The sequence below is a fragment of the Tinamus guttatus genome, unplaced genomic scaffold, assembly GCF_059628265.1.
Source record: "Tinamus guttatus ecotype Peru unplaced genomic scaffold, ASM5962826v1 Tinamus_guttatus_pri_ptg000556l, whole genome shotgun sequence".
NCBI classification, from domain to species: Eukaryota; Metazoa; Chordata; class Aves; order Tinamiformes; family Tinamidae; genus Tinamus; species Tinamus guttatus.
The window spans coordinates 352,552-417,500 of record NW_028289090.1 but is presented as its reverse complement, the minus strand read 5'-3'; the positions used below and the strand labels follow the sequence as shown (position 1 = coordinate 417,500).

General features: G+C 43.1%; 1 protein-coding gene and 1 pseudogene across 1 annotated transcript; one reads left to right on the top strand and one right to left on the bottom strand.

Moving 5' to 3' along the window:
- The first annotated feature begins 10,766 nt into the window (after nucleotides 1–10,766).
- Nucleotides 10,767–31,844, top strand: LOC104567531 (ubiquilin-1). Its single transcript, XM_010214368.2, has 11 exons — nucleotides 10,767–10,790; nucleotides 13,005–13,156; nucleotides 21,016–21,125; nucleotides 22,205–22,467; nucleotides 24,592–24,750; nucleotides 25,381–25,624; nucleotides 26,138–26,280; nucleotides 27,255–27,338; nucleotides 29,235–29,350; nucleotides 29,685–29,853; nucleotides 31,472–31,844. The coding sequence occupies exons 1-11, from the start codon at nucleotides 10,767–10,769 to the stop codon at nucleotides 31,622–31,624; spliced, it is 1,617 nt and encodes a 538-aa protein (XP_010212670.2). The 3' UTR covers nucleotides 31,625–31,844.
- A 12,746-nt stretch (nucleotides 31,845–44,590) lies between these two features.
- Nucleotides 44,591–64,203, bottom strand: LOC148592562 (gluconokinase-like; annotated as a pseudogene).
- Nucleotides 64,204–64,949: the final 746 nt, after the last annotated feature.

Genomic DNA, 64,949 nt, shown 5'->3' with positions numbered 1-64,949 from the left:
TACTACCTCATGGTTAACTTGTCAACCAGGACTCCCAAATCCCTCTCTGCAGAGCTGCTTTCCAGCAGGTCAAGCCCTAGTCCGTCCTGGTGCCTGGTGTTATTCCTCCCCAGGTGCAGGACCCTGCACTTGTCTTTGTTGAACCTCATGAGGTTCCTCTCTGCCCAACTCTCCAACCTGTCTAGATCTCTCTGAATGGCAGCAGAGCCCTCTGGAGTGTCGGTCACACCACCCAGTTTGGTATCATCCACAAACTTGCTCAGGGTGCACTCTGTACACTCGTCCAAGTCATTGATGAGCAAGTTGAAGAGCACTGGGCCCACTACTGACCCCTACAGGACACCACAGGCCTCCAAGTAGACTTGGCCCCATTTATCATGACCCTCTGAGCTCTGCCATCCAGCCAGTTCTCAATCCACCTCACTGTTCACTCGTCTAATCCACACTTCCAGAGCTTTCCTATGAGGATGTTATAGGAGACTGTGTCGAAAGCCTTGCTGAAGTCAAGGTAGACAACATCCATGGCTGTCCCATCGTCCATCCAGCCAGTCATCCCATCGTGGAAGGCTATTGGGGATAGTCTGTGTAGGGTGTAGTGTGTGTGTGGTGGTGTGTGTCTGTTTTGGAGTGTTTTTGAAGTGCGTGTGGTGGGGGGGTGTGCGTGTGGTGGGGGAGTGTGTGTGTGTGTGTGTGATGGAGTGTGTGGGGTGGAATGTGTGTACTGGAGTGTGTGCTGGAATGTGTGTGTTCTGTTGAGTCTGTGTGTGTGTGTGGTGTTTTGTGCCTGTGTTGTGGGGGTGCGTGTTTGTGTGTGGAGGTGGGGGCGCGTGTGTGGAGGTGGGTCTTTGGGTATGGGGGGGTGCCGAGGCCCACCCCGCGAGACGGAATGAACGACACTTCAATGTGAAGCAGGTTCAATTCGTTTACTATTCTCTACGGTGTAGCTTTATACAATTCTATCACCTGTAAGCGTACACACGCGCTAAGCAACAGCATTCTCATTGGTTAAGCTATAGTGTCCATGCATAACTAGCTTGCAGCTGGCTGACATTCCTTTCCGATGCTCTATTGCTGGTCCTCCCGGATGCTTATCTGGCTATGGCCGGCCTAGTTCATTAAAAAGTTGCTAACGAGCGTTATCTTCTCCGGGTGGCCTTGGTTCCCATCGCTTCAGTTCCCGGTTCTCACCGCCTCAGCTCCTCGGTTCTCATCACTTCAGCTCCTCAGTTCTCATCACTTCAGCTCCTCGTATTCCTGTAAAAGTGCTAAGGCCCCAACATTTCCCCCTCTTTTTTCAAAAACAGAATTAGCGGTATTATGCATCAAGCGTTGCAAGTATTGGCAAAAGCAAGGTAACATAATCACAAGCACGAGTATAACCATCCCGATCACGCACAAGTGGTACAACATTTCTGTAATCCATGGTCCTAAGCCTAACGATCTGAGCCAATCTTCTAATCCCCAACTTTCTTCCTTCAACTTGTGCAGCCCTTCTTTCAAGAGTGCAATCTTTTTATGGATAGACTCTGAATGATCGGATAAGTTTAAACAACACATACCTTCAAAATCCTCACACCCATGCCCATGTGCTAAAAGCAGAAAATCTACTGCGGCTCTATTCTGCAATACTACATGATTTACACTAGCTACATCTTGCGATAGCTGATCTAAAATGTCTGATGTTAAATTTAATTCATTCCTTGTCCAGCATGCTAGCTGTTTCAAGGAAGTCATTGCTCGTGCGGCAGTGCTCCCTGGGATAAGCAGGGACACGAAGATAGTTTTGACCCTTGACCAAAATCTTGGATCCCCAACTTTTGTACAATCTAACTCATGTATCGATCGTTTCTTCCTTTTGGATACAAAGGTCATCACTTGAGATATATTAAGGTGAAACAAACTCAGTCTCCCCAGATAACATGGACCTCCTTGTGGACTGGACGGTACTCCGTTCCATGCCCGGTCTCCGCATATTAAAAACACTCCTGGTGGTAGCCGTTTTGCAGAGAAGCTCGTTAATTTACATTGGGTATATGTGTGAAGATAAACATCATTAATTTTCAGCCCCGAGTTAACTGTTGCCCATTGCGATGTACTTTCTTCAAGTGCACCTTTGCTATGCAGTTCAAAACTAACCCATCCACCGTTTCGGGTGGTATTTGTGGCATTCAGACTTCCCAACAAGTCTAATTCCTCCGGCGGGGAAGTCAGAGTGCCATTCAGACTTTTAATGATTTCACATTGCCAGCACCCGTCTAACTGTTCTGCCGTTCGCTTTGATCGGTAAGAGCACATAGTAGTATTTAATAGAGTATCATTAAGCACAGCAAAATTAGCTACGTACCCATTGAATTCTTGAGGTTGCCAAACAGAGACACCTATCAAACAAGTACGAAAAGGGTCTCCTGGACGTTCCAAGCTAAGACAGAAGGCACTTTGGCCTGTCTGATTAGCTATGGTGACCCAAATGTTCTCCCTCTGCTGAATTTCTGTCTGCCATTTCCCCTGCACTATTCCTGTCACTGTTATCAAGATGATTACCAAACAGCTGAACCTGGTCCATTCTGACATCCTGGTCCATTGATTGTTCCTGTCTGTTCCGCAACCACGGTCGTACCCACTTGGCTGGTACCCAGGTCGCTCCATCTCCTGCAAGTACACAAGCATAACCCCGTCCCCACGTAATTAACTCGACTGGACCTTCCCAGATCTGTTTCTGCGGCCAGAAAACTTCTACCTGCACCTTCTTTCCTGAAAGATCAGCTGGGTTTTTAGAAAAATGGGTGAAAATAGGTATACTATCATCATTTCGAGGGTTAAGCCAATTTAAAACATAACATGCTTTACTGATTAACTCGTAGGGACTCTTCTCCCCCTCTTTTTTCAAAGCAAACAATAATTGTTTTAAATTTTTATGGTGACGCTCGATAATGGCCTGACCACCAGAATTATAAGGGATACCCGTCTGATGGATTATTCCCCATTGCTGGAAAAAGGTTGCACAGGTGTTACTCTTATACGCAGGTGCATTATCTGTCTTTATGATGTCAGGCTTTCCTAAAACAGCAATTGCCTGAGTCCAATGTTTACAGGCTGACTTGGCATTTGCAGAAGTGGCTGGGGTGGCCCATAAAGCCTTTGAACAGGTATCCACAGTAACATGTAAATACTTGAGGTGCCCAAAAGGTGCAAACTCCGTTACATCTGACTGCCATATCTGTCTTGGTTGTAATCCCCTCGGGTTAGTACCCATTTCCTGTAAAGGGGTCAAGCGTGCACAATCAGGACAAGCAGCAATAATAGCACGAGCTGTTGCTCGGGAAATTTTAAATTCGCGTTGTAACGCTCGAGCAGACTGATGAAAAAATGAATGAGAAGATGATGCCTGCTGTTCCACCGAGCAAGGAATACCTGCTGCTGACACAACACTATCTATGACTGCATTGCCTTCTGTTAAAGGACCAGGGAGTGCAGTGTGGCTACGGATATGTGATACCCAAAAAGCATACCTCCTCTGTTGTATGATGTTCCAAAGCTGAACAAACAAGGCTTGGAGACTATGGTTGTTTACGTGCCCTATAATTGCCCTATTAATTCGTTGAACAATGCCTACCACATACAAGGAATCAATGACTATATTTATGGGCTGATCGTGAAAGGTTAAAAATGCCCAAACTACAGCTTTTAGTTCTAGGACCTGCACGGATGCAGTCTCTTTCCGAATTTGTGTTTTCCAGAGATCTGACTCCCGGAAAGCATACCCATACTTTCCAGTTTTGCTACTAGCATCCGTGAATACAGTAATCGCGTTTGACAATGGTCTTGAGCTCCGGATTTCTCGCTCTTCCAGCTCCAAAGAGGTGTGGAAGAGAGGATGCTTAGGATAGTGATTGTCCACTTTAATTCCCTGAATGGCTAAGGCAAATTCTACGCTGTTCAAGCACCATTCTTCGACTATCTCCAGAGCCTTTAGAGGCAGAATAATACTGTCAGGCTCCCTACCGGCAATTGTTCGTAAACGCTGCCGGGCTTTCAAAACTCCCATTCCAATTGCCTCATGCCTCTGAGTTAAGGTGCGTCGTAGGTGACTTGGAAGAAAAACCCATTCGAGTATAAACAAGATCCCCTTCTCATTTATCTGGGCAATGATTACTGCTACCTCCCTTTTCCGATTATAAACCACCAAAGATATTGGTAACCCTTCCTGTAATCTATAGGCAGCTGTTCCGGCTATCTTCCCCTCAATTCGTTCTAAGGCTGTGGCAGCCTGTGGAGTTAAGCTCCGCTTTTCCGCAGGCTCTTTAGCTCCTCTGAGCAGTTGAAACAACGGCTCCATTTCCTCATTGGTAATACCACAAAAATTTCTGATCCACTGAATGTCTCCCACTAATTTTTGCACACAGTTAACAGTGTCAATTTTTGTCTGCAATTTAAGCTTTTGGGGTCTAATTCTAGCCTCTGTGATAACCATACCCAAATAATTCCAAGGAGCTTGCCTTTGCACTTTCTCAGGGGCAACGACCAAACCAAATTCCTTTAAACAAGTAATTAATTCCTCTTCGTGCGTAGCTGGTAAAACTTCAGGGCTTGCTACTAGGATGTCATCCATATAATGATACGTAATTAAATCTGGGTGATTTTTCCTCCACGGTTTCAGGGCCAAATTCACAAACCATTGACAGATGGTTGGCGAATTTTTCATTCCCTGTGGAAGAACTACCCACTGATATCGTTCCGATGGGCCTTCCCTATTAATCGTAGGAACCGTAAAGGCAAATTTGTCACTGTCTTCCGGGTCGAGGGGTATTGTAAAGAAACAATCTTTCAGATCAATTACTAACAAATGCCATGCTTGTGGGAGCATAACAGGTGAAGGCAACCCTGGCTGTAATGCTCCCATGTTTGCCATGCATGCGTTAACAGCTCGGAGATCATGTAACAATCTCCACTTTCCTGATTTTTTCTTAATGGTGAAAATAGGGGTGTTCCAAGGACTTGTTGACGGCTTAATATGACCTTGGTCTAATTGTTCTTTAACTAGTTCCTTTAGGTAATGCAGCTTCTCCTCTGGCAGCGGCCATTGGTCCACCCACACAGGGTCCTTCGTGGTCCATGTTAACTTTAAGGTGGGGCGGAAGCTGCCCCCAATGGCCGCTAGGGAAAAGGTGTCTGCAAGATGATTCCCCACTGGGCCAGAACATCCCTTCCCAACAGCCACAGTGATGTACACATCACATAAGGTTTTATCATGGCTCTGTTTCCCTCTTTATCCATGATGGTTACAAAGCATCGACTAACCTGCGTAGGAGATTGCCCTCCGATACCTGTCACAGGAGCATCAATTTCTTGCAGATCCCACTGAGGTGGCCATGCAAACTTGGGAACGATAGTGATATCTGAACCTGTATCAATCATCATGGCAACATCAGTAAGACGAATACCATCCGGTCCCACCATACTCACGAGTCTTGTCGGACGCTGAGTAGTTATTTTTTCACAAAAGGCAACCTGGGGGGGTCCAGAAGATCCAAAGCCTTTGTTTCCACGCTGGGCCTGTCCAGGATTAGGAACTAGAGCTCGAAAAGGTATCAATTGGGCTATCCTGCTCAGTGCTGGAATAGTAACAGGAGGATTGAAAATTTTAATCATTATGCCAATATTTCCAGAGTAATCAGCATCAATACACCCTGGTAGAACAAAAATACCCATTTTTGAAGCTGAGGAACGGCCAATCACCAAAGCGGATAGGCCCTTCCCCAGGGGACCAGTGCACGTAGATTCCAATATGTGCACATCAGAATCTCTAATTACTGTGGATTTTGCCACGGCCAAATCGACTCCTGCACTTCCGCAAGTTGCGGAGGAGAGCTCACAGAGGCAGCCATCGTTTGGGGATATTTGTTCGCCGCGTCCCTCATAACGCGGCAGCTCCCGTTTCCCTGCAACTGTGTACCGTTCTTATAACATCGTGACCGACATTCTGCTGCCTTATGCCCAAACTTTTGACACTTAGCACAGTTCCCATTAAATCCTTTCGGGCCCACACCTTCAACTCTAAATTTGTTAGGACACCTTCTTTTCACATGTCCTGGTAGGCCACATTGAAAACACACTCCATGAAATCCTTTATCCCCCTTTCCAGATATTCTCCCCTCCTTGAGTGCTGTAGCCAAAGCCACGGCATGTATTTTAGCCTTCTGCTCTTCTTCGACCAGTGGTGCTCGGGAACATACTTCTATCATTTGAATAATCGAGGCCCCTGGTGGCAGAGTAGCCAACAGTTGTTTACAGGATTGATTTGCGTTTTGTATTGCCAATTCCTTAGCCAATATTGCTTTCATCTCTGGAGGCACATTAGGTGCCATATCCAGGGCATCCTTCAGCCGGTCGACAAAACCGAAAAAAGGCTCGTCTGGCTTTTGCATTATTTTAGTATATGGCAATTGAGGTGTTCCTATCTGTGGCAGGGCAAGAAAGGTTGCTAAAGCTGCATTTTTTGATTGTTGTAATACTCTAGGGTGAAGCGCTGCTTGGGCCTCAACTGCCCGATAACGCCCATTTCCCATCAGTTGGTCGAGAGTGGCGACCCTTAACGGATCATCCATACTACAATTTAGATTTTCCAATTGCTTTTCTTCTAACCTTTCTTGCCACTTTGCTAGCCAGAGCATATAGGTAGTAGAGGAAAGCAGAAGTTCCATTATAGCCCTGCTGTCTGCAGGAACCATACTCGAATATTTAAACAAGGCAGAGACTTGGTTTCGAACAAGCTTATTATCATGTCCATATTGCATCACTGTTTTTTGTAAATCTCGCACCAATTTCCAATCTAAAGGCTCCCACTTGGGGCCCTGGGCTCCCACTACTACGGGGGCTGCTATTGGAGTTAATATAAAGTCCCCCTGTAACCGAGCATTCTCTATCAACCCCTTATACCGCGCTCCCGCGTTAAAAGTTGGATCAATAGGTGGCGCCACATCCTTACTTTTTCCCGCACTATCACTTCCACTTACAGTGGCTCGGAACCACGACAACAACCCTTCTTCATCTGGATCGCTCCCTCCAGCTGCTTCCCCTTTCTTTTGAGCCTTCCATAACTCCTCAATCTCTCCACCCAAAATGTAACCCTCCATACCAAATTTTGCCTGTAGATAATTTTTTGCTTCGTCAATTGTCATACTCCCTTCTTTAACCTTCCGCAGTACCCACTCCTTTTGTCGTTTCATAACCTCTTCATTCACCTTAGAGCTAGAAGTACCTTTTCGCGCCTCCCATTGCCCCAGTTGTTTATCCGCATTCTCCAACCCCTCTACGATAGCCTTATGGGCAGCCTTATATGCTGCCTTCACATCCCTTGCCCTGGACCCACAATCTAAGCGCCGCATCTGTTCCAATAACTCCGTCATTCTCTCTGTTTGCTCCCGAAGTTCTCGTCGCATTCCTTGGATGGTACTGTCATCGTCATCCGACCCATTCGGGATCGGTACTTTAATCGGATCCACGTCCATTTCGGGCGCTGTGGGGAGTGGTCGTTCCGGGGGTGGTCGTTCCTCCCCCTCCCACGGTGGAAGATACTCATCCACTCCCCCCCATACTTCACGTTCAGCTAGAGTTACTGGACACGCCTGTCGAGATGAAATCCCTTTTTCCTTATTGTCCATTTCCTCGTATGGATTCGGTTCAATAATTTCAGTCCACTCGGAGTCTCCTGAGCCACTCTCCTCCCCCTTTTCTCCGCCGAGTGCCTCTCGCAAAGCAGCAGCGACTTGAGCCTCCCCGTGCAATTGTTCAAGCATTAGCCGCACGGGACGATATATTTTCGCAAGTCGCCGAGCTTCCTTTGAACCTACTTGCACACCATCCCACAGTTCTTTTCCCACTCGCTCCCAGGACTCGAGCTTATATACCTGAGAAGTTTCTTCTATGAGTTTTTTCTGCTTACAAAACAGCAGCAAGTCAATTAAATCGTCTTTTGAGATCTCAATTTCAGTCTTTTGAGCGAGCTTTAACAAACTTTCTATAATAGCACGCTCCGTTGCTGATGCAGCAATTTCCATCCTAGTTGCTGATGCAGCAATCCCCATCCTGCCCCTGACTCACCAGGTCAGTCCTGACTCACTAGGTCAGCCGTGGCCACGATCCGCCTCTCCCGGGCGCCCAGCTACTTCTCCGCTGGCTGCAGGATCCCTCGCGTTCTCGGCTCCACTCTACCCACGGTCGTATCACGTCGGGGTCACCAGATGCCGAGGCCCACCCCGCGAGACGGAATGAACGACACTTCAATGTGAAGCAGGTTCAATTCGTTTACTATTCTCTACGGTGTAGCTTTATACAATTCTATCACCTGTAAGCGTACACACGCGCTAAGCAACAGCATTCTCATTGGTTAAGCTATAGTGTCCATGCATAACTAGCTTGCAGCTGGCTGACATTCCTTTCCGATGCTCTATTGCTGGTCCTCCCGGATGCTTATCTGGCTATGGCCGGCCTAGTTCATTAAAAAGTTGCTAACGAGCGTTATCTTCTCCGGGTGGCCTTGGTTCCCATCGCTTCAGTTCCCGGTTCTCACCGCCTCAGCTCCTCGGTTCTCATCACTTCAGCTCCTCAGTTCTCATCACTTCAGCTCCTCGTATTCCTGTAAAAGTGCTAAGGCCCCAACAGGGGGGTGTAAATGGTGGTGGGCTTTTATGTTGGGGGGCGGGGCTGGGGGGCACATATGTGGTTATTGGGGCGGTGGGGGGCAGTTGTGTGGTGTATGGTTGCGTGTGCGTGTGGTGATTTTCTGTCGGGTGTGTGTGTGTGTGGTGGCAGAGTGGGTGTGTAGTGGTGGTGGTGGCCGGGGTGGGGTGATGGGTAGGGTGGGTGTTGTGGTGTGTTTGGAGGTGGGGGCAGGGCTGGAGTATTTGGTATGCACCTGGGGTGTGTGGTGGGGTGTGCGTGGATGTAGTGTGTTTGTCGGTGGTGTGTGGGGCGTAGCGTGGCGGAGGGATTGGGTAGGGTGTGGGGGATTTGAGTGGCATGTCTGTGTCTAGTGTGTTTGTGTTGTGGGTGTTTGTGATGCATGTGTAGTTTGTATGGGGTATGTGATTTGGGGTGGGTTTGTAGTGTGTTGTGGGTGTGTGGTGGCTGTTCGGTTTCATGTGTGTGCGTGCCTGCGGGGTACGTCTGACGCATGTGTGTGCATGATGTCTCGTGTGCTGAGGGTGTGTGTGGTGGGGTGTGGTTTTTTTGGGGGGTGGGGTGTGTGCATAAGGTGTGCGTAGTGGGTGTGCTGTGGTGTGGGTCTGTGCGGGGTCTCATGTGGTGTAGGTGTGTATGGTGGCCATGGGGTGGGGGTGTGCATGTGTGGTGTGTGTGTGGTAGGTGTCTGCGGATGTGCGGTATGTGCAGTGGGGGTTCATCTGTGAGGGTTTGTGTGTGGTCAGGGTGTGTCTGTTGGGTGGGTGTGTTATGTATGTGTGTGTAGTGTGGTTATGTGGTATGGGTTCACGTCTGATGTGTGTGCAGTTTATGTGGTAGGTGTGTGCATGTGAAGTGTGCGCTGTGTTTGTTATTGGGCATGAGAGTGTGTGTGGTAGGCGTGTGGTGTGCGCGCATGCCTGCGGGGGGTATGTGAGGTATGTGTGTACATGTGATGTGTCTCATGTGCAGGGGCAGTGTGTCATGTATGGGAAGGCGTTGTGTGTGTGGGGGAGATGTGGGGAGGTGTCTTTTGCATGTGTATGATGTGGGGTGGGGCGGTTGGGGGGATGTGTGTGGGGTGTGGTTGTTTAGGGGGGTGGTTCTGATGGATTAACTCTTAAGCACCAAAGCAGAAAACAAACTTTTGTATAGAAGCTGACTAGAGAGAAGGAAGAAAATCAGACGTCCTGGTGCTTTCCACTTACCTTGCAGGAATACTGAATTAGTAGAGGCCTCTTCTATGTTTTTTTCATATTATTTGGTGAGTAGCAGAGCCAGTTCAGTGGGGCACCAAGAGCCTTATTAGAGTAATTTAAAAGCCTGCAACTAACCTTCAAGAATCACTCTGCTGGTATCCATAACTGCCCTATTCATTTTTCACTCACTCTTCTTATTCTTTTCAAGAATATTCTTTTTCCTCCTGAGAATCTGTTGCTAAAAGAAGCAGTTTCCTCACAGGAGTCATACTTCAAATATTGGTAGAGGCAGTTATTCCCAATATTCTTTATTTTGAGCCAAATAAAAGGACTCTATGGTTTGTTTGAGGTCTGAAGGAAGCTGAACAAATGTCGTGTTGAGTTTAGGGTGGCAGCACTTTCCCCTGTCTTCTCATGTCTGCAGTCAAGCCTGCTTCATGGTTCCTGGGTTACACGGCATATTTACATAGTCATCTACTTGTGTCATAGAAAGTATTTCAGTGGTGGGACCAAATCTCTTTCTCTGTGCCACCCAGACTCTGTGCTGCGTTAGGAGTCCTCCCTCTTAGAAGGAGCAGAAAACTTGAGGAGACAGGACATGCACGTCTGTCCTTATGCAGATGACCAACTGATCAGAGACAAGCAGTGGCAATGAGCCTGGAATATGCTTACAGTTCATCCAGATGATTCTTCTAAAGAACTAAAATAAAGAGACAAAGCTACAGTCACAGACAATGGATTTCATAGGAACTATGATGAGTTTCAAGTTAGTGAGCTTTAGCTGAGTTCCATATGCTCCCCAAAGACACGACAGATGGACCAGAATATTTTGTCATCTCATCATGTATTCCCTCTGACTCCACTGCTCTTGCATCCCTTTTCTGCATGATGGACGAGGTTCAAAAGGAGAAAGTGGGAGCAGCCCTGTCCAGGGCTATACAAGGTTTTGGCACTGTCCTGCATAACATGAACAGTGGATTCAGATGCAAACTCAGAAAAGTTTGAAATCCAGACCTTTACTTTTGGAGCAAGCTCTGTAATAAGTTATGCAGAAGACGTCTCCCACCTCCTTCCACAGAACTGGATCTCTCTTCTGAACATTGAGTGGGTGAAGGCACCTATTAAAACAGCATTGAGCCAGGTGCTTGTTTAGGGGGGTGGTTCTGATGGATTAACTCTTAAGCACCAAAGCAGAAAACAAACTTTGTGTGTTTTTGGTTTTGATTGTTTGTTTGTTTGTTTTGCCTTTTTTTTTTCTTTTTGCAGGAGATGGGAGGGGATGGATAGTGATAATATGGAATGGGTGTTCTTAAGGGTAATTAACCAGACAAATGCAGAATGGCAAGCAACTACCTAAACAGTTGTTCTGCAGAAAAGTATCTAGAGGTCATAGCTGTTGAATGAATCAACATTGTTTAAAATGATATTTTTCTGTATGTATTTTTTTAATATAAATGGGAATACAAATTACAAGGTGCAAAGTTTATCCTTTTGTTCTGCTAAGTATGGATACAAATTCATGTGGAATATTGGGTCTTACACATACAGGAAGATATGTTTGCATTTGGAAATCCAGAGAGTAGTGGAAATGATTGCATTAGAAAACATAATTCTCAGATTAGCCTTGCTGCAGTCCTTTATTCTAAGAAGAAGAACAATCTGCTTGCATTGTCCATGATGGACAGAACAATGAACAATCCTACTTCTAGTAGGATAGTGAAGCGCTGAAGTAGATTTCTTTAAAGAGTTAGAGAGGGGACCTCTGTTAACAAGCTACTTAAATGTGAGGAATAATTTAGGTAAGTAACCCACTTTGGGCAGGAATGGACTACGTGATTTTCTAAATATTGCCAGTATCAAGACTAGCTTAACTGTTTAAGAACAATTCTGTGTGAGCAAATTTCTAACTGAGGAAACACACTACTGCATAGGCACAGTGATTTCTTACTTCTGTTGTCTCTCAGACTCACTTTTCTCACTTTTGGGGGCTGTTTTTAATTTTCCTAACTGAAAGCATTGATAATGTAGACACTGAAGGTGAGCCCTAAACCAGTGGGGTTTTTCTTGTCTGTTATGTATTATAAGTAATAAGTCATTACAAGATTAATATTTGGGATTCCTGTATGGAATGCAAATTCACTAGGATGTTTGGAATGGGATTCTTTTAAAATTGACCATACTACTTTAACACTGTTAAATATGGTGAACTTCTGAAAGGCTTCCTAAGTGCTTAAGATCCTTCCAAAATTATTTTGTCTACTGAGTGATCATGTTGAATAAATTTATCTGATTTTTCTTATGATCAAGTTATTTCTTAATGTTTTTCTCAGATATTTCTTATTTTACATCTTATGAAATTTTTGCTTTCTGGGTGAGTGTTTTTCTACAGAACAATGAATCGTGGTCTTAATTCAGTTGAAGCATGAATCCCTTATTGTTGTCTTAGAAGGCAGGAAGGAGTACTATTGCTTTCCATATTTGATTGTTTTAATGAAGGCATGATTTTATGGCCAGCTGAAATATGTGGCTATTCACCATGTCTAGGGCTAGAACCATGTTTCATGTAGCTGTGTTGGGATTTGGATGAGAGAGCAGACGCACCTGGGAAGTAACTCTTAACTGTATGGAAAGGAGTGCTAGTTTTGACATATGGAAGGCAGCAGAAATATATGCAAGAAGAAAGGATACTGCTCCTTTCCATGTCAACACAATTGAAGACTGATTTAACAGAATTGTGACATTGCACCCTTGGTATGTCAGCAATGGATGATGTCAGTGATATATGTGCTAGTATATTTTTATTGTGTTAAGGATGCTTGCCTGTTTGAAGCCACAGTATAGTCCTTAAGTGGAAGCAGATTGTCAACTATATAACTAGTGATCTAGATATGAGACACTTTTTTTCTTTTACTGCACACGAAAGGAATGACTTGATTTCCCATCTTCTTTTGCGCAGAAAATATAGAAAAAACTTAATGTTCTTTCTAGATTGCATAAAGCAGAACATATTGTGTAAGTTGGTTAGAATAATAAATGTGAATAAAATAGGCCTGCCTTAAATTGTATTAAAAAAACTAATAGTTTGATATTCAGTTACATAATTGTATAATGTTAACTTTTTTTTAGTTCAAGGAAGAAATCTCTAAGCATTTCAAGTCCCACACCAATCAACTTGTGTTGATATTTGCTGGAAAAATTTTAAAAGATCAAGATACTTTGACTCAGCATGGAATTCATGATGGACTCACTGTTCACTTGGTCATCAAAACACAAAACAGGTAACCCTACTGATGAGCAATCTTCTATTTACCTTGTAAGAAATAAAAATATTCTTAATTCCTAGTGTAACAGCTTTATGTCGGGACCAGGATTTGACTACAGAGCACATTCAAAAGCAGTGAAAATACTCATATTATTGAACAAGAGAAGCACCTATATATCATACATACCCCTTTTGAAAGTTTGATATTGCCTTCTAAACTAAACCATTGCTAGTAAAATCACTTTCATCAGTTTTAGTCAGTGTGGTTTTGCCCCAGAGTTTTCTTGGATATCAGCTCTGTGTCCATAAAGATTTGTTGAGCAGCTTTTCATATGCAGAGAATTATAGTGAACCCTTATGCACTGTTTTGTTAAGGCAGGGAAAGAAAATTCTTATGCGACAACTGCTGTAGTACAACTAATTCATTTGGCTGAGCAGGAAGTCTTGGATTTTAAGAATTGTTCTTTCTGTGAGGTTGCTTTAAAATTATTAGAAAGGTATATCAAGTTGGTCTACATCATCCTCATGTAACTTTCCTTGAAATGACCAAAAGGAAAAGAATTAATTGAAAAATCCTTTCAGTAAGCAGGATAGTGTATCCCTCATATGAATCTACCTTGCTTAGTTAATGTTAGCTCTTCTAGTCTAAAAGCATTCCTGCTTATTTTCTACTTATGTCTCTTCTGTTTGTGGTGTGGATCTCTTACTGTGGAAAAACTTCAGATGATGGAGAAAAGAGCATGAAACGAATGAGGAAAAAAAAAAAGAAATTTTCCCTTTCTAGGCCTCACTAAGTTGCAAAGGTCTAAAAATAACAAAAACTTCCAATATGCAGCATTAGCCTTAATTTAGGCACTCCTTGAAATTGAGATCTTCAGTTCCATGCTCATATCCCAACAGCACTATCTTCTCTGTCCTGGAGTCTTGTTTCTTGCAAAATATTTTTCATTTAGTCCTGGTAGAGGACTCCTTCATTAAATATAATTTATAATGACATGCTAGTGTTTACAGAAAAATGTTTCTAAAACAATGCAAGCTTCTGATGTAATATTCAAGGTGGCCAATACAGTTTCAAAGTAGTAGTGATTAGTAATGGGTAGTGAAGATGCATTGAATTTCTCAGTACAAGGTTCCAAGTAAAAACCTGGAATGTGTTCATAACCTGACATGAGAAAACTTAATGCTGAAGTAGATGTATAGTAATACGTGTACCTTGCAGGAATTTGATTCACTGAAAGACTTGTGACAAACCAACATCTTTAGGGTATATACTCCCAGTTTTTAAATGGCAGTACTATGAGCTACTAATTTTACAACAACAGTCCACATAAAAAAACCCCAATAATTTTCAATAACCTTTTTTTTTTAAAAAAAAAATTGAGCACTCCATTTCTCAAGAAAATCACTTCCATGTTTGCATCTTACTTTCTATCTACATCTAGACATGTTGCAGAAATTTCTTCTCATCTTTCTATGCTGGTAAATGTTTCTCTAATATGTATCAATTATGCAATGCTGTTACAATAACTATCTTAAAATAATGTAGAAATAAGTAATCAGTTTTTACATTCTTGTCTACTTTCCTGTCCTGCAGCAAAACCTCTTTTGCTTATTACATCAAGAGGTAGACTTGCTTCTCATAAGAGTTTCTCAGTTGCATAACTGAAGAGGTTTTTATGCTTTTTTTTTTTTTTTTTGCTTATGGAAAACGATTAATTTGTTTCCTGAACAAAAAGAAACCAAATATCTTCATTAGAAAATAATCTTTGCCACACGTGACTGCTGTCAATGTTACAGAGTATTAATGCTTTTTTTTTTCCTCCTTTCTCCTCTGGTTTCTCCTCTGAGCCCAGGTTTTCATGCACTGTTTCAGGTCAGGATAGCTTATTTCAAAGCTGAGTATCCAGATATCCCCTTACCTGGGGGTATTAGCTTGTGTCTGGACAATTCCCTTTAGTATGGTTTTTCACTCAGCAGCATCAATATATGTTTGGATAGACCTGAAAGTAAACAAGAAATCAATATAAATTCAAATATGCAAATCCAAGTTCATAAGAATTATTATGGCCTTTAATAACAGCTGTAGTGGAATTGTTAGATCTTGTAGATTTAAATTCATGTCTTCTCATTCACACTCGGAACATCAGTGAGAACTTGACTGAGGTTATTAGGTCCTATTGCACCCTATACTTTCATGACTGGGCATGTCATTTTATTTACTTATTTACAGGAATGTTTGGCATAAGCACGCTGGTCAATTTAGCAGGGTATACTAGCAGATGGGCTACTATAAGGTAACTGTTGATTTTGATAAAAGAACTTGTGAAGTGTTTACAGGATTTCATACTCCCTTTAGTTTCTGTCTACGACTTAAATGGCACATGTTTAGCTTGAAGGTGGAGGGTTTTTTTTGCCTTTGCTTTAGAGAAATAAGCATAGAATTTTATTGTACTGAAAGGTACTTTGAGATGAACTGAGTTATAAAATTTAGTATACTGTCTAATCCTTAGTCATTAGGGAGGTCTTAGTGCATAGTAAGTGCAAGTTATTTTATGCTGTAATTCCACAAAAACATGTGTGTGTGCCATTGATGAACCAGATAGGTGAGCTGATGAGGGTTTAAAACTAGCCTCTTCTTTTGAATGGAGTCCAGGTTAGCTTTTAGGTAATTCAGTTCCTTGATTTTTTTTTCACCACATGACACCACCTGTGCTTATGCCTATGCACTAGACAGGTGTGGTAAGCTTATGAAATGGGCTAGCAGCCTTTAGCGCCTGTGTTGGTTTATGGTGGCTTTAACTTTGTGCAACTGCCCTATTCTTCAAGAATATGGAGATACTTGTCTTGAGGTGAAATAAGACTTTAACTGAATTTTGCAGTCAATGAGGCATCCTATTAAAGGTGTGGTATGGAATAAATCCTGCCTTAGGCCTTTGCTAGGCTTTATTTCTTAAAGCCCTGGTCATGGAACTGGTACTTTTTGAGGGAATAGGAATACAGTGGGAGTAAGGCTAAAGATCCCTAAAGCAAGGTAGGGACTGAGGAAACAATTCATTGGAAGGTGTCGCAGCCATAGGATGAAAAAGTTCTAATGGTAGTGATGCCCATCCATTTTCTTAATGTTTGAAACTGTTCCGATGAACTGATGGCATTACCGATGCTTGAGCAAGATTTGTTATAGGAAGCAATCTAGAAATAGTTTTTTGTGTTTGTTTTGGTTTTTTTTTTTGATGGGAGGTACGTGGGCATGTGTGAGTGGTCTGTGTATGGTGTGTGGGGCATGGGGTAGTGGGTGCAAGGTGGGCAGTGTGCAGCAGCTGTGTGGTTTGTAGTGGCTGTGGTGTATGGTAGGGTGGGTGGTTTGTAGTGTGTGTGGGTGGAGGGTGGGTGGGGTAGGTGTGGTGTGTGCAGGGCATGGTGGAAAGTGGGCATGTGGTGGGTGTGTGGTGTGCATGTCTGTGTGTGTGGTGTGCCGGGATGAGGCCTGGTGTGTAGTGCGGTGTGGTGTGCATGATGTGGTGGCAGTGTATGTGTGGGATGGGGATGTGGCGGGACTGGGGCATGTATGGTGGATGGGAGTGTGGCACATGGTGGGCATGTGATATGTGTGTCTGTGTAGTTGGTGGGTGGGGGCGTGGTGTACAGTGAGGGTGAGTCGGGGTTGGAGTGGTGTGGTGGAAGTGAGTGTTGTGTCAGTCGTGGGTGGGGGTGCAGTGTAGGTGTGCTGGGTAAATGTGGCTGGATAAATGTGGACTGAACCAGGCTCCCAGCCTGGTTCAACCCACAGACGTTGATCCGTTGCTGGTCCTACATGTGGGAGGAGAGGAAGTGGCAACGCGTAGCCTGAGGGCAATCAAAAGGGACTTTAGGGAATGGGGTCGGACGATCAGAAACTCAGGCACGCAGGTCATCTTCTCTTCTATTCTCCCTGGTGCTGACAGCAATATGGAAAGGAAAAGGAGGCCACAGTCCATTAACATGTGGCTCTGTGGCTGGTGTCATCGCCAAATCTTTGGGTTTTTTGGCAACAGAAAGCCTTACATGGTACCAGGCATGCTGGCATTGGACGGGATTCATCTTTTCCAAAGGGGCAAGAGGGTCCTTGGTCTTGAGCTAGTGGGGCTCATTGATAGGGCTTTAAACTAGCTTCGATGGGAGAGGGGGATACCATCAGGGAAGCTGGTGATAAGGTAGGGGACAACATACCATGCCATTCACGCCAGCTTAACTCCAGAGCCAGCAAAGAATACCCGAAGCCTGGTGAGGGAACACAGCAAAAGAGGAGAGCTACTGAAGGCCCACATAGTCGAGTTATGGCTGCCCCAACTAGAGAGAGAGGCACACTGGGAGCCCAACTCAAATGCCTCTAAGCAAACACACACAACATGGGGAAAAAAACAAGGGGGAATTGGAGATGTGTGTGTGGCTGCAGGGCCGTGATCTCATTACAATTACTGAGACATGGTGGGACAGCTCTCATGACTGGAATGTAGCCATGGATGGCTTTAGGCATTTTAGGAAGGACAGGCCAGGGAGGAGAGGTGGTGGAGTTGCCCTTTATGTGAGAGAGCAATTGGAATATATAGAGCTCTGCCCAAGGAAGGACAAAGTGCAAATTGAGAGCCTGTGGGTGAGGATTAAAGGACAAGTCAACAGGGGCGACACTGGAGTGGGAGTTTACTACAGGCCTCCTGACCAGGAAGAGGCAGTGGATAAGGCCTTCTACAGATGGCTGCAAGTAGCCTCACAATCCCAGGCCCTGATCCTTATGGAAGACTTCAACCGCCCCAATGTCTGCTGGGATGACCATGCAACTAGGAACAGACAGTTCAGGACGTTTCTGCAGAACATTGCAGATAACTTCTTGATGCAGGTGGTTGATGACCAACAAGGGGAGGGGCGCTGCTAGACCCTAACAAACAGAGATGGTCCAGTGGGAAATGTGAGGATTGGGGCGCAGTCTTGGCTGCAGTGACCATGAGATATTGGAATTCACAATCGTGTGAGGAGGAAGCTGGGCAAGAAGTAGGATAGCAAACCTGGACTTCAAGAGAGCTATCTTGGACCTCTTCAGGGACCTCCTTGGAGGAATCCCCTGGGCCAGGGTCCTAGAAGGAAAGGGGGTCCAGGAGAGTTGGCTAATATTAAAGCACCACTTTCTCCAAGCTCAGGATGAGTGCATCTCTGCAGGAGACCTCTGTGGGTGGGCAAAGAGCTCTTGAGAAAACTTAAAGAGAAGAAGAAAGCATATATAATGTGGAAGAAGGGTCAGACCACGTGGGAAGAATATAGGAACATTGTCAGAGAATGCAGGAATGTGCTGAGGAAGGCCAAGGCCCGTTTGGAATTAGAGTCAGCGAGAGACATCAGGAGCAGCAAGAGGAAGACTAGGGAAAATGTTAGTCCCCTGCTGAATGGGGAGGGTGCCTTGGTGACAGAGGATGCAGAGAAAGCAGAGTTACTAAATGCCTTCTTTGCTTCAGTCTTTACTGCTGAGGCTAGTCCCCATGAACTACAGAGCCTGGACACGAGAGAGAAACAGGAGAGAGGAAGATTTTCTGCTGGTCGAGAAGGATTGGATTGGGGATTATTTAGGCAAACTGGACACCCACAAATCTATGGGTCCTGATGGGATGCACCTGCCGGATGCTGAGGGAACTGGTGGGTGTTATTGCTCAGCCACTCTCTGTAGTCTTCGAGAGGTCATGGAGAAGAGGAGAGGTGCAGGAGGACTGGAAGAAAGCCAACATCACTCCAGTCTTCCAAAAGAGCAAGACGGAGGACCCGGGAAGCTACAGGCTGGCCAGCCTCACCTCTGTCTCTGGCAAGGTGATGGAGCAGCTCATCCTAGAGACCATCTCTAGGCATGTGAAGGAAAAGAAGGTGATCAGGAGTAGTCACCATGGATTCACCAAAGGGAAATCATGCTTGACTAACCTGATGGCCTTCTATGATGGGATGACCAGCTGGATGAACGAGGGGAGAGCCGTGGAGGTTGTCTACCTTGACTTCAGCAGCCTCTTCCTTCAGCACCATCTCCCATAACAACCTCATGGGGAAGCTCCGGAAGTGTGGGTTGGATGAGTGAACAGTGGTGTGTATGGAGAACTGGCTGGATGGCAGAGCTCACAGGCTTGTGATAAACAGTGCAAGTCTAGTTGGAGGCCTTTGACTAGTGGTGTCAGTACTGGGTCTGGGTCTAGTGCTGTTCAACTTATTAATCAATGACTTGGATGAAGGGACAGAGTGCACCCTCAGCAAGTTTGCAGATGATATAAAGCTGGATAGAGTGGCCAGCACATCAGAGGGCTGTGCTGCCTTTCAGAGGGACCTAGACAGGTTGGAGAGTTGGGCAGAGAGGAACCTCATGAGGTTCAACAAGGACAAGTGCAGGGTCCTGCAGCTGGGGAGGAATAACACCAGGCACCAGGACAGATGAGGGGTTGACCTGCTGGAAAGCAGTTCTGTGGAAAGGGATTTGGGAGTCCTGGTTGACAAGTTAACCATGAGCCAGCAGTGTGCCCTCGTGGCAAGACCACCAATGGCATCCTGGCCTGCATCAGGAGGAGTGTTGCCAGCACGTCGAGAGAGGTGATCCTCCCCATCTACTCAGCTCTGGTGAGGCTGCACCTGGAGCATTGTGTGCAGTTCTGGGCTCCCCAGGACAAGAGGGACATGGAGCTTCTAGAGAGGGTCCAGCGTAGAGCTACAAAGATGATTAAGGGACTGGAGAATCTATCTTATGAGGAAAGACTAAGCGAGCTGTGCCTGTTTAGCCTGGAGAAGAGAAGATTGAGAGCAGAGCTTATCAAGATGTACAAGTACCTGAGCGGAGCATGTAAAGAGGATGGGGTCAAACTCTTCTTGGTGGTGGCCAGTGACAGGACAAGGGGTAATGGGTACAAATTAAAACACAGGAAGTTCCATCTCCATGTGAGGAAGAACTTCTTTACTGTGAGGGTGGCAGAGCCCTGAAACAGGCTGCCCAGATAGGTTGTGGAGACTCCTTCTCTGGAGATCTTCAAAACCTGCCTGGATACGACCCTGTGCCACGTCCTCTAGGTGTCTTTGCTTGAGCGGAGTGGTTGGACTAGATCTATAGAGGGCCCTTCCAATTTCAACCATTCTGTGCTTCTGTATTTGTGTGGTGTGGGTGTGTGGTGGACGTGCGCGGTGGGCACACTGTGTGTGTGTGATGTTTCTGTGGTGGTATATGGTGGGTGTGCACGCATGGTGGGTGCTCATGTGCATCCTAGGTGGGTGGGCGTGAGGGGAATGTGTCTTGTGTGTGTGTCGTGTGTGTGTGTGTGTGTGTGTGTGTCTCACTTTCACATGATTGGTAGTGGACGTGTGGGGGGTGCACATCGCGGGAGAGTGGCATGCGAATGGTGTGGGTGTGGATGTTTGGTGAGTGCGTGCAGTGTTTCTGTGGTGGGAGTGCAGTGGGTGTGGTATGTGGGTGCACATGCAATGGGTTGTGGGTGCGGGATGTGGGGATGTGTTGGGGAGTTGGTGCGTGCGTGTGCACGAGTGGTGTATGGTGGGTGTTGTGGTTGACTTGGGTGGGTGCGTGCAGTGGGTGTGTGGTGTGTGTTTGTGTATCGTGATTGTGTGGTGGGGATGTGTGGTGCAGTGGGTGCATGGCAGATGGGTGTGGTGTTTGGTCAGTGTGGTGTATGTTTTTTGTGATTGTTTTTTGCATGTGGTGTGTTTTGTGGGCTTTTTGTTCTTTTTTTCTTTTAGATGTGATCAAAATGTGGATTAAGATTCTCAAGTATGACCCTATTAATACATTAAATGGCATGACTTAGGTTACTTTGTTGAACTTGTAATTTTTTTTAACCTACTCTTTTTTGTTGCTTGTTGTTTTTTAAGATCACAAGATGAACCAGCTCAACAAACAAGCACTGCTGGGAGTAGTGCTACCACATCAAGCAGTAGTACCTCAACACCAGCTTCAACAAATAGCAATCCTTTTGGCTTGGGTAAGAATATTTGTTAGGCAGCATGGCATGTATATTCTCTAGGATTCAGATAATTGTCTCTGGAGATATATATTAATGCAAGAAGGACTTAAAAAATAATGATTATAAAAAAATCTATGATATTGATTGTAAAAGGTTTCTGATCAGCAAGTTTTCAGAGGAAAGATATTTCCTTAATTTTTACAGACAGATCTTTAGGCTTGTTCTGTGTTGTTTTCAATGGTAAGATGTAACTGATGATGTGTTCTGGGTAATGAAATTCCTTGCAGTCTCTGTTTGCTCCTTAACAGTGTATCTAAATTGGCCTGAGGAGACTATTGAAGAAGTTGGACCCATAACATCAAGCCAAGATTTGGAACAGAAGTAACAAAATTACTATGTTACAACCCAGTATTTCTCATGTTCTCAGTCTGGTAGTTATTGTCAATCTTCTCTTTCAGGAATAAAGAGACTATAGTCTACCAGTTTAAAAATATTGTCCTACGTCATGCTTTTTCATCATTTACTTTCTGAGAAAAAAAAATAGAATCAGGAAAGCTATGTTGAGCATTTGTTTGTGTGTGTTTTTTTTGGTTTGGTTTTCTTTATTTAAACAGTTCTTCAGACTGCCTAATACCTTCTAAAATGTGAAACTTTTTGACTCAGCAAAGGGAGAGAATTCAAAGCAGAGTTCTGCTTTTAATTAGAATAGGAACTATGCATTGCATTATGAGATCTCTCTTGGTAATGTCTGCTCTGACTATAAATAATTATTATGAACATATTGGGAAGTACAGGGAATAAACCTGAGGCCCCAAAACTCAAACATCTCTTTAGCTATAAAAAAGGAGAAGAAAAACTCTTAAAATTTTAACTGGCGCAGTTTGGATTTTTAGGTAAATGTCTTGTTATTTAAAGAAGAAAATGTCTTAGTGGATGTCTCTTTAACGGCCTTGTGAAAATGGAATTTCCATTGGGTTTCATTATTTTGTAGTATGAGATATGTTTTAAGTATTTTGTATTTAGAAAGATACTGGATGTGTTTAGAAGTATACCAGAAGCTGAAAGTTCAATTATATATTTTTTTCATCCTCTTAAAGGTGGTCTTGGAGATTTGGCAGGTCTGAATAGCCTGGGCTTAAATACCTCAAACTTTTCACAGTTGCAAAGTCAGATGCAACGACAACTTATGTCCAACCCAGAAATGATGGTTCAGATAATGGAAAATCCATTTGTTCAGAGCATGCTTTCAAATCCTGACCTGATGAGGCAGTTAATTATGGCCAACCCTCAAATGCAGCAACTGATACAGAGAAATCCAGAGATCAGTCACATGTTGAATAATCCAGATATAATGAGACAGGTATGTAGAAAGATCTCTGTAAGTTCATGACATTTGATTACACTGTAACTGTGAAAAACAGAGCAAAACTTGGATATGCTTAGATGAATGCTGAAGCATTGTAGAGGAATTTAGGCATGTGAGAAAATCCATGTGAGAAGGTCACTGTAGACTACTGATGTTCATATTTCTACTTGTTAGTGTCTGAAATAGGTGGTTAATTCAGAAAATCTGCAGCATAATTATGAATCAAAGTATCATAGAATGGTTGAGGTTGGAAGGGACCTCTAGAGATCTAGTCCAACTCCCCTGCTCAAGCAGGGACACCTAGAGCACGTGGCACAAGGTGGCAGCCAGGCGGGTTTGGAAGATCTCCAGAGAAGGAGACTCCACAACCACTCTGGGCAGCCTGTTCCAGGGCTCTGCCACCCTCACAGTAAAGAAGTTCTTCCCCACATGGAGATGGAACTTCCTGTGTTTCAATTTGCACCCATTACCCCTTGTCCTGTCACTGGCCACCACCAGAAGAGTTTGACCCCATTCTCTTTACATTCTCCCCTCAGGTGTTTGCACATCTTGATAAAATCCCCTCTCAATCTTTTCCAGGCTAAAGAAGCCTAGATTGCTTAGTCTTTCCTCAGAAGATAGATGCTCCAGTCCCTTAATTATCTTTGTCACTCTCTGCTGGACCCTCTCTAGAAATGCCCTGTCCCTTTTGTCCTGGGGAGCCCAGAACTGCACACAATACTCCAGGCGTGGCCTCACCAGAGCTGAGTAGAGGGGGAGGATCACCTCTCGACGTGCTGGCAACACTCATCCAAGTCATTGATGAGCAAGTTAAACAGCACTGGGCCCAGTACTGACCCCTGGGGTCAGCCACAGGCCTCCAACTAGACTCGGTCCCATTTATCATCACCCTCTGAGCTCTGCCATCCAGCCAGTTCTCCATCCACACCACTGTTCAGTCGTCTAATCCACACTTCCAGAGCTTTCCTATGAGGATGTTATAGGAGACTGTATCGAAAGCCTTGCTGAAGTCAAGGTAGGCAACATCCATGGCTTTCCCCTCATCCATTCAGCCAGTCATGCCATTGTAGAAGGCTATCAGCTTGGTTAAACTTGACTTCCCCTTGGTGAAACCATGCTGACTGCTCCGTGATCACCTTTTCCTTCACATGCCTAGAGATGGCCTCCAGGATGAGCTGCTCCATCACCTTTCCAGGGATGGAGATAAAAGATATGAAAGATACTGAAGACTGTGTAAGAACTAGAGGTAATGGCCACAAACTGAAGCACCAAAAGTTCCACAGCAACTTAAGGAAAAATTTCTTAACAGTGAGGGTGACAGAGCACTGGAACAGGCTGCCCAGAGAGGTTGTGGAGTCTCCTTCTCTGGAGATCTTCAAAACCCGCTTGGATGCAGTCCTGTGCCACGTGCTCTAGGTGACCCTGCGTATGCAGGGGGGTTGGACTAGATGATCTCTAGAGGTCCCTTCCAACCTTAAGCATTCTATGATTCTATGATTCTATGATTCTATGTGTAACCACATCTTCTCATTTTAAAAATGACTGCCACTGTGTGCACTTAAAATCTTCTGTTGATTAGCCAATTATGACTTTACTGAAAGTAGTAATTCTCCAAAATACTAATAATTTCAGTTTATCTAACTGTGGGTACTTTTTAGTGCTACCACAGTTGCAAAGTATATACGGTATGCCTATGCATGTTTTAAGTAGCAGAGGGTATCAAGAAACAAATAGAGGATTTGAGAATTGAGGTATTTATTTTTAAAGTTCACATTATTAGCTGCATGCTCTACTGATGTTAGAAATTGTAGGAATATATTGTGTTGAAAAAGAGAAGAGAGAAGAAAAGGATGATATATTCAAGCATGTGTGTTTTGTTTTTGTTTGTTTCCCAGTTTAGTCGTGCTTTCCGACCCAACTGGCATAACAACAGCTGTGGCACAACACTGACTAAATATCAAATTCAATTGACTCCCACTAAGCTGACATCTTTATTTGGCTCTAATTATAATTTCAAGCCGAGTTAGACATTAGTAGGTCAGATCCTGCCCCCTGCTGACGTTTTCACTTTAGAATGGATTTTTTCATTAATGCAGATTAAATGTTCTGCTCCTTTAGACACTAGAACTTGCTAGAAACCCTGCAATGATGCAGGAAATGATGCGAAACCAGGACCGAGCCTTGAGCAACCTTGAAAGCATACCGGGTGGATACAATGCCTTGCAACGTATGTACACAGATATTCAGGAACCTATGTTGAATGCAGCGCAGGAACAGGTGAGAAATGAATGCAAGTGTCACTAAAAGTTAATATGTTTTTTGAAAGGAAAAGAAGGTAAGCAATGTAGCTTTTCAAATGTGTTCTTGACAAAATCTGATTTCGTGAAGCTTGAAGTTAATGTGGCCTATTCCTCTGAAAATTCTGTGCTCCTTAAGCTTGAAGAAATAAAGACACTGTTTTGTGGATTTGATGAGCTATAATAAAGTTAATTATTTTTTATATTACATAAATATTCTAAATTCAAACTTTAATTCTTCGATTGGTCCAGGAAGATTTTGAGGATGTGTTTAGTAACTTGGAACTTCAGATGGAAAGTAAAAAGGCTTTGAAGTTTGTTTTTAAGTTGGAAACCAGGATGCAAGATATAATCTTACTGTGATCAAAGTAATAGTATAGTATAGTAGCAACACTGCTTTTAAAAGGAAATGTTATTTTATTTGTTGGAGATGCTAGTGTCTCTTTCTCAATGTTGGCATCTCTTCAAAACATTTACAATGACTTACTCTATACTGATGAGTATAATTGATCGTCAACATTATCTTGGAAAGATAACTTGCTATTTTTAGCAAACTTAAATGCAGTTGGCTTTAATAGATGATACATGTTTGTTTTTCCTTCCTCCATAGTTTGGAGGAAATCCGTTTGCTTCTTTAGTAAGTAATGCATCATCAGAGGGGGACAGCCAGCCATCTCGTACAGAAAATAGAGATCCTTTACCAAATCCCTGGGCTCCTCAGTCAAGCTCTCAGAGTTCCACAGCAAGTAACAGCACCAGTGGTGAGAGTTCTGGCAGTAGTAAAGTTGGAAGTAGCAACTCTGGCAGTACTGGCCAGAGCTCAACCATACAGAATTTGGGACCTGGACTAGGAGGTATGTTTGTTACTGCAATTGTATAGATTTGCACATATGCAGGATTTTTCTGAACAGAATCTTTTATTAGAAAGAGAAAATATTGTTGCTTTTTGCTTTTCTAGAACTTCTGGCTAGTATCAAAGTCCTCTGTAGAAAAAACAAATGTGAGAAGTAAACTAAGAGTACTTGTGTGCTTGTGTACTTCCTTAAAATTAAAAAGTAGGGGATCTCTAGATTAATGATATTTTTCCTGTTTGGAGCCAAACATGAAAACAGATAATAATGCAGATGCTTAGTGGGACTGCTTGTTGGATACAGCCTCTGTCTTAATTTGCTTCTAAGGCAGATACATCTGTGTAAGCAAAGTCACATTGACATATACTTGAGGGACTGAAACTCTTAAAAACAGTTGGTTGGTTTTTGTTTATTTTTTGTTTTAAGTTAATCCCAATTTTAGGTAGTCTAGTTCATTTGATTATATATATATGTTTACTGAAGTGGCCTTTTACTTTTTTTTATTTTTTTTTAAAGCTGGTATGTTCAATACGCCAGGAATGCAGAGCTTGCTACAACAGATAACAGAAAATCCACAACTTATGCAGAATATGTTGTCTGCCCCATACATGAGAAGCATGATGCAGTCATTGAGCCAGAATCCTGATCTTGCAGTACAGGTAAATGCACTAGTTATAGTAATGAGTTGTGTGCATTAAAGTGGAGGGGAGGGGGAGGAGGAGGAAGAAGGGAGTTTAATCTATAATACAGTTGTATATTCACTATAGAGTAATTTTGCCAACATCTCAACAATCATTGTTTGTTGTGAATGGCCTAATTTTTAAAGTATATAAATACCTGGCTCATTGAGATTATTGCCTAGTTACTTTTAACAATCTGTTGCTATAAGCTTCAATTTGTAGTTTTACATCATGCCAGCCATTCTTCTAAAATAATTCGCAAGTCTGTTTATTTTGTAGAGCCCTAAACTTGTGACTTAACATAAGAACTAGTTAGACAAAACAAATGCTTTGATCATAAAGTAGATCTACTAGTAAGTAAATATCCAAAGTAGCTTGGGATAAGAGGTGGAGTGGAAGGCGTTGGTGCTGTATCTAGGAGTTAATTTGGTTTTCATTTCTCATCTGTGATCCTTGCTCACTATAATATTAAAGTGCTAATATTTAGTGCTGTTTTATGAATGGTATCATAGAAGTGCTTTCCAATTTTACTTACAGAAATAATATCCAAAGTCAAATTTTGAACTGAGAAAAACATTTTTTTGCATATTAAACACTTGTTGGAAAGTGTCCCTGGCTTTTTGCAGATGATGTTTACAGGGAAGCTATCGCTATCATCTGTAGTGGAGGCTGACCAGAAAAGGATAAATGAGGTTGCCTTGACAAGGATTTGGCACAGCATTCACAACTTAAAAAACTTTTTTTTTAAGTGGCGGTGGTAGAGGCATCAATGAGTTCAGACTGCTGGTTTATATCAAATTCTGGACAAAGGAGAAGTAGGAGATAATTATTCAGTGAGGTTAGTTTCATAGATGATTATCTTGTTCTGTATGATCTGTGTGTGCTGAATAGTTGTCCTAAAATCCACTCTGTTTACTGCTTGATCTTTGAAGTTAAGTATTTTTGTCCCATAGATGATGCTGAATAATCCTTTATTTGCTGGAAATTCTCAACTTCAAGAACAAATGAGACAACATCTTCCTACTTTTCTTCAGCAAGTAAGATGTGATACTAGCTATTGTTAATAAATTTCTGCAGTTCAATGAGCAATTTTTGCAATAAATTGGTCTCTTTCCATGATTTGGATTTAAAATATAGATTGCTACATATATTCTCATTAGCTTCAGACATCAAGTTGTATTGTCCCTTGATAAATGCAGGATTCATCTCTCTCTTCCTTTGGAAAGTTAAACCTGACTTTTAGTGAATAGTTTTGACTGTATCTAGCACAACTGCTTTGATTTGCTCTTGCTCCTTTGCTTGGGAGTGACTTGTTCTTACAGAGAACCAGTCAGAGAACACCACTACATGATTTATTTTGCAAACTAAAGAAAAAGACCAGTACTTATCCCACTACTAAAATCAGCTTTTACTCTTTTAGGTAAAGAGACCTTAATAGTATGACCTGAAAGCAGCAAATCACAAGCTAATTCAAAAGAAGTAGAGTCTGTTCTGAAGTTAGCTGTCTGTAAAAATTACCATGTCACCATATTCCTCTCTTAATATCAATATGATTGCAGTCTGCAGCTTGATCTTGGCTATCACAGTGTATATAATAGGGCTGTGTCCTCTAAGCAAGCAAAATTTTTAGGAATTGAAAATATAATCTAGTACAGGAGTTTCATCTTTAGGCAGTCCTAGAAAGTCAGAGTAAATGTATGTTGCCTAGATCTGATTGCAGGTAGGTAGTAGTAAGAGTAAAATAAATAATTTATTAACATACACATGAATTACAGTAGCAAGTTTAGTGTTCAGAAGAAACAGTTTAAATTGTTTTAATCAGGTGAATGGTTGTAGCATTTCATAGTGACACTGCTCTGTGACTCAGTAGTATCTGAGAAGTTAATACCAGATTTGTGTTTTGAAATCTATGAATCAGTGCTAATTAGTACACCATGAAGAGGCAGCAGAAATAATTTCTGTTTCCTTTGGGTACCTCTGTCAGTATCGCTTTAGGGTTTATCTGTGAACTGTTCTGTCTGTTACTTTTACATAAAATCTTACTAAGAATTGCTGCTACTTTACAGCTAGAATTAATAATGTTAACAGAGATAAGATCCAAGTCACCTAAGTGCTCAGAGAATTGTTGGACCAGTTTTCTGTAAAGTGGCTCCAAATATTAGACATGGCTTAAAGATCATTTTCTCAAAGTAATCACAGTACCTTACTTCAGAAAACCTAAAATGTTTTCATTCTCTAAGAACTTGGATAAATTTCACCAGCTATAGGTTTAGTTATTCTCCTCTGACTTCTATTTATCAGGAAGATAAAAATACAAGAGACAAATTGAGAGCACTAAAAACTTGCTGTGCTAAGTCTCGTTACACACTCATATTCCATGACAGAGCCAACATTTGTTCTTTATGCCCTATTCTGCACTTCTATTCTACAGCAGAGGTAGAAGTTTAATCTGTGTGGTTTTTTTTTTGTGAATCAAAAATGTGTCTGCTGCAGAAGGAATTTGATCTAGTTGCCAAGTGAAGGCTGTTTAGATTAATCGGCCTGTCTGCTATTTGAAACAGGTCTGGCCACCAAGGCTTGTGACTGAAACGACTTTTTGCTTACTTGTGGCACCTCTAAGCAGAGGTGATAAAGGCCATTAGTTTTGGTTTCATATCTAAAATAGTCCAGTTCTTGGACGTTTAATATCAGAAGGATTTTCTTTTTAAATTGTCTGTGGATGTGAACACCAATTTTTAGTTGAAGTTGCATTAGAGTGATGGTTCTTGAATATTACACATCTGCTTGTTAGTGTATTTTGTGCAAATATTGAAATAGAAAGTTGAGAAACTAAAAATTCTGAAAGCATGTGAGATTATATAAAATATACAGACATTCAAAGTTATTTTTAACACTAAATATGATTCAGTTATGTTTTTTTCTCCTGTTCCTAGATGCAGAATCCTGACACGTTATCAGCTATGTCAAACCCTAGAGCAATGCAGGCTTTGCTACAGATTCAGCAGGGCTTGCAGACACTAGCAACAGAAGCACCAGGACTTATACCAGAGTAAGAATTTGTCATACAAATCTAGACAAGAACTTTTCTCTTGTGTTATATTCTTTCAGCTTTTTTTGCCTTTTCTTTTTAGATGTAGAGGTTTATCTAGTTCTATACCCTGTTCTTCATGCATTTTTATTTTTTTGGTTTCACTGAACTTGTTTTGGAATCTGTCATGTTCTTGTCCACAAAGACCTTTGTGATGCATGGTCTTTGTCATCCACTCCTACATTTAATTGACAGGATTTTTACTCTGTAATTAAAGATATAATGGGAAGAGACATTACAATTAAGTTATTTTTATTATTAAAATTATGTATTTCTCTTCCTGGCATTTGTGCAGATTTAATCCTGGTTTAGGTGGATTGGGAAGCATTGGAGTTCCTACAGGGTCCACTGTCCTTAGCTCTGTTCCTAGTGAAAATATAAGTCCAGCATCAGGAGCTGCTGAACCTGGTCATCAGCAGTTTGTCCAGCAAATGTTGCACGCGCTTGCTGGTACAAATGCTCAGGTAAAGTAGATCACTATATTTTAGAACTCTCTTATTTTTTGAATTTTTCAATATAGACCATTGTAGAGGAGGGTGTATTGGGGAGAGTTGAGGAGAGAACTTGCAGAATACTTCTGGACAAGGGAGAGCAGAGGAGGCTCAAAAGTGTTGTAGTTGTGCAAATAAATGCTGGAAAAACATCAAACTTGAGTAAAAGTGTCCTCTGAACAGTTGATTGTTATACACCCTTAAGAACTAAAGCATACTTGAACACCTTTATCTGCTTTGTGTCTGCATTGCTTGCTCTGTAGCTTTGACTTTTTTTTTTTTGAGCCTCTGTCTCACACTTCAGGATAGCCATGCTCAAGTTATTTTGGGGGCTGAATTTGCAAGCTGTTACCTGACATCCTGCAGGTCCAGGCCATGCAATACCTTGTGTTAACATCCTGAGTGGGGTTCAGGCTTTCCAGAAGGCTCGAGACATCGAGCAAAGGTGGCAGCTTTGCAAGTGGTTGGAGGGTGGTAAGCAAGAACAGATTTAAAGGGGGCATGTGCCTAACAGTGGAGAGAAGTATCTTGAGTGAGCTGTGTGAAACAGCATCCTTAAACTGTGGTATGTAGCCATTTTTTTTTCTTTAGCTAACCACAAGGCAGTGGTGATCAGTGTATCTGTGGGAAATCATATTTCCTTAGATTTTTTTTTGACTTCTGATCTTGCTGAATAGTACAAATTCAGTGTTCTTTTTAGTTTTGCTTGGGGGGCACGATGATGATGAGGGAGAGATGTTTTAATTGCAGTTGATATCTTTACATTGTATTGATTTGGAAGAATATGCAGATTTTAAATACTGGTAGGAATTTCTCAATGTATGAAACTGTTGAAGTAGAGCAAAAGGAAAATTAGCAGTAGCTGCAAAAGTTGATATGTAAATTCTTTACTGATTTTTCAAAAAGTGACTTCTGAGTATTACTCCAACTCTATATACCTACAATGTATTATTTTCATGTAATTGTCCAGTTTCAAATATCCCTGTAAATTGAAGTTCATACCACTGAAATTATTGAGAATTTTGCTATCAGTTTATGTATGAGCAGGATCAACCAAAAAAGTATAGCTGCCTGTTTGCCTTAGACTGAGGTTTTCTAACTAGAATTCTAGTAAATTTAGGTCAACAAATACTTGGAGTATTATAAAAGAGGTATTTTTTTATGCCAAGAAAAAAAAAATAGCCTGCCACATTCACTGTTGCCAACAGTGAGATCATCAAAATCCTACTGTCCCACATTACTAGATTAACTGTTTCATTTTCAGAAGTGATTTATGTGCATGTCTTTAAGAAACTGTTCTCAGGACACATTTACCTCTCTCTCTCTCTCTTCTTTTTTTTTCAAACAAGCAACACTTTCTGTATTTCAAAAATGTCACGTAAGTGTAGATACTCTTAAAATTTGAGACTAGTCTGACTTGCTCAGTAATTCGCTTGTGAGTTGAATTTGTCATAGTCTAGTTTTGAGAACTTAATGATTTATTTAGAAATTAGTAAAGATAGGGAGTGGCGCAGAGTCAACTATGTTTAAATCCTGTACTTTGTCAAATGTGTATCATGCCTTTATAGCTTGACATTTTTCTTCTTAGCAGTTACAAAATCCAGAAGTTAGATTTCAGCAACAACTGGAGCAGCTGAGTGCAATGGGCTTTTTGAACCATGAAGCAAACTTACAAGCTCTAATAGCAACAGGAGGAGATATCAGTGCAGCTATTGAAAGGCTGCTTGGCTCTCAGCCTTCATAGCAGTGTTTCTTTAATTTGAAAAAAAAATGTAATTTATTTTTGATAACAGCTCTTAAATCATTAAAATAATTGCTTCATTTCACTCTGACTCTTGGGATTGTCTTGTTATAACTAAAATCAGTTTGATGCATTTTAAGGTGGAGTGCAGTAGTTTTCTTCAAATGGTGGGAATCTGCATTTTCACTCAGTTGTTGCATGCATTACATTTCTTTGTTCTGCATTATTTGTGTGGTGGGTTTTTTGTTTCTTTGTTTGTTTTAATATATTAGCTTTCACAGTTGGGTGAGCAGGTTTTCTGACCTACAACTGTCCAATTTATTTACCACTTAAATATTTAGCCTTTGTAGTAATTTATGTAGAATACATTTTTTTAAAAAAGGAAACAAATTAATTGAAGCTATAATTTGTGAGTACCAATACTGCTTATTGTGACTTTGGCATGTAGTTTTTGCTAGTAAAAAGATTTATGCCACTTGAGTAATCTACCATTTCTGCTTTTGTTTATATAAAGTATAAGCACAATATATACGATAGACATAGCTCATTTCTAGAAATTTACACGTTGTAATAGAATGAAATTATAAGTAACCAAAAAAGCCAGAAAAAAAAAACAAAACAAGTTATAAGACTTGTTTTCAGTGTAGAATCTTCCAGTATCTTTGGTAAACATCTCAAGAAAAAAAAATGCTTAGGCAAGTTCATTTAAAATATACTAGAATTGCTGTTCTGATTATCTCTTTACATCTAACTGTACAGAAACTTGCATTGTAACATTGTCTTAATATTCACAAAGATTAACTGTAAATTACCTTAATCTTTGTACAAATATTTTGTGTACTATGATTTGTTATTAGAAGTATTACTTTCACTCATTGTCATGTGAGATTCTCTAATTACTTTTAACCATCACGTAGAAAATAATGTGTATCTTTTGAGCTTTTATTGGTAGTTACTTCTCTTGTGCACAAGTAATAAATGAATTCAAAAAAATCTTTAAGCATCTTGTCTCAGTGTGTTTGCAGTTGATGATTATCTGGTATTCAAGATGACTGATCAGCTTAATGGTTGGTCTCTCTGCTAGTTCTGGGAATACTTACAGACTTTGGACTAAAATTAGTAAGCAATAATTGAAATATAAATTGTGTAGAGAAATGCTGTGCTGAGGATCTGCACCACCTGCGCCTTGCTGATAATGTACAGGGGAGTGTTAGCGAATTGTCCTTGGCCAGCTGGGAATGAGGAGCTAGCTGGGAATGAGGAGCTAGCCGCTTCAGGTAAACAACTTTGCAGAACTGAGAAGAGCCTATGCGGTCGGGACCTAGCAACCCTCCTAGCAACCAATCATAACTAGCCTGGAAATCCCTCAGATGCTTGTAGGTATAAATATACACGCACTTCGGCTAATAAACGGAGCAAGACCTAACCTCATATTGAGTCCATGTCTTGTAATCCGGCTTGGCTCCCGGAAGGCCCGTGCAGTTGTCCTGAGCTGGTTCCAACATCTGGGGCCCGAACAGGGACCCGACGGCAGGGACATCGGGACCTGACGGCAGGGGACCCGCCGGCAGGGACGTGGGGACCCGCCGGCAGGGACGTCGGGACCCGACGGCAGGAAGGTGCTGCGGCGGGTGGAAGATCCTGGGTCACCACGGCTTGACGGAGGATCGGGGAACATCCTGGGTCGCTACGGCTTGACGGAGGATCGAGGAGCTGGGAAGCGGCGTCCGGTGTGAGGTACCCACACCGCCGGGACCGGGTGCCGGGCACAGGGTCCAGGGGCTGGGGCAGTTGAGTTGCCGGGGCCCCTCCGCAAAGACCGCCTTAACCATGGACTGGGAGGCGGCAACACAGCTGCTATTGCATATTCTCGCCAAGCGAGAGGCAGCTGTGAGTACGAAGAAACTCTATGAGTTGTTAAAATGGGCACAAGAGTAGGGACATCTGCAAACTCTGGAACTTATGTTTAGTGCCACCGAGTGGCGGGAGATAGGGGACTCTCTCTGCGATGCCACCATTGGGGGTAATAAAACGGCTAAGGACTTGGGTTGTACATGGCGAGAAGTAATGATAGAGAAGGTCCTTCTCACATCTGCTATGGGAACGGGAGTGGGAGAAGCAAATCAAAAAGGTGGTGTAAGCACATAACATCTCGGGAGATCCGTTGCATGGTGTAACTGTGCAGATGCTGATGGGACGGGGTCTCTATGGGGACCCCGCCACACAGCTAACCTACTTGATGCTCATGTATAATGCTTCGCAGAAGCAGGCGCCGATTTTAGTGCCGTCAGAAGGAAAGGCCCCATAGTTTACGATGGTGAAGCAGGGATTGCAGGAGTCCTACGGAAGTTTTGTGAATAGGCTCGTGCAATCCCTGGAGCAAGCTAATGACAAACAGACCCTCTGCAAGCTTTCGATCTGGTGCAGAGAGAATGGGTTCAAAGCCGAGCCCCACCTAGTATTCGATGTGGAGACGTGGGAGAACGTAGGGTGGCAGCCCTGGAATCATAGCGCTGATGGGGATAAGCAGGTCAGGGACCTTGCTACTACATGGCAGCTGGTCCTATATATCTTATCTGATGTGAAAGCCAAAAGGAAAGTGGCAGTCGGAGCCACGTCCGCCTTTGCGAGCACTTCAGAACTGGGACCGCCACGCCACCCGAAAGCCGCTGGTGTTTGGAGATCCATCGCCAACCCCCCCGCCCGCGTCCTCGCCTGTGCCTGTGGCACCTGCACCGTCTGTGTCCCCGCTTCCGGACCCGCCCCCCGTCGCACCTGAAGAACGGCCCGGCTGGGACCAGGACTTGTTAGATCACCTGGAAAAAAAAAGGAGAAGGGGGGCCAGGGAAGAGAAAGCGAATGAGATCAAGGAGACTGATGTTGCTGAGGACTTGACAACAGCCAGGAGGGAAGTGCAGGGGAATTTGATCTGTCTTTTAAAGTGGGGGTTGAAGAATTGTAATGCTTTAAGTGAGGGCAGAAACCGTTATTAGGGCTATTATTTCTATTTGCTATGTTCATCTCTATTATGTGTTGTATCCTTTGTATATTGATGCTGACGCGAGGTATGGTTGAAAGGTGGAAATTTGTATGATCTGTAGAGTCATAAAACTATTATGCGAAATAGAAACCAGACCCTGAGAAAGAAGATGTTTGCCTGCCCAGGCTGAGCGATAAGGAGCGCGGAGGCGGCTGCTCAGCCAGGTTCACAGCCGACCTCCTCCAAAAGCAGTTGAAGGCGGCTGCTCGACCGGGCTTGTAGCCAACATAACTGCAAACATCCTCTAAATTAATTTGAAGGTCAAACACCTGAGAAGGAGGAAGAGGAGAAAGGCAGGAGCCTCAGACTGAGGGCTGGGACCATTTACTGGTATGCACACCTGTGCAACCAGGAGGGAAGGTTATGTGACTGAAGGTGGAGTTTGCCCACCCCCCAGTCTGCCTGCTGGCACGTACTGACCCTACGTGGCAGGATGCACCGGGCATAAGCAGACAGTGCAGAAAGAAAGGGGAGGTGAGACTCCTAACACTGAGACCCACGTTGTCTCTGCGGGGACGCCGGCCGAGTTAGGAGCCTGCCAGCAACTCTCTAATCTGCCAACTCGAGAGAATGTTCAGTCTCAGTGTCCTGCTGACAACCAGTGGAACTCACTAGTGGAGTGCACAGCTATGTGAGGTCGTGCCACTGGATAGAAATTGTGTTTGTGCTGTTTGTGTGTGGTCTTTAGATCTTTATTGTGTAATATATATATCAGCAGAGAGGGCCGAATAAGCACAACAAGAAAGTGCAGAATTTGAAAGCGGGAAAGCCAGGAATAACTCAGACTATGGCGTTCCCCCCCACCTCCCCCCGCCCCCGCCCCCCTTCCGGTGGAGGACTGGGAGACGTATTCTGACTTGTATCCTTGGAAAGAGAGGAAACCAAATTGAAGCTATGCAAACATAAATAGAAATGGAAATAGAGAACCCTCCAAAATGATTGGGACATCTTAATAATCAATTTAAAAGATTGATTTTTTCACCATACCATTGTATCCTGAGGACCATGACATAGTGGAACATATGACCCAAACGCTGAAACGCCAGCTACAAAAAAATGAAAAATTGGCAAGAACAGTCTATGTTTTAAATTTTTTCAGATTACCCCAGGACAGCCTAGTCCCTCCGATGGTCAAACACGGGGCTGGGCTAAAGGGAACCCTAACAGAAGTAAAGTCGGGTCCGTGTAAGGTGATGCTGAGAGACTGGAACACGGGAAAATGGACGGGGCCTTTGGACTTGATAACCTGGGGAAAAGGGTATGCTTGTGTCGTTACAGATACTGGAATCAAATGGGTGCCAGAAAAAATGGATGAGACCTTGGCTGGAAGCAAACTCGCATACATCAGATGTAGCAGGCAAGCAGCTGGTACCCTAGCTGTGGAAAGTGTGAGCCTGCAGAACAACAACATGAGAGGAAGAAGTGTTACTGTTATTATTAGCTGTATATTGTGGCTTTTAGGAGGTAATGTTGCTTTTAACGCTATTATAGAAGCTGATGCTACTTTTAATACTAATGGATACGTTATGCTTCTTAGGCATATTGTTAATTATACCCAAATTAAGAGTTGTTGACTTTGTGGGACAGCAGATCAATTTGATGCACTGATGATTGTTAGGTATTCCTTTAAGCAACTGGCCAGACCTGAATCCATATAGCCTACTCAATACATCATAACAGTGCACACGGGAGAATGTCGCAATGGAAGGAATGCCCTGAACTCCCGATATACCTCATGGTCGTCTCCAACCCAATCTTGGTGTTTGCCCTCATCATGCAGTGGCAAAAGAAAAAAGGGGGAGAAGACTACCTTGCGGTTTTAGAATGGATCTTCTCCTCAGTTCAACCGCGCAAGAGCGTGACCCCTCGGTTGGAAGCGGTGGCTCACATGGTTCACCGTGGGAGAACTTGGGTGCTGGCAGTCTCGGGGGTGAGCCGGCGGCGATCCACCTTCCCCTGCAGGCGGCGGATCTGGAATGGGCCTTGCGGCACTCCACTGCGCTGCAGTTAGCGCTCTTGGAGTTCCCTGGGGAGGTGACTTTGGAAAGGCCTGCAGGCCACTTCAGCTTGGCCACTTCCTCACCAGCTATTCGTGGGTAGGAAGAACAAAGTGTGTAGAAAGACCTTTGCGCGATGGCCTCACGGTATTCACGGACGCAGGGAAAACCTCCAGAAGGGCGACCATCACCTGGAAAGGAGAAGGACCTATGGAAAGCCCACACCCTACAAGCGGTGGAAGGTGACTCGTTGCAGATCGGACTCCCTGTACGTTGTCGGAGTAGTACAGCGAATTGAGGATGCTCTTTTGAAAGAAACTCATAACCAACAATTGTTCCAGCTGTTTCTACAAATCAAGAGAGCTGTGAGGTGGCGCTCGATGGCGTTCTGTGCCATCTACGTCCAGAGCCATCAATGGACACTGGTTTTGGGGAAGGGTAACGATCGGGCTGATCGGTTAGTGAGCTTGGCGCGCGAGCATGGGCCACTGAATCGTTTTGAAATCGCCCGTATTGCTCATGAACAGTTCCACACTAATGCCAAGGGCCTGACCGGGATGTATGATATAACTATATTCGATGCCCGCGGAATTGTGCAGGCCCGTCCCCAATGTAGTCATCATGGGCCAGGTCTGGGCATTGGTGCGAACCCCGGGGACCTGAAGGCATTAGAGATGTGGCAAATGGACATCACACATGTACCTCAAGTATGTCCACGTGTCCATAGACACCTACTCAAAGTTTGTGTGGGCCACAGCGCAGACCGGTGAAAGGGCCCTACATGTCTGCAGGCATCTAACCACATCTTTTGCAGTCATGGGCTCGCCCGAGCACATCAAGACGGATAACGGTCCAGCCTGTGTCAGTGAGTCTGTCAGATGCTTTCTGATGAGCTGGGGAGTAAGGCATACCACCGGGCTCCCAAACTCTCCAACTGGTCAGGCTATAATGGAGCGCACAAACAGGACACTCAAGGACTATTTGCAAAAGTTCAATTCAATAGTGGACCCAAGAGAGTGTTCGGTTAAGGTTTTATTTGTATTAAATCATCTCTGTGTCTTCGGGGACAATGTTGATCCGCCTGTAGTAATCCATGCCACCTGTGTTAATGCAGGCACTCCCACTAAAGAAATGATGGTTAATTATTGTAACCCTAGAACGGGGATCTGGGAGGGCCCTGCCACTGTCATATTTAATGGTCGAGGGCATATGTGTGTTTCCACCTGAACAGGTCCACTGTGGGTACCCAGCAGGTGGACCCGAGCCATACCAGGACGGAATGACCATCCCGAAGCCTGCCACCCCTTGACAGAGACCACGCCATGCATCGAGAACGAGGAAGCAGAGAATGGACTGCAAGGCGGGGAATCGGGTTTGGAGAGGTCTGGGGGGCCTGGTTGATCCTTGTGGAATTGACTCTAGCTAGTAATCCTGGAGTGAAGGCATTGCGGGATGCCTATTCGCCAAAGTTGTTCGATCCTCGTACAAATGTTTGGGTGACACTGGTTCATGCCTTAAATACTACCAGCTTTTGTGCCAGTATGGCTACACCCAGTGCGCCCTTCTTGACTTGTTTGGTAGGAGTGCCATTAAATGAAACCACCTGGGATGGATTTAAGGGAGGGCTACAGCAGATGGGAATAGTGACGAGTAGGTCTGCGCTCCCAAAATCACCGCCATTCTGGGAAGGGCCCACCCCACCAGATAGGAGCCTGGATAGCGTTTCTGATGTTTTTAGGAAGTATGATTGGTGGGAGGATAGGCTGCCTATAGGGCCTGAACCGCAGGAGCTGGAACTATTAGATTCCCTCAATGCCTCCCACTGCCTCTTTATTAATGCATCGGCAACTTGGAACAAAAATGTTTCAAATCCAACTCTTCTAAACCCAATTGGGAGTGCCAGTAGCTGGGAGTCATGGTGCAAGAACATTGAGAAAAATGCATCAGCCCCAGCCACCGGCCCTAAGCTCCCCCGAAGATTACCCACAGGATATTTCCTTATCTGTGGCAACCAGGCTTGGTCCGGAATTCCATCAAAGCCTATAGGGGGTCCATGTACGATAGGCCAAGTGAGTATGACTTTGCCCTGGCTTCATCCCAACAGCACCAGCATCAAGAGAAGAACTCGGTGAATGGCGCGTAGCATAATCCAGACGGAGGACTGTAATGACGAAGTCCGCCTCTGGTCTAAGTGGGAGATAATTTTCACATTCCTCTTCGTACCGGGGCGGCAGCGGCGCGAGCCCATAGGAACTTAGACACTCTGTCCTGCTGGGTAGTAAAACAAGCCAACGCCACTAGCCAGGTTCTCTCTGATTTAGCACGGGACTTATGACAAGTACAGCACGCAGTATTACAAAATAGGGCTGCAGTCGACTTCCTGCTGCTAGCCCACGGGCATGGATGTGAAGATTTTGAAGGGATGTGCTGCATGGACCTACAAGACCACTCTAAGGCAATCCACAAGCAAATCCAACAGCTGATGGAACACATCCAGAAGATACAGAAAGACGTGGGCTTCTTTGGGCTGGATGGGTTAACTGATTTATTGGGTATTGGTGGGTGGCTAAAATCCTTGCTTAAGACAGGATTGATGCTTTTGATTGTTATGCTTTTTGTCCTATGCTTATTCAGCTGTGCCTTTGCATGCATAAGGCGAATGCTATTCTCCCTTACTAATAAAGCCTGGCTATTGCAAAAGAAAAAAGGAGGGCTTATAGAGGAATGGCTTGAAGATCGAGGACACTTCACGGCTCCAGGCGGTCTGCACAACCCCGGCCTTGAAATGATCGAGAGTCCTTGAACTGTCCATCAACAGATCAATAAGCAACGGACGCTGTGCAGCATGACGCTGGACTCTTCGGCTGGGAAGACTTTGCAGACCAACATGGACTTGGGGATGGGTGCATGTATTAGTAAAATTGAGGCTAATGTTACTAGTTGTTTTATTGTTTATGCTTTGTATCTTTAGCTGTGCTTTTGCATGTATTAGATGTATGATATTCTCGCTCACCAGCAAGGCTTGATTAGTGCAAAAGAAAAAAGGGGGAATTGTAGAGAAATGCTGTGCTGAGGATCTGCACCACCTGCGCCTTGCTGATAATGTACAGGGGAGTGTTAGCGAATTGTCCTTGGCCGGCTGGGAATGAGGAGTTAGCCGCTTCAGGTAAACAACTTTGCAGAACTGACCTAACCTCATATTGAGTCCGTGTCTTGTAATCCGGCTCGGCTCCCGGAAGGCCTGTGCAGTTGTCCTGCGCTGGTTCCAACAAAATTGGAGGGGAAAGAGGAAGGAGCATGTGATATTGAAGTAGATGATAGATAAAGTAAAGATAATAAAGCATTCTGCTGTGTGTATTAGTGAATAGCAACTGCCTTGTGTGTGTGTGTGTCAGTGTAGTTGTGAACATTCCAATTTAATTCCTGTATTGCATTAAACAGTTCATGTGAACCATCTTCTGATGGTACAAATATAAATTCCATTTGCTCTAAAAAGCATTGCTTGCAAATGTTTTAAACTTACCACTCCTGACTCAAAGTTGTTAAAGCAAAATTATATTGGGATATAAAGGAGGATGTTGAGCATGCATTTTCCTTTACATACAGTGCAATTGTTAAAAATCTTGGCAAAGCCAAGCATGCAGATTTTGCAGGGAGTGACTACGTTGTATTCTTCTCTGACTACGTTGTATTCTTCTCACAGAAGTGTTTATTGTCCAGTAACCTTGTTTCCTACTCTGGCAGTAAGTAAATCAATAAAATACTGCTGATTGATACACAGTACTGGGAAATTTTCAAGACTATTTCTTGGTTGGCAGGCCTCTGCATCAAAATCTCATAGATGCATCAGCACAGTATTAAACAAACAAAAATCAATCAAAATAGAATCTAATGGTAGTTTTTTTTTAAAAAAAATGATCAAAGCCTTTTAATAATTTCCCACCTATAGGTATATTTCCCAAACTATAGATATTTTTGTTACTTTTGTTTCTTGACCAATGATAGTAAATCTGTAAGGAATCATACCTTCACAGTGACTTCTGTTTGGGTAGGTGGCATTTGTTGCACTGAGTACAAGGTTGTGATAGGGAAGGGAGAGCAAGTAGTTTCTGTAGAATAATCACCTTTTCACATTTATTTTCCACAATTACTCTTAGGCTCTTCAGAGTAACTAACCTGACATGATTTTTTATAAGGATCTTGTTTTAAAAAATGAGATCTCCAGTCATTCAGAAGGCAGGTCCTTTTAAGAATAAAACTCAATTTCCAAAAATGCCACTCTCCATCAAAGACCTAAGGATGAGGTGGAAAAAGGGAGTGATTTTTACTAAAACTACCAAGATACTAAACCATAATCCAGCCTATATGAGCATCCTTTATCACACTACTGAAAGTAATGGTAATGATTGGAAAAACTAACACCATCCCCCCACTCAAAACACTGTGCTCAGCACATAGTCTTGAAAGTTATGGTGCATGCATCATCTGTAGATACTAACTTGTACTGTGCTCATGGAAAGATAGGGAAAGCAATTTCTAACTAACTCCAGATGTTTCCCCCTTAGTTTTGGGGGGTTTTTACTGGTTTACTATATTTTGAAATATGGGCAAAAAACTTGCATCAGAAGAACTTAAAATAAATATAATCAACCTGCCCGACTAATCTGAATTTCAACAAGATATTCCTAATACAGTGCAAGTTCATTTCATTAAAAGAAAAAAAAAAGTAAACCAAATATTGCAGGAATGTGCTTGGGCAGGTGAATGAAACTTCTCTGTATAGTGTCCAGGGATCTTTTCCTTCCGCTGTATATACATACAGTCCCATTAAATTTACCAGAGCTATTTATAGGGTTAGCATTTGAACGATTAGCACTTTTTTATGTTTATGATAAGAAAAGTGATGCTGAAAGACAATGGTGTTTCAGATTAGCAGGTAACAGACTGTTTAACAGACATTAAGTTGACAACAATCTTCTATATGCACTCTCTGGACTCCCTCAAATTGTAGAACTGGTGGGTTCCACCAATGGTCCTGGGAAATTCAAGTTCACATATTCTTTTAAGCAATTCATGTGTTCTTGCAACCTCACATGTGAGCAGGGTTGCAGCAGCTGAGCAGGCTTTTTCCTATAGCAAGGGAAAACGCTGACCATCCCTGCAAGTCACTGCAGCATTGCAAGCAATGTAAGGTTTGGAGCTGTAACTGTACCAAAAACTTACAAAATAGTGAATTAGGATACCTGTGCCCTGCTAACTACCCGAGCCTGGTTATGTGTTGGTGAAAATAAATCAACCATCAGCGAGAGACAATGAGAAGTTGTTTCCAAAGAGTCTTGCAAACTTCCTCTTTAAATGAAGATAAAGCAGGAGGAGTTTGGGGTGGAAAATGTCTTACACAGTTGATTTTCCCATGCAGAGTAATGTTTCCCTGGCTCCTACTTGGGATTTTTGTTGAGAATGAGGTGTTGCTATTTTTTGCCTGTATCTGTGATTCTCTAAGATTGAAAGACGGGGTGGGGGGGGGGCAAACTCTCCTGTTTTGCAATTATGAGGCAAAAGGAAAAAGGAAAGATGCTTTTGGCCTTATGTTTAGATCAGGGTTCTGATCTAAAAAGTGGTTTATTTTTAACATCGTATTGTGTTCAGTCATTTGTCAACTGCCCTTTCTTAGAAATGCAAGATTCTTGTGGACATAAACTCAGCAACATTTAGATTTAGGTGCAATAAAAATATACTAATGCCTTCTGGCTATTGCAGAGGTTAGAAAATCAAAGTATAGTGGTTTCATCTTCTAATGGAAGTATATAAGTATGACCTTCAAGCACAGAGAGGATATAACAAGTTAAAGTATTGAAAAATCTGTAAAATTTGCACCTGTCATTCATAATGTTAATGACATTATTTAAATGATTGATTTGTTGTCTTTTCCTCTCATCATTTGAGCTGGAAATGTTTTGTTTTGCTTTAAGTTAAAGCAAAAGGCATATACATTTAAGGAGAAATATTCCTCTTATTGGAGATGAGGCATATCAAAGTTGAATTTGAATTAATAAAGTAGGAAGAGTCTGTAAGTAAGAAGGTACTATTTTGTTTAGAAAAGATAGCCTTCCAAACTAAGGCACCTTTATGAACAAGTGTTAAGTTTTGAGCACAATTTCCTGTTAGTGCTAGCCAATTTGTGAGCATAATATAAATACACAGATATGAAAGGGTTTTGTTAGGCAAGTAAAGAGTCTAGCTTTTTAGCTCCTCCTACTTGAAAATGTTGGTGGATTTATTTTAGTTATGAGGGGATTATATTGAGTCTTCTGCTTGATCTTCTGTTCTGTGATGGAATGCATCACTTATGTCCTGAATTCGTTAGATTTATTTGGCTTAAAAAAAAACATAAATCTGCATTTAACAGTCGACATATTAGGATTTTCTTCCTCTTTTCTTGTAAAATGACATATTAGAAAAATATGAAGAGTTCATTTAAAATGATACTACCACAAGAGGGTGTCATTTCTTTATTTTTTCATAGTGACTAAACATTTTACAGCTCTGATCAGTCTGAATAGCTGCAGTCTTTGAATTTTGAGGGTGTTAAGAACTAGTCAGTCACTTCTGTCTCTTGCATTCAACTTTGCCTTAGTCTTCCACTTTCAACCTGGCTGCCCCTCAGAAAAAAACACGAGTGTACAGAAATCTACTCAGAATGAATTGAGAGGGCTTTCTCCTAGTGTTGCTATAGCCACACACTGTAAAACTGCTAACTGCCTGGTATTTTCTCTCCAGGTCAAACAGGAAAAGATCACTGGCAGGGTGCGGATGGGGTGGGGTGGTATGGGATGATGCAGCATTTACAATCCCAAATCTGTATCTAGCATGTTTGGTTAGAGTCAGATTACGTTCATATATAATACTGGGCTAAGCACAGCGGTTGATGTCTGGTAAACCACAAAGCCTTTACTACTACTACAAAATGAGAAATGAGATGAGTGTCTTTTACTAGTTATCTAAACTACTCCAAAGATGCTATTTTTGTTTGAAAAAAAGGTGTTAGCTAGTCCTGTTAAAAGATCACAAATATGCACAAGAACACTAAAAATAATCTGTGTGCAACTGCACATGGGGGTGATTCTATTAAGTCCACCTTGTGGAATCTTTCCTACAGTTAAGTAAAGAAGCATCTCTTGTGCAACAGAGAAAAAATGATATAAACAAAAGAATTTAAACCTTAAATTGTGAGTTATGTAACTGACTATATATTCAGAATTTCCTGATCAGAGAAAGTGAAACAAGTATATCAGAAACTGTTTGATCTCAAGCTTTTGAAGTAACTGTATCAAAATGTATTCATAAGTGTATAGTGGACTGGGCATAATATAGACTGAGGTGGAAGAATAAACTATGTCAGAAGAGGAAAATGAAACAGAAGGTCCAACTCTGAAAGAATGAGTTGGGTGGTTTGTTTTGTTTTAAAGGAAATATCCATCCATCCTGTGTCTCTTACCTCACTGGATGATTCATTTCTGTCGGCTATTTCAAAGCCAATATGATGCCCCTTTTATTTCATCACTCAATGGCAGTTGTGCCTTCCCTCTCCATGTGTGATAAAGAATTAAAAATGAAAAATTACTGTGTGACTCAATGGGATTTTCAAAAGCAGGCTCTGCTTTCACCTGTAATAATGGGATTTTTAACTTCATATGGGGAAGGTCTTAAACGATGTTGATGGATTTGGAAAGTTCCATGTTATACACCCTTTACAGAGGCATAAAAAATATTGTCAGTAATAAACCAGCTTGTGATTGTGCAATCAATTTAAGTATTACAAAAAGTAACTTGTTCTGGTTAACTTAAGAAAATAATGAAAATGCTGTTTTGCAAGTCTAACATACTTGAGAGTTCCTGTATATATAATTTAGGAACAACTCTGAAAAAGCCTCATCCTGAAAAAAATACTTTGTCAATTTCCAGCACTATTTCAGGAAGAGATTTTTCTACACTAATAGTAATAAAGTTTCTGGTGCTCTAGAAAGCTCCAGAGTATCAATTTGAGACTTGAGTGATTCAGATAACATATAATGTCTTCTCCTCCAGGAACATGCAAGGAGGTCTATAGGCCCATCCAAATGAACAAAGAGGATGTTCAGTGCTGCGTTTTCTCCTGGTTTCTCTGGCTGGTTTCTTTCAAGTGCAGATCCTCCACTAATATATGTGTATACATTGTCTTCAGTGCAGGACAGGCCAGAACTGCATTTTGTCTAGATGATTCTTCTCTATCAAGAAGAAATAAATATGTCCGCACTTGGAATATTAAAACAGCTGTTCTGTGCTGTCTCCATAGCAGATAACCCATTTCCTTGCAGAGAACAGCATTGGATATACTGGCATTTTTTGTTATTTTGACAGGATGCAGGTAAAGATGTGGTTTGAAAGTGAGATTGAACTAACCAGTCTCCTGCTAAAATCTCTGTCTTAGGGTGTTTCTATATTAGCCACCATTCTTTCACTTTAATTAGATTCTAATATAGTATAAGGAAGAACCATGAGCACTTTCTTAATCAATGAGAACAGCAGCCACTGAATATCCTTAGAAACTCCAGTCCATCATCTAAAACAATGATAATATGTGGGGACTGAGAGCTGGTCAGACGGCCTTCAGCTTGTCTGAGAGCCGGGATCTTCTCAAGTTACCATGTCCTTGAACAAGGTGGCCTCCGTGTTTGCCACCAAGAACCTCGAGCTCCGCTGTTGGCTGCAACCCATTAGGTGTTGAGTGGTGGGGACACATGCCATGCCAGACCTTGATGTGAGTGATGGCCACCTCTCTCTCTGAGGGCCATCTAGGAGGCGAATGTAGGCCACGCGGCCTGCTGTTGACATGAGTAACTTATGATTGAACATCTCCCCCAAATCATCATGAGAAGATGCTGCTCTTGTGTGATTTAAGATTCCTTAGGCAGAGCAGAAAAGGCCTAAGAAAAGCCAAGGACTGTGTCTTTGGAAGGAAATAGGAAGGAATTTAACATCATCTTGATCATGAAACCTGAGCAAGAACATGTCCCCACAACGAAATGTTATTAGCGAGAATAACTAGCTGCATGAAAAAAAAAAAAAACATATAAAGTGCATTGTTGAATGCTTAGCCATGGTATATGATTTTGTCTTGCAGATCTACCTGTTTACTGCCACAACTCCTTCAGAAAAGGATATTATCCACTACACCTGGTCTGACAAATCAACTTTTGTGAACAGAATTTATCTTCGTTTTTAGACTGTTGGACCCTCAATTATCCTCCTTATGATTGTTATTCCTTGTTTCGTTCCTTGTGGTGTACAATTAATTAAGAGTGCAATACAGGGAATGCGGGTGGCAGTCATGTTTGAAGAAACGGATCAACCAACAATATATGCCACACTTGTGGAACAGCCATGATTCACCTGTCAGTCAAAGGGAAGAGCTGACTTACAGCTGAATATGGCTCTGCTTTTGTAGCTATTCTTAATCTTTTTCGGGATTATGCTTTGCATTCCATGCTTGTTGCAGCTAATGCAATTCATTGTTAATTGCGCTCTGAAGCAAGTATTGCCAGTGCAAATGCAAAACAAAAAATGGGGAATATAGGAGAACATGCTGAAACGGCCAGTCTATTAACCCTGACACTGCGTAGGCCCTGGTCCAGCGAGCAAGGCCTGATAACCAAGAAGCCGTGGGAGTGGACACGACAAACTAAACGACCTTTTGCTTAGCCATGTCAACGCAAGTTATAAAGTTTCTAATTATTGAACTAACCGTATTTTGTTTATTGCTAGTGTGTCTGCTTTGCTTCTTGTTATGTGTTCAATGATTGATTGATCGATCATGTAAAACTAGCTATGGCAGTACAGTAGTTAAATAAAGAAGGGGGAGATGTGGAGGCCTGTTTCAAGGACAGCAGTACAGGATGCCTCGTTAGTAGATAACCATCCTCAAGGATGGCAGTGCAGGTGTTCTTCAGCAAACAAGGAGAAAAAGCAACTGTACGGCTGCTGCTCACGGCTGCTGCTCATAAAAAGCTTGCAAAACTAGGATGTTGGTTTGCTAAACAAACACGACAACGCTTGCTTTAGCGGGCTTACTAGTTGATGTAGATTCGGTTCGCCACACCATGCTACAAAATAGGGCTGCCATAGACTTTTTGCTGTTAGTGCAAGGCCATGGGTGCGAATACTTTGATGGAATGCGCTGTATGAATCTCAGTGAGCCTTCAGTATCTATACATAGGAGGCTTCAGCAAATAAGGGACCGGATGGCTCAACAGTTGGCTGGGTAATTGGGGGATTCCAGGATGGATGATGGCATGGATTAAAATAGGAATGACTGTGATGGGACTGGTGTTAGTGGTATTAGCGATGCTGCCTTGTTTGCTATCCTGTCTGCAAAGGGCCCTGCAGCGGATGGTAAACACAGCATTCATTGTAGAAAAACAGAAAGGGGGAGATGTGGGGACTGAGAGCTGGTTGGACGGCCTTCAGCTTGTCTGAGAGCCGGGATCTTCTCAAGTTACCATGTCCTTGAACAAGATTGAAAAAACCCGGACTGCAGCAAGTAAACAACTTAAAGGACGTGAAGACGTGGAAGTTGCCAACAAAGAGGAACTAAGCGGAACAGCCAATCACGAATCAACATGCAGCCATGATGAGGATGAAGAATATAAAAGAAGGACTCGGGAGGGGGAGAGTGCGCACGCATGTCCACGCGCGAGTCTGAAGTACTGTACCTGCTTGATCAATAAAAGCTTACATATAGCATGCATCCCTGTCTGTCCCGACAACAATATACATTTATCTAGAGAGTAAGTGGCTGTTGAACAATACAGAACTCTGTTCTTGAATGTATATTCAGGTTTTTATAGTTTCAGATTTATATTATTTTTTTGCTGTAACCATAATTACTGGGAGTGCTGCAGATGTGCTCACTTCAAGTTTTCCAAGGGTTTGGATAAAGTTTGTTTGATACCCTGTGTATGGTGTGGGTGTTTTTGGGGGAGTTTTGTTTTGTTTTGTTTTTCTTCCCAAGGTTTCTTAAAATAAAGACATAAAAGCATTAAGTTGTGAGGGTGACTTTTGCACCAAAAAAAGCAAATCTAGAATTAGTTTTGTCTTTACAAAGCAGAGTGATTAAAATGTCTGCATAAGTAAATGCATTCTGTAATCAAAATTGGATATAAAAATATTTAATAAACATGCCACATTGCTCAAATAAATGAGAACTTGCAATACCTAGTGTTATCATCTTGGTTACCCTACGTATGGTGAGCCTCAGCTACTTAGAAGTAATTATACCTTGGCCTTAGGCATTGTTAAAACATGCTTCTTATTGTAAGAAGTTTCTGGAGCTGCCTTGGGCAGGCATGTCACAGAAAGCAATGGATCCTGTTCCAACATAATCCAAATAAATTTCTCAGCAAATTAACCTATACTCCAACAAGATACAATCACCTGATGCGCACGTGCAAATAACAGCCTGTGTGAAGCCAGATAAGGAGAACTTTGGGGAGAAGGAGATACAGGGGAAGCTGAGCTAGACAGGAAGTTGTGGCAGAACAATCTTTGATATTACTTTTGTAAGCAAGGCAGTAGGGAAGTGGTTGATGCCATAGGATAGGTGGGTTTTCTTCCCCTTCTTTCCCCCTTCATCCATCCCTAGCCCAGGATCTAAGAAGTGACACAGAGTACAGAGGCTAAAAGGAAAGGACCATTGTTGGCTGTGATCCTCCTCCTCTTTCTGTTTGCACTAAAAGTACAAACAGATGAAATGAAGCATCATAGAAATGTGGTTGTGACTAGAGAGCAATAATGGGATGAGTCATAGCTCTAACTAGCAGTGTTAGGTGTCCAGTTCCATGGCATTTGGTAGGTATATTCCCCCTTATTTATCTTGAGTTTCAAATCCTGGACACTTCTGAATAGGAATCAAATTCCCACAAGGGTTGAAGCCCAGCAGTTCATTAGCTTCACACCATTTTTTGAAAGCACACATGAAATTCGTAAAATCTGTTCTTCTGTCTCCCACCCAATTGAAACATCAAGAGGAAATCTGATATTTTAAGTAACAGAAAAGATAAGGCCAAGGACGTAGAACAGAAGATCAGTATTTTGAGCATGCTTGAACTCTTTGGACCTTGCTGCTTATTCCTCTTTACAAAGAAGACTTGTTAGGTGTTAAGTATAATAGACCAAATTAAAGTAGGATGAAAAATAAGCTCAAAAATTTAAAGCTATCTGTTTTACTCCTCTCACTTTCAAGTTTCATAAAACTTCCTTTGAATTATCTTTGCTTGTTTCTGAACATTTGAGATAGGACTGTTTAACAGTATGTATTAATTAAAATTTTTCAAGGTTGAATGTTGAGTCAGTCAGCTATCTAAAAATAAACATTTCTAAAGAGAGATTCAATTTTATGATTACCAAATGCCTAATCATTTTGGACTGAATTTTACTGAAACTAGTAAGATTTTTTAAAAAATGTTATTCTAAATTCATTAACAGTGTATTCTATGGTTATGCTCTCTTGAAGTAGCTAATGTCACATTTATTATTGAACTGGATCTTTGAAATATTAAGTGCCTAATGCAGGCAGTAGAACAAAACTATTATTGCCATCAGCTTTCTCAACATTATTATTCAGGGGTTAGCTCATCCTTGGCAATTATGAAGATACCTCAGATTAGTGAAAACAGAATGGCTTTACTAGCTGCAGAATATTTTCATATTACTATATGTGGGAAACTGAGAAACCGTGAGAAACTGTGGGAAGCTGTGGGAAGGGTGAAAGTTAGGAGTGAGAAACTGAAAGTTAGGAATAACAGATTAGCAGATAGAGAAACCTAAAACACAGGCTGGACACACCGATCTCTGGTTGGTTTCCTGTTGTTCGTTAGCAGGATTGGACCCAGATAGCAATAGAATCAAGGAATTGGCTGAAGGCAGGAGGAGGGAGCGCGTGGACACTGTATGCTCACATACTCGGAGAATGTATGTTTGGTCTGATGCTCAATAAAATGGCTTCTGGTCCTAAACCTTAAGCCCCTGCTCCTTTCAATGACTCTCACAAATTGCACCTGAACAGGGACCGAGATAGGCGAATGGGGAAGATCGTGAGGTGGAGGAAACTCGACAGGATGGACGAAGGACAACATCTACGCAGCTGCAACTGATAAACGGTAATGAAACTCTGAACCATGGGGGAGTGCGAGCCTTGGAAGCTCCGGCACTCGCGAATTGCGGGCCTTGGAAGCTCCAACACGGGGGAGTGCGAGCCTCAGAAGCTCCGGCACTGGGAATTGAGGGCCTTGGGAGCTCTGGCGCGGGGGGAGTGTGAGCCTTGGAAGCTCCAGCATTCGGGAGTGTGAGCCTCGGAAGCTCCGGCACTCAGGAGCGCGAGCCTCGGAAGCTCCAGCACTGGGAATTGAGGGCCTTGGAAGCTCTGGCGCGGTGAGAGTGCGAGCCTCGGAAGCTCTGGCACTGGGACGTGGAAGCCTAGCTGTCGAGGACGATGGGGGATCCATGACAAAGGAGCAGGAAAAGTTGCTGCAGGCTGTGCAGCATGTTTTAGATAGGTCCGGAAGAGGTCAAGATATCCAAACCGGGGATTTGATCTCTCTCTTAAAATGGGGATTAGACAATTGTGACGCATTAAGTGAGACAACAATATGCGATCCAGGGGCTTGGGACGAGTTTGGTGCAGTTTTGTGGGACTGGGCTACCCGAGGGGATTTCACGGCATCATCACTGTTGCTCTCGTGGCGTATTGTATGTGAGGTATTGCGAGAATATGCGGTTACATCAGAAACAGGAATAGAAGGGAGCGCGGGCCCCACCTCCCCCACACCCTCCAAGCGATTCAAGACCTCCACTTTTGCCATCTTTGCTATCTTTGCTATCTTTGCCACCTTTGCAGAGGACTGCTATCCACCAATGTATACTTATCTGGCCACGCCCAGCCTCGGGTCTTCACACACAGCCTCCCCTCCCCCCGGACGGGGGAATTGCAGGAGGTTGTGGCGCCACCACCCGTAGAACCGGGTGGGGATCATAAAAGGGAAAGAATCGAGAATCCGTGGGCAACGGTTAGGCGTGAGGCATTGCAGGACGGTGATTTCGATATAGGAGAGGCAGCAGGGCAGGAAATGGAAGATAACTCGGGCGATCCATTGCAGATGCTCGCCGGTGCTTATGCGTCTCTTGCCGCGACTCGGTCGGAGGGTTCCGGGGCTTGCTATGTGTGCGGGCAGATGGGTCACTTTAAGCGAGATTGTCCGCGGCGCCGTAAACCGCCTGCGGCACCGGGACCCTGCCCTCGCTGTGAAAAGGGAAGGCATTACGCACATCAATGCCGCTCTTTAACTCATCGAGATGGGCGAATTTTGCCTAAGGGGGGAAACGGGCAGCGCATCGCGGGGGGTGCTCGCGTGAGGACACTGCATTTTACCTGGGGGCCAGCTGACTCCCGCCCTCACGTGGCTCACGGACAGACCAGTGTGGGTGGATCAGTGGCCCCTCCCTGCGGAGAAGCTGCACCACCTTCGCGAACTTGTCGCAGACCAAATACATCAAGGGCACCTTCGGCCATCCACCAGCCCGTGGAACACGCCTGTGTTTGTCATTAAAAAGAAAAGCGGGAAATGGCGATTACTACAAGATCTATGTAAAATTAATGAAAACCTCTAATAACCTGTGGGCAAGGGTATGCTTGTATTCATGTTGCAGGACAAAACCGTTGGGTACCAGTACGTTAGATAAAGCCGGCATTATCAACACCGATGGCTGTGGAGAGAGGAGAAGATCCCGAGGAAGAGTTCCAACAATCTTTGGAGGACTAATCCTCTATGGACTTGCTGCAACCAAAGCGATCACTGCAATGCCAGCACCACCACTTCAACCTCGAGAGAATGTGTGGGTAACCTTGGCACACCTGGGGAACCGGACTCAAACGAATTTTTGTAATGGGATATATAGTGCTAACTGTAATCATAATCCCTTGTATGTATTTGCCATGTCTCATACAATTGATACATGCCTTAGTGGAAAGAACGATAACAACTGTTCTAAAGAAGAATGCAAATTTAGTCACCACCGTTGCAGAAAAGAAGAAGAAGAAGAACTTGCTGAACTGTTGGGAGGTTTTACAGCATTGCCAAAGCCAACTCCTTGGCTATTGTGCTTTGGGTCCTTAACTATGCCTGGTGCTAGAAAACAAAAAAGGGGGAGATGTGGGAAACTGAGAAACCGTGAGAAACTGTGGGAAGCTGTGGGAACGGTGAAAGTTAGGAGTGAGAAACTGTGAAAGTTAGGAATAACAGATTAGCAGATAGAGAAACCTAAAACACAGGCTGGACGCACCGATCTCTGGTTGGTTACCTGTTGTCCGTTAGCAGGATTGGACCCAGATAGCAATAGAGTCAAGGAATTGGCTGAAGGCAGGAGGAGGGAGCGCGTGGACACTGTATGCTCACATACTCGGAGAATATATGTTTGGTCTGATGCTCAATAAAATGGCTTCTGGTCCTAAACCTTAAGGTCCTGCTCCTTTCGATGACTCCCACAACTATATACATTTCTGATTAGGAATGCAATGGGGGAAATACTTAGTTTTGCCTTTAGCTAGAAGAAAGATAGAAGTTCTCTTACTTCCTTAATATATCATGTAGTACACAAAGTCATAGATTCCTGTCCTAAAAACAAAGCAAGTTAGCTCCAAATAATTTATGAAATTTATTTGAAACAATCACTTCTAACATTAAGACCATCTGACTAGAGATGGAAGTTGGTATTATATTGCAGAGCAATTTCAGTTTTGTATCTCTGCTGCCACTTCATTAAGGCTGACAATATATGCTAGACTTTTTATCAATTATAAGTTTTTAGTAGAATAGTACTTTTATAAATACCTAGAAGTATCTGATGGAAGTAATATGCATATCATATGCCTTGTAAATCTTTCAAGAACAGTCATTATCTCTTGCATCTATTGGACAATTCAAATGTTAAGTCTATTCTAAGATAGATGTTTACACGGGTTGAATTGTTATTTCTCTTTCCTTGCACCTTAGGATACTCATGTAATGCTTTAGATCAAAGTTGAGGCTTTCAGGAACTACTCCGAGGTGTCAAGACAGATCCAAATGTACTTATCTGCAATAAATTAATTATATCATTTTTATGTCAGTAACAAACACAATCATAGCCACATTTTTGCTCAGTACCTTTGCTCAGTAGAGTTTGGAAAAACAATGCAAGTGATAGATTGATCAGATCCTCAATATACAACAACATCATCCCAACATTTTTTTTGTTACTGTCATTACAGAACAACTTCCCACTGCCATTCAAGAAGGCCCTCATAATTTTGCATTGATGATGTATCAGAAGAGATACTTCCCTCTTGCACAATTGAATCACTAAACCATTTTTCATTGGCATACGATGCCAAGCAACGCTACTTTAAAAGAAATATTGGCTTATATGAACTCCAAACAATTAATGAAAGATGAAAAATTTTAATAAGAATCTAGAATCATTCAGTCCATGGCTAGTGTTTCAAAGAGCACTCTAGTTCAGCCTTGTGGTTCTAGAGATTTCTCAGAGGTTTAAAAGGTGTCTCCTTATATTTTTTCTAATTTACTTAAGTCTCTAATTTCCTCAGTATTATTTATAAAAGTAAACTTTATCAATGTGATCTATTTGGGTTGAACAGTAGGCTAAAGGAAAGGAAGTTCATTTTAAAAAGGAATGTATAAAATGGAAGATTATGGAATAGTTACTGTAGCAATTGAAAGTTGTGAAATGTACTTCCAAGAGATAAGTTTGTCTCTCGATATATTTAATTCAAAGTAAATCATATAATCTAAAGCTGCACTTGTGTATACTCAGAGAAATTTCTGATAAATCCTGAATCAGCATCTAGCTACTTGTGGACTAGCAAGTATAATTTAATAGACTACTGTTTTTATGCATAATTTTTTGTTATGTAAAAATTCTCCTCTGATTTGTCAGAGTTTATGTAAAAATATGTGTTGATGTCTATTCTTTCAGAATTTATACAAGTTACCTCATCATTTAGTGGTATTCCTTTTGTCATCTTTTTATTTTCTGGAGAATGATAATAATCTGCATCATAGAATTTCCATCCCAACTAAGAAAAAAATTATGTAGCATTCACCCAAACCAAATTAGCTAATAAGAATACCAGAGTTTATCAAGACACTTAAAGAATTACAGGCCTCTTGCACCACAGTGTGAATCACCATTTATGTAATGATGTTTGCCATAACTACAAAGTAAGCTTAATAAGAAACAACAATAGTCAATGCATAATGGTTGTTCTTTAAGTCAGTTTATGCTATGCTGCATTGATGATAGCCACCCATGCCAAATTTAGCGAGGAGACAGATTAACCTGATAAACTGCAATTGTTGTACTATGTGTAAATACTAGCTATTTGTGAACTACAGGCTGCCAAAAGCAACAAGAAAAAAAATCCTATTAAAAAAGTGATAATAAGTGATTTGTGACTCTGTATTAAGGAGTTTCTTGCCAGTGTAAAAACTAGGTGGATAAAGGCCTACCTGCAGTGATCCCATTGAATGTCACTGTGCCACTATGTCACAGGGTAAGCATGGCTACCCAATCAGGCAGCAATCATGATAAAGCCAAGCCATGTGTGCTATTTCCAGGGAAAAGAAAAAAAAAAAAAGAAAAAAAAAGGGGAATGATAAGGCAGGGCAAACATGATTTAAACTCTCTGTGTTTTAATACAGCTAAGTAATGCCAGGATAATGGTAGGAGCAAGGCAGCTTGGGGAGCACATCACAGGATGGCAACTAGCAAGTGTTACCTGGCAGTGGGAACAGGGCTCTAGACAAAGCAACAGCACACTCCTGGGCTGTACCCACTGAGCATTCATGAGTTACAGAGAAGACACACAGATTAATATGGGAGAAATCAGATAAGCCTCTAATAACCCTTGGTAAGGTCAAAACAGCAGCCCAGGAGTCAGGGTAGTGGCAGCTTTGCCTCCTGACAACCCACCTGTCAGTGGGGATGCCCCTGATGCCAACTGCCAAGGAGAACCTGAATCATCCTGGTGCAGCTCGAGTGTGATAAGAACAATTCGGGAAAACTACACTGGAGGGGTGGCCCATAAGGACAAGGAAAGGGTGATAGCAGTCATTGTACCATGCATCCATGGCTTAACTGTAGAGTTCTGTGTATTCTATTTTTAGTTCTATTATATTTCTAATTTTGCTATATGTTTTAACTTTGTTTTACTTGTAGTTTGTCTGGCGTTAATCGTTTAGTGTTGTCCAGCATCCGTCATATGTGTAGACCCACTTAGCTCTAATAAATCCTTAGACTTGACAAATGATGCTCTCTCGAGTTCAGTGCAACTAATTCTGGAGTCCAAAAGAATCTCAGATACCCTCTATTGGCACCTCACAATGTTATTAGCAAGCATGACTGGACATACGTTCTCTGAAATATAGGAGTGTAATGGAAAGTTGGAAGATGTAAGGGGTCTTTTAGGAAGCTTTTGGTTACTCACAGTTGGATTTCTCTTGTTTTGCTTTCTTTCTCTGTCAATGCCAAATATCCACAGCTCTAAACCAAGTCTGCATTATTGTATAAAGGCTGAGTATATCTGAAAAATCAAGCATCATGGTATACATAGCCACTTTGTCACTATATCTCTAAACTTATTTTTTCACATATGTTAATAAAAATTCTAGGCCCACTCTCTAGAAAAACACTACTTTTAATATGTTGCTTTATTTTAAAATTAATATCAGATATACTCCTTGAGCTGTTCAGATCTAACTGTGTTGACTGGAAAACAGGTTGACTGGAAATAAGGTTGGCATGAATGAGCTCCAGCTCCCAATAATGAGCTGGAGATCATTATTGACAGTAGTAAATTGTTTTCTGCATGATTATTTGTAGAAATACTGCATGACTTGATCTTCTTGTGCTTCAGTCAATCCCATGTAGAACTGTGCAGTAATGGGACTTATATAGCAGCAGAGGTTTTGTTTTGTATGCGCTCTCCCAAACAAAATCCTGTGTAGATATTCCAACAAATAACACCTGGCTATGCTACTGACTTTTTTTCAGTCTTTAAATTATTTTTCGAGTGTCATTTAAAAGAATCGACTTGAATTTCTGAGTGTGTCTAGCTTTCCAGCAAGGAAAAAATATTAAAATAAAAATGTTTTGGAAATCAAAAAGAAAATGAGCAAAGCAAGATTTGATTTATCATAGAATCACAGAATGCTTAAGTTTGGAAGGGACCTCTAGAGGTCATCTAGTCCAACCCCCCTGCACACGCAGGGTCACCTAGAGCACGTGGCACAGGACTGCGTCCAAGCGGGTTTTGAAGATCTCCAGAGAAGGAGACTCCGCAATCTCTCTGGGCAGCCTGTTCCAGTGCTCTGTCACCCTTACAGTTAAAAAAAATTTCCTTAAGTTCCTGTGGAACTTTTGGTGCTTCAGTTTGTGGCCTCTAGTTCTGTCAGTGGCCACCACTGAAAAGAGGCCAGCACCATCCTCCTCACTGCCTCCCTTGAGGTACTTTTATAGACACTGATTAGATCCCCTCTCAGCCTTCTCTTCTCCAGGCTGAACAGGCCCAGCTCCCTCAGCCTCTCCTCATAGAGCAGATGTTCAAGGCCCCTGATCATCCTTGTGGCCCTGCGCTGGACTCTCTCCAGCAGCTCCACATACCTCTTATACTGTGGAGCCCAGAACTGGACACAATACTCCAGATGCGGCCTCACCAGGGCTGAGTAGAGGGGCAGGATCACCTCCCTTGACCTGCTGGAGACGCTCTTCTTAATGCACCCCAGGATCCCATTGGTCTTCTTGGCCACGAGGGCACACTGCTGCCTCATGGTGAACTTGTCATCCACCATGACACCCAGGTCCTTCTCTGCAGAGCTGCTCTCCAGAAGGTTGGTCCCCAGCCTGTACTGGTGTCTGGGGTGATTCCTCCCCAGGTGCAGAACCTTCCACTTGGCCTTGTTGAATTGCATGAGGTTTTCACTGCCCAGATGTCTAGTCTGTCCAGGTCCCTCTGGATGGCAGCGCAGCCCTCTGGGGTATCGGCTACTCCTCCCAGTTTCGTGTCATCAGCAAACTTGCTGAGGGAGCACTCTGTGCCTTCATCCAGGTCACTGATGAATAAACTGAACAGGACTGGACCAAGGACGGACCCCTGGGGGACATCGCTAGCTACAGGCCTCCAACTAGACTCGGCACCGCTGATCACCACTCTCTGGGCCCTGCCATCCAGCCAGTTCCTAATCCACCTCACTGTGCACTCATCTATCCCACACTTCCGGAGCTTGCCCAGGAGGATGTTGTGAGGGACGGTGTGAAAAGCCTTGGTGAAGTCGAGATAGACGACATCCACCGCTCTCCCCTCATCTATCCAGCTGGTCATTCCATCATAGAAGGCTATCAGGTTAGTCAAGCAAGATTTCCCCTTGGTGAATCCATGCTGACTACTCTTGAGCACCTTCTTGTCCTCCATGTGCCCAGAGACAACAGCCAATATGAGCCGTTCCATCACTTTTCCGGGGACGGAGGTGAGGCTCACTGGCCTGTAGTTGCCTGGGTCCTCCTTCTATTGGCTTTCTTCCAGTCTTCCGGCACCTCCCCCGTTCTCCAGGATCTTTCAAAGATGATGGAGAGCGGCTTATCTATGACATCTGCCAGCTCACGCAGCACTGTGGGGTGCATCCCATCAGGGCCCATGGATTTGTGGGTATCAAGTTTCCTTAGGTGCTCTCTGACCCAATCTTCCTCTACCCAGGGCAAGTCTTCTTCTCCTCCAGCTTCTTCTCTTGTCCCTAGGGCCTGGGGCTCTAAAGGGCTGCCCTTGGTAAACACCGAAGCAAAGAAGGCATTCAGCAACTCTGAACACAATTTATTTGTGTTCTGCTGTTAGACTTTGTACCTTCTGTTGCATAACTGAAAATAAGAGTGACAAAATCTGAGAAGGGTCATTCCCTTTTGCTGCTAATGGTGTAGTAACTTCTGTACAGTTTGAATATTGCTGTCCGTAGTTTGGGTAGTAACTTACTGGCTTGACTTTATTTCCCCCTTCTTTTTTAAATGTAGCATACACTGCGCTGGTGCTCGCTTACTCTTTCTCTACCTCTTCTCGCTCTTTTTTTTTTACACATTGGTAACTGGAAACATGCCTTTTTGCTTCATGTTCTCTACTTCGTCTGTGTCATGCAGACAGATGCTAAATTTAAGATAACTTTGTAACCAAAGAACTCACTTTACAATTTCTATTCCTCAATGAAGTGCAAAAAACAGAAGTGTTCTGAAGTGAGCTTTGAGATCAAAGGGCAGTGTCCATCGGGAAATGAATCTTACTGTAAGTATATGCTGAATGTTGACAGTTTGAAAAAATAATAGGGAAAGGGAAGGCAGCATGGGAAATGAAGAGAGCAGAGAGGCCAGGGATGAGGGCAAGGCAAAGAACCGTAGTTGTAGGAAGGGAAAGGTTAAGGGATCAGATCAACAGCAGGAAGGAGATTAAGTGAATTTATATTTCACCTGTAAGTGATATCAGAACTGTAACCGTTAAGTGCCTTGAGCTGTTGGGATGATGCTATAATGCATCAAAATACTAAGATGAGGTATGTAAGGGGATGCAAGTTAGGATGGATTCTGGGCCATATTGTGTTGACATATTTTTAAAAGAGCATACTAAGGCTTGTATTCCTAACTCCATGTTTGAGCCTCTAACTGTATAATTACAAGTGCACTTGGCAAGCCATCGAGCATGCCAGTATGAGGTGTATGCCAAGCACTACCTCCACTTTATGCTGCTCCATGTGAATTTTCTTCATCTCAATCCTGGAAAAAGCAAAGCAATAAAATAGTCTTTTACAGATGGCTGCGAGTGATTCAGTGTGCAGCTTCAGCCATTCACAGAAAATGACTCCAGCAGCTCATTATACTTGAGGCAGTTGTTAGGTGCAAAATTGGAGAGGCTTTTCTGTTGTGACTGGAGAATGCAGTCACATTGCCAGGATTTCCAGATTAGTTTTCAATCTGACAGTTTGTACTTTAAAACCATCAGAACTGGGGGTGCTTAAAGAATAGGAATTGTTGGTCTCCCAGACAGCAAATCCTGCTGTCTGGTGCCTATTAAAAAAGAGTGGCAAATAAAGTAAAAAACAAAGATGAATCTATAGTTTCAGAAAGTTCTGTGTTGTCTGATATTTTGTTTATTTTCTGTGTGCGGATTCGATGAAGAAACTAGGCAGTAATTCTCATCTTGTAGCTCCATGTGAATCGGAGCCTTGTTTGTATCATGCCTAGAAGATTTTATGGTCTAATTTTAAGGATGACACAATACAGAAGTGCATAATTAGTGTTGTGATTATGAGAATACACAAAGTAATTTGTGTGGCTGGCCCAAGTTTTAAGTTTTGAGAAAAAGGAGGAGGTGATGATGACTGCTGAAGAAGAAGAAATTACAAGATTTGGATGCTGGTTTGTGGGGAAGAAAGCAAGAGATTTCTGAGGTTGTATGGTATAGAATCATAGAATCATTATAGTTGGAAAAGACCTTCAAGATCATCGAGTCCAACTGTAAGCCCCTCAATACCATCCCTGTTAAACCATGCCCCTAAGTAAGTACCTCATCTACACGTTTCTTGAACACTGCCAGGGATGGTGACTCCACCACTTCCCTGAGCAGTTGATTCCAATGCTGAACATCATCTGCACCAAGGTAACTATAACCTTGCTGCATCTCTCCTGATTGCTTGCTTATCTTTCTTTTTTTCTCTTCTTCTTCTCTCTGTCCTATCACGCTTATGAGAATAGAGCTTACAAGGTTGTATGGCAGTTGACCCCTTTTGTCTCTTAATCTCGCTCTTGGGATCGTATCGAAACCTCCCCTGACAGTGGATCAGGACATTTTTATTGGCGTCACGGACAGGATCCCTGGAGACGAGAGTGCCGTGCTAGCTTGTTGTGAAACTTTTATGTGAATATAAGCTATGGCCTCCTGGGAGCGTATAGGGGAAACTTGGATGTTAAGGTGTGACCCTCTCAGGACCATAACCCCTTTGTTGGAAAACTTTTATGTTAGTATAAGTTGTGGTCTCCTGGGAGTGTATAGGGGAAATTTGGCTGTTAAGGTGTGACCCTGTGTGAGAGAATTGCTCGAGAAGGGGGCGGGGGGGGACTGGAGAAAGATGGAGCCTGACAGAAGTTCTGGCATTGCAGAGGCTTGCTTGAGGTGAGACAGTTACCACTTCCAGAATGGTTGGTATGTGTGGAATCTACTTCTCCATGATTCCCTAGGGAACACATTCTGCCCTCCTAGCACATGCTAATAAGAGTGAATGGAGGGTGGAGTGAAGACACCAGGGCCAAACTCTACTGTACTCCCTGCAGAGGTGGCAGCCTGGTGGTGACACACAGCTGATGGGCCACATAGTGTGATGTCTGGTGTTGGGCCAACAATGGTGGCAGATCAGTTCCATCTGATAAACTTTGCTCAGGCTTGTCCTCCTTCTAATCCCATTATAATACCAATACACGACCACTCCTCACTGAGCATGCTCTCTAGACTTTCGATTAACTCTGGAGACTTCTTTTTTTAAAACCAATGAATAACAAAAGTAAGTATGACTAGAGTCACTCAAGCTCCACCTGAATGTAAAAGGAAAAAATATATATAAAAGGAGAACTAGGAAGGCGGAAGGGGGGTAAGAACTAGGAAGGAAGAAGGAAGAGGAGAGAGGGAAGATTCCATTGTAACTTCTGGATCAGTCAACAGGTTGAACCCCTTTCCTCCCCTCAGGTCAGGACACTGTCTGAGGAGACCCCTAAGATTGGGAGCCCTCTCCCATCTTCTGGGTGAGTAATGATTGTGCATTTGTGCACTAGGCCCTAGCTAAGAACCCCACACTGTAGTAGAGAATTTCCTATACTGACATCTGAAACCTGTTTTTCTAAATGTTGCATTTGAATAAATTGTTCTATTTGTGAACCTGACCACTTGTCTTGAAGGCAATCGGACCTACAGTCAGCAGACTGTGGGTGAATCCGATACTGCCAGAGTTGAGCTAATAGTTGATCACATTATTGGGGAACTCGATTCAATCCTAGGAAGGTGATCAGGCCGACTGTCAGTGAATCCGATACTGCCAGAGTTGGGCACATAGCTAAAACAGTATTTGGTATCCCTATTAAGAGATGAGTCTAGCCGCCCCCAGTCCCTCTAACCTTTGAGGATTGGCTGGAAAGCAAGGGGATTCATCTCTTACCAAATTTGTCTCCCCTCCCATCAAACTGCAACATTTTAAATTGGCGTAGTCAGCAGGATGTCGATAAAGGAATTCCTATGGAGACAGAAGTGTGGCCCCTCAGAAGGTGGGGAAGATTGGGCCAGAGATAATTGGTCAGATCCTGAAAAGGTTTTGCAAAGAATAGAGGAATGCCATGCTAAGTTTAAGGATGGCAAAGGAAAGTGTGTTGTTTGTACCATTCTGGGCAGTTGCTTAATTCAGGCGCAGAAGGACTATAAAATAAGTGAGAAATTGAAAATAGATTATCAAAGTAAGAATTCAGAAAATCAACACTTGCAATATGAATTAGAGAAGGAAAAGAGATGTACCCAATTATTGGAACAGCAAATTGAAACAATGCTGATGCAGGCACCTCAACCCCTTAATGTGCAACAGATCAAGAAGTTAATTGCTAACACTGAGGCTGAGGACTGGTACGGGGACATATGGGGAGATTCAGATAAGGAGATAGAAGATGGCTCCTCAGAACCAGCGACTGTTCTGCCACTGATCAAGACCGAAAGATCTGAAGGACCCCCGAGGTCGGAATCCCCGCACCACAGTTCAGACTGCTCTTTATTCAGGTTCAGAATTAGGAGAACTGCAGTCTAAATTTTCAAGAAAGCCTGGAGAAACCGAAACTTGAATATTTGTGGAGAGTTTCTCTTTCAGGTGGTGACAGAATATTGTTAGACAGCGAAGAATCACTAGGTTTCTGGGGACCAGGAGTGTTTCTAGACGAGGGTTTCCCAGATGATAATCGATCTATTACTGCTCGAGTTGCTTACTGGGCAGGGGGAATAGACCCCAGAGAAAGAGGCGAGCCACTTGTTGCAGCTTGGAGCGGGTCAGGAATGCCAGACAGCAACTTCATAGAAGCTGGAACTGACTTCGTTTATTCCGCGTTACGTATCACAATATATAGCAATTAGCATAGCAACATCTCGGCAGAGCATCAGTAATTGGTTACAAGCATTAATGTGCTAACATATCATAGGTTGCTAAGCCGTATCCAAGCGTCTAACCGCAAGATTTAAAAACAGCATCTCAGTCCTAGGAACTTCCTCAAGTACAGGAGACACTTCCTTAAAAGTTGTTTACCGAAATTCAGTGATACTGCACGTCAGCCTTTTCAGTCCAGGTTAAGAACGGTCAGAGGCACCCCCCTGTACAATGTCCCCCTACATTTCCCCCTTTTTCTTTAGATCAAATGTCCCCAAGAAGCAAGCCAACCTTGAGGTGTCAGATTCGGATTACGTGACAAGGCAGTTAACAAACGTGATATTAAAGCGCGTAAACAGGTCCAAGCGATCATTAAACCAACTACAAGCAACAGTCCCCATAGTAACAACATTAGTAGCGATTTCATCAACAATTTCATCCCTCCCCCGATTCCAAATAAGTCAGTTAACCCATCGAGTCCGAAAAACCCAACATCTTTTGTTACTTTCTCCGTATGTTTGATCAAGTCGTGGAGTTGTCGATGTATAGCTGCTGAGTGATCTTGCAGGTCCATGCAGCACATTCCGTCGAAGTCCTGACACCCATGCCCATGAGCAAGAAGCAGGAAATCAATAGCGGCACGGTTTTGCAGTACAGCGTGTTGTACCTGGGTTAAATCATCTGACAACTCACTAAGCACAATACTGGTTGCGTGTGCCTGCTTAACTGCCCAGCATGCAAGACGTTCAATATTCCTGTGAGCTCAGGCGGCCGATGCTCCCGGCACAAAAAGGAGGCAAAAATTATTTCCCAATCATTCCATAAGCTAACATCATCATTGCAATCACTACCTACAGTAACCTTTGTACTCCTTCTTCCCCTAACTGCTATTTTCCGGCTCCCAGGAGGCCCGTGTGGCCATATCATACTAAGGCGACCGATTGTGCAAGGTCCTCCCATAGGCTGGGCTGGAATGCCAGCCCAGGCTCGATTTCCGCATATAAGAAAATATCCGGGAGGAAGTTTACGAGGCAGGGCATTACCTTTAACCTCAGGGACGGACCCGGCACACCAGTTTTCCCAACTTAAACTATTGCCAATCGGATCTACGGGGGTGGTATTATTAGATAAATGCATTGGCCAAGGCAGTGGCACTGCCTCGGCGCTGGTATCTAAGAAAGCACAAGCAGTAGCATTAAGAGAATCTAGCAATTCTAACTCCTGTGGCGGGTTATCCATATCCAGCTGGCCGTTAACCCACCGCTCGAACTGCAACATCACGACAGACATTTTCTTATAGTCACACCAGTCGCTACTTGCGTTCTTACAATTGTCATCATAGTGAGCCGCAAAAACCGCAGCTTCACTGTCATCAAGTGGGACCCCTACCAGACAGGTCACAAAAGGTGTGCTGGGTGTCGCTAAGCTAGCACAAAATTGTGTAGTATTTAGCTCTCTGGCTAATGTTACCCATATATTTTGCCGAGGGTCGAACAGCCGTGGGTGGAGTACCGAAGCCTCCCACTCACAGACACTAAGGCCCGCGAGAATCAGTACCAGAAATGTTTTCATCTTGCGTGGATGGCGTCGGCCCCTCCGCTACCTTCGTCCACCTGCTGGGCACCCACAGGGGACCTGAAATGGTAGAAACACACATGTAACCCCTGCCGAGGAACAGCACCTTAGCAGGACCCTCCCAGATTCCAGTTTTCGGGTTTCGAAACCGCACCCACATTCTGGTTTCCACGGGAGGAACACACTGCGTGTGTTTGACAATAGGGGGCACTTCCTCCGTACCAAAAATCCACAGATGATTTAACACAAAGAGAACAACTGAAAGGCGCTCTTTTGGGTCAGAAATGTCCTCAAATTTTCCCAGATACTCTTTCAAGGTTCGATGGGCTCGTTCTACCACTGCTTGTCCCGTAGGGGAGTGCGGAATACCCGTACTGTGCTCCACCCCCCAGGTATCACAGAAATGACGGAGTGTCTGACTAATATACGCAGGGCCATTGTCAGTCTTAATCTTTTCAGGTACCCCGAAGACTGCAAAGCATGTTAACAAATGCTTTTTTACGTGTATGGCCTTCTCTCCAGGCTGTGCCGTTGCCCATATGACCTTAGAAAAGGTATCCACACAAACATGGACATATTTCAATCTTCCAAAGCTCGACACATGAGTGACGTCCATTTGCCACAGCTCTAAGGCCCTCAGTCCTCTCGGATTGACCCCGATACCCAATCCTGGACCATGGTGGCTACACTGTGGGCACGCCTGCACAATTCCCCGTGCATCTTCCAATGATACCCCAAACTGCCTTGCCAAACCCTTAGCGTTAGTATGCAACATTCCATGACCCACTCTTGCCGCTTCAAACCGATTGAATGGTCCCATCCGAGGGGCTACACTCACCAACCTATCTGCTCGGGCATTCCCTTCCCCTAGGCCTAGTTCCCATGTGTGACTACGGATATGTATCACGCAGTAAGACTCAGTCCTCATCATAATCGCCTTCCTTAATTGAAGGAACAACTTTCCCAATCGCTGATCCTCCATGGCCTTAATCAAGGCACCTTCTATTCGGTCTACCACTCCTGCTACGTATAAGGAGTCAGTGACCACATTCAAGGGTACCGACACCCACTTGGTGAAGGCCCAAACTACTGCTTTCAATTCCAAGGTTTGAAGGGAATCCTTCTCCTCCGCGGATAAAGTCTGAGACTCCCATCGATCTCCATCCTGCCAGGTAATTGCAGCCAAGCGCGATTTTTTACCTGCATCTGTGAAAGCCGTTACCGCATCTGGCAATGGTCGCTTGGATCGCTTAGGGCGTTCGACCCAATCATAACTGTTTAACAAGTGACCGATTTTCCCCGACACTGGGCGCGATATTATGTCCCCTGAAAAATCCAACAACGCCAACTGCAGAGCTGTCGAGTGCCTAATTGCCCACTCTAAATCTCCCTTTTGTATCGGTAGACCTATCATGTTCGGTTCT

Bases quoted from the DNA above. Each gene is read 5' to 3' on its own strand.
- LOC104567531 (XM_010214368.2), top strand. From the start codon at position 10,767: ATGGACGAGGTTCAAAAGGAGAAA. The intron at 13,157-21,015 runs GTAACCCTACTG...TTGTTTTTTAAG, and splicing joins GTCATCAAAACACAAAACAG to ATCACAAGATGAACCAGCTC. The intron at 25,625-26,137 runs GTATGTTTGTTA...TTTTTTTTAAAG, and splicing joins TTTGGGACCTGGACTAGGAG to CTGGTATGTTCAATACGCCA.